This window comes from Salvelinus fontinalis, chromosome 4 (assembly GCF_029448725.1).
Source record: "Salvelinus fontinalis isolate EN_2023a chromosome 4, ASM2944872v1, whole genome shotgun sequence".
Taxonomy (NCBI): Eukaryota; Metazoa; Chordata; class Actinopteri; order Salmoniformes; family Salmonidae; genus Salvelinus; species Salvelinus fontinalis.
In genome coordinates this window covers 1,410,354-1,481,989 of record NC_074668.1, presented here as the reverse complement: position 1 = coordinate 1,481,989, position 71,636 = coordinate 1,410,354, and the positions used below count along the sequence as shown (strand labels likewise).

General features: G+C 43.4%; 4 protein-coding genes and 1 non-coding gene across 5 annotated transcripts; 3 read left to right on the top strand and 2 right to left on the bottom strand.

Moving 5' to 3' along the window:
- Window positions 1-31,330: 31,330 nt before the first annotated feature.
- Window positions 31,331-35,022, bottom strand: sdf2l1 (stromal cell-derived factor 2-like 1). The gene is made up of 3 exons (XM_055918577.1): window positions 34,753-35,022; window positions 32,970-33,166; window positions 31,331-32,717 (listed from the first exon to the last, which is right to left on the bottom strand). Exons 1-3 carry the CDS (start codon window positions 34,928-34,930, stop codon window positions 32,433-32,435), a joined length of 660 nt encoding a protein of 219 aa, XP_055774552.1. The 5' UTR covers window positions 34,931-35,022; the 3' UTR covers window positions 31,331-32,432.
- An 807-nt stretch (window positions 35,023-35,829) lies between these two features.
- trnaa-ugc (transfer RNA alanine (anticodon UGC)) lies at window positions 35,830-35,905 on the top strand. The gene has a single exon. It is a non-coding gene; the product is annotated as a tRNA-Ala (tRNA).
- Window positions 35,906-40,628: 4,723 nt separating this feature from the next.
- On the top strand, window positions 40,629-53,283 carry ydjc (YdjC chitooligosaccharide deacetylase homolog). The gene is made up of 6 exons (XM_055918576.1): window positions 40,629-40,738; window positions 41,602-41,777; window positions 42,475-42,634; window positions 48,957-49,056; window positions 51,455-51,632; window positions 51,946-53,283. Exons 2-6 carry the CDS (start codon window positions 41,614-41,616, stop codon window positions 52,295-52,297), a joined length of 954 nt encoding a protein of 317 aa, XP_055774551.1. The 5' UTR covers window positions 40,629-40,738; window positions 41,602-41,613; the 3' UTR covers window positions 52,298-53,283.
- Window positions 53,284-56,237: 2,954 nt separating this feature from the next.
- On the bottom strand, window positions 56,238-63,544 carry ube2l3b (ubiquitin-conjugating enzyme E2L 3b). The gene is made up of 4 exons (XM_055918575.1): window positions 63,456-63,544; window positions 61,767-61,862; window positions 60,421-60,607; window positions 56,238-58,459 (listed from the first exon to the last, which is right to left on the bottom strand). The coding sequence occupies exons 1-4, from the start codon at window positions 63,480-63,482 to the stop codon at window positions 58,305-58,307; spliced, it is 465 nt and encodes a 154-aa protein (XP_055774550.1). The 5' UTR covers window positions 63,483-63,544; the 3' UTR covers window positions 56,238-58,304.
- Window positions 63,545-68,529: 4,985 nt separating this feature from the next.
- On the top strand, window positions 68,530-71,044 carry ccl19a.2 (chemokine (C-C motif) ligand 19a, tandem duplicate 2). Its single transcript, XM_055918401.1, has 5 exons — window positions 68,530-68,551; window positions 68,969-69,316; window positions 69,604-69,727; window positions 70,373-70,481; window positions 70,753-71,044. The coding sequence occupies exons 1-4, from the start codon at window positions 68,530-68,532 to the stop codon at window positions 70,479-70,481; spliced, it is 603 nt and encodes a 200-aa protein (XP_055774376.1). The 3' UTR covers window positions 70,753-71,044.
- The last annotated feature ends 592 nt before the right edge of the window (window positions 71,045-71,636 follow it).

Sequence of the window (71,636 nt, the reverse complement as noted above, 5' to 3'; positions counted from 1 at the left end):
CTTCTCCCTGGGCCTATAGGCTAATACTGCAGACCTTCCTTCTCCCTGGGCCTATGGGCTAATACTGCAGGCCTTCCTTCTCCCTGGGCCTATAGGCTAATACTGCAGACCTTCCTTCTCCCTGGGCCTATAGGCTAATACTGCAGACCTTCCTTCTCCCTGGGCCTATAGGCTAATACTGCAGACCTTCCTTCTCCCTGGGCCTATGGGCTAATACTGCAGACCTTCCTTCTCTCTGGGCCTATAGGCTAATACTGCAGGCCTTCCTTCTCCCTGGGCCTATAGGCTAATAATGCAGGCCTTCCTTCTCCCTGGGCCTATAGGCTAATTCTGCAGGCCTTCCTTCTCCCTGGGCCTATGGGCTAATTCTGCAGGCCTTCCTTCTCCCTGGGCCTATAGGCTAATACTGCAGGCCTTCCTTCTCCCTGGGCCTATAGGCTAATTCTGCAGGCGTTCTGGCCCCTGCTCTGAGTTGGCATATCAAAACCCATTCCACAAACCCACCATTATGACACGTAAGTTTAAAGTGCTGTTAATAACATATATCTGAATGTGCTCCATAACGCTCCATAATGCCATAAGGCTACACTCCACACTGCCATAAGGCTACACTCCACACTGCCATAAGGCTACACTCCATACTGCCATAAGGCTACACTCCATACTGCCATAAGGCTACACTCCATTATGACATAAGGCTACACTCCATACTGCCATAAGGCTACACTCCATACTGCCATAAGGCTACACTCCATACTGCCATAAGGCTACACTCCATAATGCCATAAGGCTACACTCCATACTGCCATAAGGCTACACTCCATTATGACATAAGGCTACTCTCCATAATGATGTAAGGCCACATAAGGCTACACTCCATACTGCCATAAGGCTACACTCCATACTGCCATAAAGCTACACTCCATTATGACATAAGGCTACACTCCATACTGCCATAAGGCTACACTCCATACTGCCATAAGGCTACACTCCATTATGACATAAGGCTACACCCCATACTGCCATAAGGTTACACTCCACACTGCCATAAGGCTACACTCCATTATGACATAAGGCTACACTCCATACTGCCATAAGGCTACACTCCATAATGCCATAAGGCTACACTCCATAATGCCATAAGGCTACACTCCATTATGACATAAGGCTACACTCCATAGTGACAAGTCTACACTCCATAATGCCATAAGGCTACACTCCATACTGCCATAAGGCTACACTCCATAATGCCATAAGGCTACACTCCATACTGCCATAAGGCTACACTCCATACTGCCATAAGGCTACACTCCATTATGACATAAGGCTACACTCCATAATGCCATAAGGCTACACTCCATACTGCCATAAGGCTACACTCCATTATGACATAAGGCTACACTCCATACTGCCATAAGGCTACACTCCATTATGACATAAGGCTACACTCCATACTGCCATAAGGCTACACTCCATACTGCCATAAGGCTACACTCCATAATGCCATAAGGCTACACTCCATAATGCCATAAGGCTACACTCCATTATGACATAAGGCTACACTCCATAATGCCATAAGGCTACACTCCATTATGACATAAGGCTACACTCCATTATGACATAAGGCCACACTCCATTATGACACAAGGCTACACTCCATAGTGACAAGTCTACACTCCATAGTGCCATAAGGCTACACTCCATTATGACATAAGGCCACACTCCATTATGACATAAGGCTACACTCCATAGTGACAAGTCTACACTCCATAGTGCCATAAGGCTACACTCCATTATGACATAAGGCCACACTTCATTATGACATAAGGCTACACTCCATAGTGACAAGTCTACACTCCATAGTGCCATAAGGCTACACTCCATTATGACATAAGGCCACACTCCATTATGACATAAGGCTACACTCCATAGTGACAAGTCTACACTCCATAGTGCCATAAGGCTACACTCCATTATGACATAAGGCCACACTCCATTATGACATAAGGCTACACTCCATAGTGACAAGTCTACACTCCATAGTGCCATAAGGCTACACTCCATTATGACATAAGGCCACACTCCATTATGACATAAGGCTACACTCCATAGTGACAAGTCTACACTCCATAATGGGATAGATCATATGGAGAAGAGCCATGCAACCAAAATGCCTGTTTTTTTTACCCTGGTAGAAAGGGCCTCTATTGGCCACGCCTCCGAAAAAAAGAACATTTTGTTCAACAGTCAGAACTTCAGAGGTCGTCTTCGTTTGCTTTGGAAACCACGTGTTCAGATTAAGTAACATTGGAACAATGCTTCGAAGTCAGTTTCCCAACTTTTCACACGTTTTGTGAAATCGTGTAATGTACACATTGGTTTACTGCTACACCCGTCTGCGCCATACTGGTGTCCCATTCTAGTCTAATTGTATTACATTGTCAAAAATTGGCTTTGGGTTTAGTTTAAATTAAATGTCAATTTTGAATGTTTACACAAAACATTATGCCAGAGTAACAGGATTTCCGCGTGTAGGCCTTTATTAATCAAACATTGTTTTTAGTCTAAATGTATATAATTTAAATTTATATTGCAGTCACACGTTGCGAAAACTTAGAAGTGATTAGATAGGGGCGACAGGGTAGCTTAGTGGTTAGAGCGTTGGGCTAGTAACCGAAAGGTTGCAAGTTCGAATCCCTGAGCTGACAAGGTACCAAATCTGTCGTTCTGCCCCTGAACAGTTAACCTATTGTTCCTAGGCCGTCATTGAAAATAAGAATTTGTTCTTAACTGACTTGCCTAGTAAAATAGGTTATCTTGCATGTAGTAGGGCCCATACCTTAATGTATTCCTCAAATAACAACAATTTAGACTTTTCTTGTATGAAATTGCATTTGTTAAGAAGTTTGTATTTTCGAAATATTGTTGTTTGATTGTATAATCTTATGTATTTATTTGTTAGTGATAGAAATACTTGTATTTATTTATTAAAACAATAGTTGTCTTCCTATTTTAACAGTTTGCAGCTAAAATAAGTCTGAAATCTAAAATGAAGATAACAGGCAGCCAAACAACAATGACAATGTATCTTTCTTAAAAACAAAGTGATTGTCATTCTCACTAAACAACAAACCTTGAAATCTCCTCTCAATTCAAAACATTTACCAGATTTGTAAATGTGTTGATTATAAAAAAAAAAAAAATATATATATATATATATATATATATATATATATATTCTCGCCCATTTCTACAAAAGACCAATCTTTTAGAAGATGCAAGCCATAGTTGAGATTAATTTGTTTGGGACGGTAAGCATGTGATATGCTCGGTTATAATCCAATTATAACTGCGAGGATTTTTTGTAAACATGTCTTTTTAATCTGAAAGCATAATTTCACTCCTCGGCAGATCCTATACTGGAAGACGTTACGGTGTGGGTGGGAAAGGGGCTAGTTTCCTATTTGCGGCAGGTCGTTGGGGGGATGGGGCTATTTTTAAGGAATGCAAGGGGGAGGGGAGGGGATGGGAGGGCAGGTCCCATTCTGAAGGGGGGAGGTGTGAGGGGTGACGCCTCTGGATAAATTTCATCCTTGATTACTGGGACTGCAGTGTGTGTCTTTCACTTAGTGAACCTTTAGTCTAAATGTGTCTAGCCTGCAACTTCCTTTTTTTTTAAAAATGTAGATCAAAACATTGTAGGCTACAGCGCATGCCCCCATTTACAGTTAAAAAGACGCTGTTCTCCAGAGCGATTTACACTAGTGAGTTGATACATTATCTCGTACTGGTCCCCGTGGGACTCGAACCCACAATCCTGACGTTGCAAGCGCCATGCTCTATCAACTAAGCCACACTGGACCCCGTGGTCTGTGTGTGTGTGCGCAACATCATGAATTTGGATGCAATGCAAGCACCCTATTTTGCACCAGAGTTTACTATATGTAAGTCTACCTCTGTTCGTGTTGATCAGCTCTTCTTCTGAAGAACCCCGAGCATCGATGGAGGTTTGCATAATGTGAAACAAGCCTATTCAGGCGTAGCATGCAGGCGTTTTTTGGAGACCGCCATAGGCCTTGGTAACCAGTCGAATGTGGATAGAGTGGGTGATACGCTAACGCAAGACTTTGAGAGGTGCATGGGGGGGTTAAAGATTTCAAGATGGTAGGCCTACTTCTGAAGTCCCTTCTGGAGGAAAAAAACAGCACGTGGAAGCTTGTCGTATCGCAGCCTATATGCTGGCAGGCAAATACCAGAATGCATAGTTTAGTCGACAGCAGGTTTGTGTGTAGAACGAGACAAAGCGTATAGAGCTATGGCCACCACTATGTAGCCTAGTTTTGGCATATACTCTCTCTCACAGACACACACACACACACACACACACACACACACACACACACACACACAGCCAACGCGTATGTCTCATGTTATAGAGACATTCAACCACGGAACGCTTCCCGTTTTATACTGTGTATTTAAATAATCTATTCTCATTCTAATATTTCTACTACTGTACATTGAATTTTAGTTACACTGTTTATGCACACCGCATACTTAGTTATACACTGGATTCTTGACATAGCTCACTCTAATATATATATCTACTGCTGTAAATACAATTTTTAGTAGCCTATATATTTGTGTGAATTCATTCGGTGTACATACGCATAGATTGTAATTGGATTACTTTTACAATGCAAGTTGGGTTGATCATTTGATTCCTTCTGACTGTTCTTGGTGTCTTTATATTTTTGAATGTTTTAATTATTCGTGTACTTGATTGACATTTTACTGCACTGTTGGAAGCTAACATAAGCATTTCGCTGCACCCCGCTATAACATCTGCTAAACTGTATATGCGACCAATACACGTTGGTTTTATTAAATGTAATATTTGAGTGGTGAACTAGTGGTAGACCTGTATATTATTTTGTTGTTTAGTTAGGGACTTGATGGCTGTAGCCTATATGATTCGACCTTGAAATCTTGGATTTGCAGGGCTTTATGTCAAATGTTTTGTAATTGCTTTCGTTCGTTTGAAAGTGCAGTCGTTTAATGTAGCCTATTTGATGTTTATAAATGATCCTTATCTAAGATGGAAAATAACAGCTGTAGTTCTGTCTACAGGCTACAATAGGCCTACGAAATATATTGCCAATAACGCCATTCGAGCCAAACACGTTGTGAATCGGTCTGTACCAGTTGTTTTAACGGTAGACTATTTGATTATACAACATACATAGCAAATGAGAGAGGGGATGTTGTCGGAACATTGCAGGCAGAAGCCCCTCAGAATTTATAAAAAAATATGTTTAAATAACAGCGGGATTTCCCACATCTGTTGTCTCCAAAGTCACTGCTTTAATGGGGGTCAGAGGTCACCATTTCTGCCACTTAAAATAATAGTGGCTCCTTGGAAGCTGGTTCTGCTTAAAATTACCCAAACGTTTCCTCATACTTGATAAATGGAAACAACGTGAGGCCTATAGATTTTAGCTCAGATGTCCCGCTGAAATGTAGCCATTGAATAGTTGATGGGTTTAAATGTATCTTGGTATTAGTCTATATCATGTATAGATGTAACCAGTGAAATTGATTTCACCATTGGGTGTTTTGTCTTATTTTGGATCGGTGGTTCCTATAGGCTATCCTTGTTTGGTCTATTTATTTAGGCTATAGGTTATCGAAAATCTAAAGATTCGATTTTATTTTATTTTATTGTTGTTCCCGTTAGACATGGTGGTATACGTTACAACACGACAGTGCAGCCCTCGGTATCTCTTACCTAAACCCCCAAAGCTGCAACAGCTTTGCATACATCTCAATGTATGACTCATGCATAGACAGTTAATATTTTAGACTGCGTTAAGCCTAATTGGTAAAGTGGTTATATCCAATAATAAAATTACAATTAAGATGTTCAAATCATTTGGAGGCGACCTAACCCACTCTACCTTTAATCGTTACGTGCACATGTAATGCTATAGAGTCCAATTTATGGTATGTTGAGTCCCCCCCCCCCCTCCTCTCTCACGTGCTCTCTTCTCTTTCCCCCATAGCATGTGCACGAGCGTTCATGTTCGAGTAGTCGACGTAGGACTGGGAAATTGGAAGTGAAGGTCCAAATGAGAATACAGATATTCTTGTCATTTGTGGATTCGAAATCTCCAAGACTACTAGTGAGAAATAGTCTCCTGAACAAGTCTATCAACATAGTGGTGGATGGAAGACCGGTTTGTCTTTTGGTGAGTGTATTTTCCCCCCGGATTCGCAGAGATCATATACAGGAGAGAACATGTCTGTATAGGAGCTGTAAAGATCAGCGTCACGTGAACAGAATAGTGGCCTATCGATTTGAGTGATTGATTTCGGGCAATTAGTTATTTTCTTACAGATTGAGGACAACCCGTGTCCGTTGTTAGCGGTGGTTTGGTATTCTCTCTAAATCTGGAAGGTACTGGAAGGGAGAATGGAAAGTGTGCATGTTATGGGGGAGGATTGTAATTGTCGTGGTGCCCTAGTGTGTTGTGGGTAAAGGAGAGGAGAGCAAGGCGTAAAATGTAAAAAAAAAAATAATAATATCTGAGATATAGAATGGAAAAGAACCCAAAAAATGGCTAAATTGGAATTCTCAGTCAGTCAGGCACGTGCAATATCCATGTCCTCCACCCGGGCTACTGCGCAGAGTTTGGAATTCACACAACGTCCGCAAACTCACCACGTGACGAGACAACCGGAGACATGCAGTCAAAATTTGAAATGATTTAATCGAAATCCGCAGGCAGGAAGGCTATGTCCTCTCCCCTCTATCTGTTCTATATGCAGTGTTGTCTGTTCCTTCTCCTCCATCTTCACCACAGTTGTCGTTGCCGAAATGTGTGTCATGATGTCTACTGTATATGTTGGTTGCCTTGCAGGCGAGACCCTATCAATATTGCCTCTGCTTTTCTTACTGATTTTATGGAGTAGTGCAATATCGCTTATAGGGTCTTGACTCACAGGGATGTCCTCTATTCCCATTCACCTGTTGTTGTTTAAATATGCTGGGCTATATGACACTTTGTTGTTTAAATATGCTGGGCTATATGACTAGTTGTTGCTTGTTGTTACCATTTGAAGTGTTACTGTTAGATAATAACTCCAATGTCTACTTTAAAACCTGTTGTCATCATTGTGGTATTCTGATCGAAAATGTTGAGATAATGTTTGTGTTTATAAGGAATGAACGAAGTGAAAATGGCTAACTATTAAACACTTTACTTTGAATAGATAAAAACAATGCTGTACAGCAGCATGAATATACATTAGCAGCCAACTTGTATGTTTATAAAAGGTACGCCACTGAAAAGTTAAGCAAGTTTGTTTGGAGTTCGGGTACATTCATTGTGGCCATTTCATATCATAATGCTGCTTTGTAAACAATTGAATAACGACCATGCCCCCCCCCCCCAGATAGAACATGTTTATGACTCATTTACAACTGGTTTAAACCTGAACCTCTGATCAGTATCCTGAGTGACGCAGCGGTCTAAGACACTGCATCTCAGTGCAAGAGGCTTCACTGTAGTCCCTGGTTCAAAATCCAGGCTGTATCACATCCGGCCATGATTGCGAGTCCCATAGGGCGGCGCACAATTGGTCCAGATTTGGCCGGGGTAGGCCGTCATTGTAAATAAGAATGTGTTCTTAACTGACTTGCCTAGTTAAATAAAGGTATAACAAATAGAAAATCATATCTGTATTGTGGTTAATATAATATTCAATGTACTCCACCAATCTGTGAAATGCATGTTTTCCACCTGAATTGTGTTTAAAACCAAGGACTTGATGTTGAATGTATTTCCTAAAGGAACTTAAAACAAATCTATTCAACTGCATGAATATACATTATTCTATGCCCACACTGTAACTTAAGGGTATGTAACTGTATGTGTTTGTTCTAACTTCTAGCAGTAGGTCAAGTGAAGATGTGTGGGCCGGTAAAAGAAAAACAGGTCTTTTAACCTGCATAGTGCCTGCATGTCCCCTCTCAGGGCTGGTGGACTGTTGGCCATTTTCTGAACATACAAAAAAGGGCCCAGGTCCTTACCTCAGCTAGCGGACAGACAGACAGGAGGACAGAACAGGAAGCTCTGCTCTGTGTCCGACACTCTTTCCCTGTTGCACTACTGTGGGAGCTGTAGCTAGCAGTGCAATAATGAAAGGGCATCGGCCAGCGGGGCCACTTCAACCTTATAGAAAGTAGACATCTTCAACACTAGGAAGTGCACATTTTCAATACTAGGAAGTGCACCTTTTCAATACTAGGAAGTGCACCTTTTCAATACTAGGAAGTGCACCTTTTCAATACTAGGAAGTGCACATTTTCAACAGTAGGAAGTGCACCTTTTCAACACTAGGAAGTGCACCTTTTCAACACTAGGAAGTGCACCTTTTCAACACTAGGAAGTGCACCTTTTCAACAGTAGGAAGTGCACATGTTCAACCCTAGAATGGGTCCATCTTCAACCTAGGAAAGATATGCCTTCAACTCTAGGACGTACACAATTTCAACCCTACGAAGTGCACTAGAAAGGGAATGGAAACCAGTGCCCTACCTAGTGAAGAACCACTCCAAGGTATTTGTAATAACTGTGTGGTAATGTACTGTATGTGTAAAAGTGATATGTTGCTGTTACATATTTAATAAACGTCATTGAGAAAATAAGTTATTGTTGATGGTGGTTCATTGAAAAATTCTGTTTTGAAGTGTGTTTGTATGTGCGTCAAGAAATATAACATTATTGCAATATTGTGAAGAATTTATCAGTATTATTTGAATCAATAAGATTCCTATAAACTATAGCAAAACAAGCACTCTTGTAGCCAACACTAGTGTCCCTATTTGTCTTATTTATGATGATCAAAACAAGCACCCTTGTAGCCAACACTAGTGTCCCTATTTGCCTTATTTATGATGATCAAAACAAGTCAGGAAATACTGGCATTTGTGAGTACGTTATTAGCATTCTCTAGAAACAGTGGTGTTTGGTTAGATTGGGATCTTGTTGTTGTTGGTGGGACTTCACCAACAAGTCAGTTGCTTTTTCATGCAAAATGACCCGAATGAAGGTTGACTGAGGCTGAAACGCTGCTTAAAATAATAATGATAATAACCATTCAATTGTTGAAAGCATAAAAATGACTGTGAGTTTTTTCTTATTTTTATCATGTTAATTTCCGACCAAAATCTATTCAATTTCCACTGTATGCCACCAATTACACCCCGGCTTCTAAGTCAGAACAAGTTCAAAGATAAAGTGCGGTGTTAACTGTTATACCGTTAAACAGAAGCTATACTCTATATGTTCCTCTGTTAGTCAACCATAAGGATACTTACGGTATAGGAAACGTGGACCGTAAAATTCTACTAGCTAGTGGCCGTGAAACCACTTCTAAAGTAGACATCCCTATAGGTGCTTCCATTTAAAACGCCGGATCTAACCAGTGTGTGACAATATAAAATATATATAATACATATATATAAATATATATATATATATATATATATATATATATATATATATATACACTAGCGTTCAAAAGTTTGGAGTCACTTAGAAATGTCCTTGTTTTTGAAAGAAAAGCACATTGTTTGTCCGCTAAAATAACATAAAATTGATCAGAAATACAGTGTAGACATTGTTAATGTTGTAAATGACTATTGTAGCTGGAAACGGCTGTTTTTAATGTAATATCTACATAGGCGTACAGAGGTCCGTTATCAGCAACCATCACTCCTGTGTTCCAATGGCACGTTGTGTTAGCTAATCCAAGTGAATCATTTTAAAAGGCTAATTGATCATTAGAAAACCCTTTTTGCAATCATGTTAGCACAGCTAAAAACGGTTGTTCTGAATAAAGAAGCAATAAAACTGGCCTTCTTTAGACTAGTTGAGTATCTGGAGCATCAACATTTGTGGGTTTGATTACAGGCTCAAAAAGTCCAGAAACAAATAACTTTCTTCTGAAACTCGTCAGTCTATTCTTGTTCTGAGAAATGAAGGCTATTCCATGCAAGAAATTGCCAAGAAACTGAAGATCTCGTACAACGCTTTGTACTACTCCCTTCACAGAACAGTGCAAAATGACTCTACCCAGAATAGAAAGAGGAGTGGGAGGCCCCGGTGCACAACTGAGCAAGAGGACAAGTAAATTAGAGTGTCTAGTTTGTGAAACAGACTCCTCACAAGTCCTCAACTGGCAGCTTCATTAAATAGTACCCGCAAAACACCAGTCTCAACGTCAACAGTGAAGAGGCGACTCCGGGATGCTGGCCTTCTAGGCAGAGTTCCTCTGTCCAGTGTCTGTGTTCTTTTGCCCATCTTAATATTTTATTTTCATTGGCCAGTCTGAGACTTTTTCTTTGCATAAAAAAAAAACTACCACTCGCTGACTTCCTAGTCAGATGGAGGAGGTAGGTTAGAGAGGGTAGGATACCTCTAGTCAGATGAGAGTGGTAGGTTAGAGAGGGTAGAATACCTCTAATCAGATGAGGGTGGTGGGGTTCAGCGGGTAGGATACCTCTAATCAGATGAGGGTGGTAGGTTAGAGAGGGTAGGATACCTCTAGTCAGATGAGGGTGGTGGGGTTGTGCAGGTAGGATACCTCTAGTCAGATTAGGATGGAGAGGGTAGGTTACCTCTAGTCAGATGAGGGTGGTAGGGTGGAGAGGGTAGGATACCTCTAGTCAGATGAGGGTGGTAGGGTAGAGAGGGTAGGCTACCTCTAGTCAGATGAGGGTGGTGGGGTTCAGCGGGTAGGATACCTCTAGTCAGATGAGGGTGGTGGGGTTCCGCTCGGCTAAAACCATGATTTGGTGATACAGTAAAGTCTATTATACTCATGATTCCTGTAACGAAAATGTGTCTGCCCTGCCCCTGTGCCTCGCTGGGGTATACCGCTGTGCTGAGCGAGTAGGATACCTCTAATCAGATGAGGGTGGTAGGTTAGAGAGGGTAGGATACCTCTAGTCAGATGAGGGTGGTGGGGTTGTGCAGGTAGGATACCTCTAGTCAGATTAGGATGGAGAGGGTAGGTTACCTCTAGTCAGATGAGGGTGGTAGGGTGGAGAGGGTAGGATACCTCTAGTCAGATGAGGGTGGTAGGGTAGAGAGGGTAGGCTACCTCTAGTCAGATAAGGGTGGTGGGGTTCAGCGGGTAGGATACCTCTAGTCAGATGAGGGTGGTGGGGTTCCGCTCGGCTAAAACCATGATTTGGTGATACAGTAAAGTCTATTATACTCATGATTCCTGTAACGAAAATGTGTCTGCCCTGCCCCTGTGCCTCGCTGGGGTATACCGCTGTGCTGAGCGAGCTCCTCTCCACCCTTGCGTTTGAGAGTAAAATGTGTTCTGATTGTATAACATTTTAAAATTCAATTTCGGGAAAAACACAGCTTTTTATGCTTCGTCCCACTTGTCCATGTCAAAGAGAGGAGGGTATCAGCCCTTATTTCTGTAGGTATCGTATTTATTTCTCAACTCTCGATGTTTAGCTCAATACCACCTTTTTTACGACCAAGATATTTGACCCGGAGCAGCGGTTGTTGGTGGCACAAAATGTGCACCAGCTATTGTGAGGTCATAGGCCTAAACAGCGCCTTCTGAAAGTATTCACACCCATTGACTTTTTCCACATTTTATTGTGTTACAGCCTGAATTTAAATTTGATTAAATAGAGATTTGTTGTCACTGGCCTACACACAATACCCCATAATGTCAAAGTGGAATTATGTTTTTATAATATTTTTTTACAAATTCATAAAAAAATGAAAAGCTGAAATGTCTTGAGTTAATAAGTATTCAACAGCCCCTTTGTCATGGCAAGCCTAAACAAGTTCAGGAGTAAAGATTTGCTTAACAAGTCACATAATAAGTTGCATGGACTACAATAATAGTGTTGAGCATGATTTTTGAATAATAACTACATCATCTCTGTACCCCACATGTACAAGGTCCCTCAGTCGAGCAGTGAATTTCAAACACATATTAAACAAAAAGATATGGGGGGGGGGGGGGGGGGGGATTTCCAATGCCTTGCAAATAAGGACACCTATTGGTAGATGGGTAAAAAAAATGCAGACGTTGACTCTCCCTTTTAGCATGGTGAAATTCTTAATTACACTTTGACACTATAAAGATACAGACTTCCTTCCTAAACCAGTTGCCAGAGAGGAAGGAAACCGCTCAGGGATTTCACCATTAGGCTAATGGTAACTTTAAAACAGAGATTAATGGCTGTAATAGGAGAAAACTGAGGATGGATCAACGACATTGTAGTTACTCCACAATACTAACCTAAATGACAGAGTGAAAAGTAGTAAGCCTGTATTGAATAAAACTATTCCAAAACATGCATCCTGTTTGCAATAATGCACTAATAATGCACAATAATGTACCTATTGTTGTACCTAGTGTTGCTTCACAATTTCTGCTCGTCCATAAGGTGTATTTTTACCTGTTTTTTTTTTTTAATCAAATTTTAGTGCTTGCATGAGTTACTTGATGTGGAATAGAGTTCCGTGTTGTCATGGCTCTATGTAGTACTATGCACCTCCCATAGTCTGTTCTGGACTTGGGGACTGTGAAGAGACATCTGGTGGCATGCCTGGTGGGGTTTGCATGGGTGTCGGAGTTGTGTGCCAGTTGTTCAAACAGACAGCTCTGTGCATTCAAGATGTCAATACCTCGTTGTGGCACCTGACCACACGACTGAACAGTAGACCAGGTGCGACAAAACTAGGGCCTGTAGGACCTGCCTTGTTGATGCTGCTGTTAATGTTACGGGTATGCTTGTCATTGGCAAAGACTAGGGAGTTCTCTGGGATGAAAAGAAGTGGAACAGAGCTAAGCACAGGTAAAATCCTCGAGGAAAACCTGGTTCCGTCTGCTTTCCACTAGACACTGGGTGACAAATTCACCTTTTAGCAGGACAATAACCTAAAAGACAAGGGCAATTATACACTGAAGTTGCTTACCAAGACGACATTGAATGCTCCTGAGTGGCCTAGTTACAGTTTTGCCTTAAATCAGCTTGAAAATCTACGACAAGACTTGAAAATGGCTGCCTAGCAATGATAAACAAATAACTTGACAGAGCTTGAAGAATTTTAAAAAGAATAATAGACACATATTGTACAACTCAGGTGTTCAAAGCTCTTAGAGACTTACCCAGAAAGATTCCCAACTGTTATCGCTGCCAAAGTTGATCCTAACATGTATTGACTCAGGGGTGTGAATACTTATGTAAATGAGATATTTCTGTATTTTAATTTTCAAAAAAATTTGCTAAAAATTTTAAAAACATGTTTTCACTTTTGTCATTATGGGATATTGTGTGTAGATGGGTGACAATTCAGGCTGTAATATCATTTTGTGGGGAATAAGTCAAGGGGTATGAATACTTTCTGAAGGCGCTCTAGGTCTCATGGGTAGTAGCCTACAACTGCAATGTTTTCATAGGACATTACATTTACTGTTGGATGAATACATGGCTACTAGCAGTGAGTATCACAGGCAGTTGGTGGCACCTTAATTATGAGCCGTCCTCCCCTCACCAGCCTCCTATGCTGGGTATTACATTTAGAGTTAGAAACACAAATCATGTGTTTTGAGGTTCCACTTCCTCAGGTGTTGGAACTCCAAATTAATTAGCCTGTGATATTAGTTAGTGCACATAAAGAGGAATGTAATTCATCTCTATTGGAGAAAAAATATTTTGGAGGCATGGTGCCACTGTAGAAGATAGACAGAAAATGTTAATCTGGAGCCCTGTGATAGTAATGAACACTTAGGGTAGTTGATGATTCAGGGGAACATGTTAGTCCGGAGCCCTGTAATAGTAATGAACACTTAGGGTAGGTGATGATTCAGGGGAACATGTTAGTCTGGAGCCTTGTCATAGTAATGAACACTTAGGGTAGGTGATGATTCAGGGGAACATGTTAGTCTGGAGCCTTGTAATAGTTATGAACACTTAGGGTAGGTGATGATTCAGGGGAACATGTTAGTCCGGAGCCCTGGAATAGTAATGAACACTTAGGGTAGGTGATGATTCAGGGGAACATGTTAGTCCGGAGCCCTGTAATAGTAATGAACACTTAGGGTAGTTGATGATTCAAGGGAACATGTTAGTCTGGAGCCCTGGAATAGGGCGAGATGGCGGCACACGCAGTGATGTGGGCTGGTGTGGATACAATGCCAGGGCCGAATTCTTGTCCCAGTCTGCCCCTGGTGGTGGTGGTAGGATACAGAGGGTACCCAGTACGCCCCTGGTGGTAGGGTAGAGAGGGTTGGCTACCTCTTGGGTGGTCACAGTAGTCGCATTTACATGTCCTTTCCCCACTCTCATGCGGCGCTTGGTATAATGGGCGTTCTAACCAGCCCCTGCCTGCCTCTAGTTCTTTTATGCAAGTTCTCCTCCCCCACGTCACTAGTGTGGCGGCAGTGGTCCGTAGAGCTTCTGAACTGAACTGAAGGCAAAGTGGCGACAGTGGTGGCCCCTTTCCACACACACACACACACACACACACACACACACACACACACACACACACACACACACACATTCTGAAGCGGATCAGCCATTATCACAACCATGGAGCTGAAAATAGAGTGAATGTTTGCTTTCCTTGAACTATAGAGAAGTGGTCAATTGATGGAAGCGGGTCCGCCTTTGAAGAGTTGAAGTCCCTCCACCTAATTCTGGGGGTTCAGGGTTCAGGGTTATACACTTCTATAGCTTCCCAACAAAACTAAGGTTAAAAAAAAGAAGTTTTTTTTACAGGTCGCAAAATTGGTCATGTGTGAATTAAACGCAGCCTCAGTAGGAAATCGCGTGCGTGCGCGCGCACACGTCATGGAGATACATGTAGAGTATATTGAACTCAACATACACATACGTGATGCTTGTTTCACTCGGTCTACGGTGCCCCAGAAGCCCCCGATCCAGTCAGGGTCGGTGTAAACAGTTGATTCAAATAATCAACTAATCATCAAGCTTTGATCATTTGAATCAGCCGTGGAGTGTTAAGGCATAAACCAAAACGTTCTAGGATCCTGAGAAACGACTTTTGGGAAACGCTGCCCTAATCTGCAATATAATTATACATTTATACACATACCTAGACTATACACGTGCCTATATGTTATATGAATTGACACAGGAACACAACGCATCTTGCATGTTCTAAAAGACAATTTAGCCTATAATGCTAATAATTAGGCTGCATGTGGCGCAAATTCTTGATAGCTTCTATGATAATAATGATTTTATGTATGAAAAAAATTTAAGCAAGTGTTTTATTGCAATAAACCTGTTAATATCTGTTACAGAGTAGCCATAGCCCGTTGCTAAATCAGATGTCCATACATACCCACGTTACTAGGAGGCTATGTTATATTAGAAGTCAAGCTACAACCGAGTTTTGCCTTTTGAGTCTTTCAAGATCCATTTAAAAGGGCAATTAAACATAGTCTAATAGCCTAGCCAGGTGAGATGCCGTGGTATCGTCCAAAAACAAGAAACAATTGCCAACGTTTTAGGTGCTGTATGAAATCTGCATTTTGGCTATGGTCGACGAGCGATTCACCTTTCAGAGGGGCTTGTGTGAGTGTGTGTGTAGCCTACTGCATCCTCTACAGACAAGCTGTGACACTAGTGATGCGGACCACAGCTGACCGCATGATGGAACATCCTCACTGGTCCATGGTGTGGTGAACGCGGGTATTTTCCTGGTCGTTTGTCGCCACCTGCCGGTCTGAAAGCGCCAGAGCAAGGCGCACCAATTTGGAAGAGACACGGTGGATAGTAAGTCAAGGTCCGTTGAGTGCTGCAGCCCCATCCAGAACACACAGATAAAAAGCAATTAAAAGTTATTTTGTCATGCAGGATAACATGTATACTTTTTATGAGATTGCAGTTTTGGAGGATTGGAAATGCAGGTGCTTTTCTTTAACTTCTCGTACAAACCCGTATATCCTATTAGTAGTCTATTCAACTACGTGACAGGAAGTCATCCTGTGTTTTGAGGGAAATGTTTCATATTTTTCGTATCGAAAATAATAACTTGTCTGATGTACCTATGACTCTTACTTTTGGTGAGATTGGATTTCTAGGCATGTAAATGTGTTCGCAGTCAAAATGTTAAACTATTCAACCAGAAATATCAAAACAAATATTTGATTTAATTAAATAATGTGCCAATGCTATATTTGATAGCTATAATTTGGCTAAAGACGCACTAGAGAATTATGTGTAAACAAAACACTGATGCGTTGAAATGAGACGGGTCCTAATAAGAATTGTTATAAACGAACCCTGCATTCACGTAAACTTTCATAACACCTTGGCCCATGGACAATTAATATCTTTGACCAGTTTTCCACAATTTATGAATGGAGTCATGTGTAATTACTTGATTTACATAATTTAGGTTGTCACACTTCTGAGAGTTAGAATTATGTAGTGCAATAAGTCAATAGTTAATTTCTCTATAAAAATAATAAGAAACAAACCTGTTTGAGTGAGATCATGTAACTTAAATTAAAGTGTTGCCGAATTCGTAATCTATAGTTCATGAACAATCGGTGACCAAAATTTAAGACTAGGCTATATTACTGTATTCACCATTAGAAGAACGATGTGGATAACGATGTGAAGTATAGGAACATCCATCAGATGTATCTAATGAAATCCGTAAAGCTTGAGGGTGGCATATTTAAATGAGTTATTCACTGTTGCTCAGTGGCAGTTTCGCCTGGCCCCTCAAGTTCGGAGCAAGAACCCCTCCCCCCAAACCAGAAACAAACCCCCAAAAATATCTATATACATTTTGTTGCTGTTGCCATGGGGCAGAGAGAAAAAATTTGTAGTTTTATAGCTAATCTCATGCTATTTTACACATTTTTTCCATGAGGCTGAGAGAAAATATTTCTGTTTTAGAGCTCAGGGATTCTTGAAAGATGGGACTTTTTCCCACAAATATTTGTCTGAATATTAACACCATTTGAAATATATATTTTGATAGACCAAAGTATCAGCTATCACACCACGTAAAGGAACAACATCCTAATAATACAAAAAAAAAGCGATTTCATAAAAAGGCAAGTAACTGGTGTCTGACTCCATCAGACACCATAAAAGACATTTCCTTTTTACAATTACTGTACAATTATTGGCCTTTAATGTTTAAATCTAACATAATTATTCCAAATCTGTAATACAAATCTCCAAACTTCTTTCTGTTTTGTTTTATAGCGCTATTGAAAGTTCCTGGGATAATTTAATTAGGCCCCGTGTGGTTCAGTTGGTAGAGCATGGCGCTTGCAACGCCAGGGTTGTGGGTTCGATTCCCACGGGGGGCCAGTACAAAAAAAGTATGAATGTATGTACTTGTAAGTCGCTCTGGATAAGAGCGTCTGCTAAATGACGTAAATGTAATTAGCATTTTGGCATGTTTTTCTAGATTTAGAACATAAAACAACATTTATAAATCAAACATTATGTCGTAGGTCTAACACAGCAACTACTTCAACCGTTTAAGCACGATGTTGCAGAACAATAATTACAAGATTATTTTCTGAATATTGCCCCCCCCAAAAAAAACGATCTTAAGAGGGTTAGCCATCAGTGACTGAGTTGACAACAGATACTCAAAATAATAGCTTCTAAAAATAAAAGTTCAATACAATACTTTTCTAAATATATGGAAAATGATTCATTTGAAATCCCCAATGAAAACATAACCATTCTGTCAGATCTTTCAGCACTCTGATGGAGTTGATGTTACCAGGAGTTGACAAAAATATACATTTTTTCTTCTTCGTTCAAGTGGAATATACACAGTAGCAATTTAGTTTCTCCTCATTTGGTTGCTTTATAAATCTAAAACCTAGTTAAATGTAACATATTTGAACCAAAATGTACATTTTATTTTAATCTATCAGGCAGATTCTGTTGACAGTTTATGGTTGTGACCATGGCGATTCCAATATTGTTTGTTTAAATCTAATCAACAGTAGAGAACTTTACAGGACATGAGTGGTCTTGTTGGACTACATGTAATGAGGACATGAGTGGTCTTGTCGGACTACATGTAATGAGGACATGAGTGGTCTTGTTGGACTACATGTAATGAGGACATGAGTGGTCTTGTTGGACTACATGTAATGAGGACATGAGTGGTCTTGTTGGACTACATGTAATGAGGACATGAAGAAGGGATCGTTATGCTATAGCTCCTGGTTTCCCAAACTTGGCCTCTTTGAAGAGTATCATAAATAACTCTCGTGGAGCCCCCCCCAATGCACCACCCTCCCCTCCAAAAATATACGCAAAATGGCACATGTCTTTTCCTAACAGTGCTAAGATTGTAATATGTGGTTGTCTCACCGAGCTATCTTAAGATAAATGATGTAATTGTAAGTCGTTTTGGATGAGAGCGTCTGCTAAATGACTAAAATGTAAAATGTAAATGAGAGGTTTACCTGTTAACCCAGGTCTGGTATCACATGCCACCCCAAATCTAAACACTGAACTGCAGTGTGTGTGTGTGTGTGTGTGTGTGTGTGTGTGTGTGTGTGTGTGTGGGCACGTGGTTTTCATCCTTATGGGCAGGGTCTATGATATGAAGAGGAAATTGAGGGGTAGAGAAATATTTAAAGATGTCAACTTTTACTGACGAAAGTGATATCCCAAGTATCACTACAGTAAAGTACTGAAGGGTAAAACAAATATATACGTTTGGAGCAAAATAGTGTTTTAAAAATTTTAGACACATCTGCAAACTTTAAGGAGCAGGGCATTCAAAGAGTTGGTCTGACGGGGATTTGTGATGTCATCTGCTCGGCCTCTGACCGCAAGGCGCTACAGAGGGTACTGCGCAAAGCCAAGTACATCACTGGGGCAAAGTTTCCTGCTATCCAGGACCTCTATACCAGGCGGTGTCAGAGGAATGCCCTAAAAATTGTCAAAGACTCCAGCCACCCTAGTCATAGACTGTTCTCTCTGCTACCGCACGGCAAACGGTACCGGAGCGCCAAGTCGAGGTCCAAAAGGCTTCTTAACAGCTTCTACCCCCAAGCCATAAGACTCCTGAACATCAAAACCCCCCTCTTTTACACCGCTGCTACTCTCTGTTGTTATCATCTATGTATAGTCACTTTAATAACTTTACCTACATGTACATATTACCTCAATTACTTTGACTAACCGTTGCCCCCGTACATTAACTCCGGTATCCCACTGTATATAGTCTCGCTATTGTTATTCTACTGCTGTTCTACTACTCTTTAATTACTTGTTACTTTGAATTCTTATTCTTATTTGAATTATTCTTATTTCCCCCTAATTTTTTTTAACTGCATTGTTGGTTAGGGTCTCGTAAATAAGCATTTCACTGTTGTATTCGGCGCATGTGACTAATACAATTTGATTTGATTCATCGGTCTCCCCCTTGCTCTAGGAACAAGAGAGGAGCATTAGAGAACCAAAGAGGAAAGGCCCCTCCCACTCGTACTATGTCATGACTAACCTGGACCACCTGTTGAGATGTGCCTTTTGTTAACTAAATCAAGTGTTAAATGATGTGAAAAGAAGTCTGGAGTAGGACTTTAAATCAAGGGGGGTTGGGGTACGATGACATCCGAGGGCATCAGGCCAACTCCTTGAATGGTCTACTCCATGAAGTTTGCACCTGTGTGTAAAAAAACATTATTTTGCTTAAAACCCTTTTCTGTGTGCCTTAGGTGTGTGTCTGTGTTTGAACATGGGATATTGTTTTTCAACAGGAAAAGTACAAACATAGCCGGAGTGCCTCTTTAAGGTACAGTGGCAAGAAGAAATAAATTTTGCAGGAGAATGTCCAAAAATTGAAGCTCAACAGAAGTTGGGTGATGCAACAGGACAAAGACCCAAAACACAGAAGTAAATCAACAGAATGGCTTCAACAGAAGAAAATACTCCTTCTGGAGTGGCCCAGTCAGAGTCCTGACCTCAACCCCATTGAGTTGCTGTGGCATGACCTCAAGAGAGCACTTCACACCAGACATCCCAAGAATATTGCTGAACTGAAACAGTTTTGTAAAGAGGAATGGTCCAAAATTCATCCTGACCGTTGTGCAGGTCTGATCCGCAACTACAGAAAAAGGTTTGGTGGAGGTTATTGCTGTCAAAGGAGGGTCAACCAGTTATTAAATCCAAGAGTTCACATACTTTTCCCACCCTGCACTGTGAATGTTTACACGGTGTGTTCAATAAAGACATGAAAATGTATAATTGTTTGTGTGTTATTAGTTTAAGCAGACTGTTTGTCTATTGTTGTGACCTAGATGTAGATCAGATCTAATTTTATGACCAATTTATGCAGAAATCCAGGTTTTTCCAAAGGTTTCACATACTTTATCTTGCCACTGTATGCAATCACTTCATGTAATCCCAATGTCAAAGAGAGGTAGCAATAAGTAAAGTGAGCTATAGACATAGCCCAGCATTTAGCCCAGGAAGATAAGAGAGGGAGCATTTAGCCCAGGAAGATAAGAGACGGAACATTTAGCCCAGGATGATAAGAGAGGGAGCATTTAGCCCAGGATGATAAGAGAGGGAACATTTAGCCCAGGAAGATAAGAGACGGAACATTTAGCCCAGGATGATAAGAGAGGGAGCATTTAGCCCAGGATGATAAGAGAAGGAGCAGTTAGCCCAGGATGATAAGAGAGGGAACATTTAGCCCAGGAAGATAAGAGAGGGAACATTTAGCCCAGGATGATAAGAGAGGGAGCATTTAGCCCAGGATGATAAGAGAGGGAGCATTTTGCCCAGGAAGATAAGAGAGGGAACATTTAGCCCAGGATGATAAGAGAGGGAGCATTTAACCCAGGATGATAAGAGAGGGAGCATTTAACCCAGGATGATAAGAGAGGGAGCATTTAGCCCAGGAAGTTGAGAGGGAACATTTAGCCCAGGATGATAAGAGAGGGAGCATTTAGCCTAGGATGATAAGAGAGGGAGCATTTAACCTAGGACGATAAGAGAGGGAGCATTTAGCCTAGGACGATAAGAGAGGGAGCATTTATCCCAGGAAGATAAGAGAGGGAACATTTAGCCCAGGATGATAAGAGAGGGTGCATTTAGCCCAGGATGATAAGAGAGGGAGCATTTAGCCCAGGATGAGAGGGAGCATTTAGCCCAGGAAGATAAGAGAGGGAGCATTTAGCCCAGGATGATAAGAGAGGGAGCATTTAGCCCAGGAAGATAAGAGAGGGAGCATTTAGCCCAGGATGATAAGATAGGGTGCATTTAGCCCAGGAAGATAAGAGAGGGAGCATTTAGCCCAGGATGATAAGAGAGGGTGCATTTAGCCCAGGAAGATAAGAGAGGGAGCATTTAGCCCAGGAATATAAGAGAGGGAGCATTTAGCCCAGGATGATAAGAGAGGGAGCATTTAGCCAAGGACAATATGAGAGGGAGCATTTAGCCCAGGATGATAAGAGAGGGAGCATTTAGCCCAGGATGATAAGAGAGGGAGCATTTAGCCCAGGATGATAAGAGAGGGTGCATTTATCCCAGGAAGATAAGAGAGGGAGCATTTAGCCCAGGACGATAAGAGAGGGAGTATTTAGCGCAGGATGATAAGAGAGGGAGTATTTAGCCCAGGATGATAAGAGAGGGTGCATTTAGCCCAGGATGATAAGAGAGGGAGCATTTAGCCCAGGACAATATGAGAGGGAGCATTTAGCCAAGGACAATATGAGAGGGAGCATTTAGCCCAGGACAATATGAGAGGGAGCATTTAGCCCAGGACAATATGAGAGGGAGCATTTAGCCCAGGATGATAGGAGAGGGAGCATTTAGCCCAGGATGATAAGAGAGGGAGCATTTAGCCCAGGATGATAAGAGAGGGAGCATTTAGCCCAGGATGATAAGAGAGGGAGCATTTAGCCCAGGATGATAAGAGAGGGAGCATTTAGCCAAGGACAATATGAGAGGGAGCATTTAGCCCAGGACGATAAGAGAGGGAGCATTTAGCCCAGGATGATAAGAGAGGGAGCATTTAGCCAAGGACAATATGAGAGGGAGCATTTAGCCCAGGATGATAAGAGAGGGAGCATTTAGCCCAGGATGATAAGAGAGGGAGCATTTAGCCCAGGATAAGAGAGGGTGCATTTAGCCCAGGAAGATAAGAGAGGGAGCATTTAGCCCAGGATGATAAGAGAGGGAGTATTTAGCCCAGGATGATAAGAGAGGGAGTATTTAGCCCAGGATGATAAGAGAGGGTGCATTTAGCCCAGGACAATATGAGAGGGAGCATTTAGCCAAGGACAATATGAGAGGGAGCATTTAGCCAAGGACAATATGAGAGGGAGCATTTAGCCCAGGACAATATGAGAGGGAGCATTTAGCCCAGGACAATATGAGAGGGAGCATTTAGCCCAGGATGATGAGAGGGAGCATTTAGCCCAGGATGATAAGGGAGCATTTAGCCCAGGATGATAAGAGAGGGAGCATTTAGCCCAGGATGATAAGAGAGGGAGCATTTAGCCCAGGATGATAAGAGAGGGAGCATTTAGCCCAGGATGATAAGAGAGGGAGCATTTAGCCCAGGATGATAAGAGAGGGAGCATTTAGCCCAGGATGATAAGAGAGGGTGCATTTAGCCCAGGAAGATAAGAGAGGGAGCATTTAGCCCAGGATGATAAGAGAGGGAGTATTTAGCCCAGGATGATAAGAGAGGGTGCATTTAGCCCAGGAAGATAAGAGAGGGAGCATTTATCCCAGGACAATATGAGAGGGAGCATTTAGCCCAGGACAATATGAGAGGGAGCATTTAGCCCAGGACAATATGAGAGGGAGCATTTAGCCCAGGACAATATGAGAGGGAGCATGTAGCCCAGGACAATATGAGAGGGAGCATTTAGCCCAGGATGATAAGAGAGGGAGCATTTAGCCCAGGATGATAAGAGAGGGAGCATTTAGCCCAGGATGATAAGAGAGGGAGCATTTAGCCCAGGATGATAAGAGAGGGAGCATTTAGCCCAGGATGATAAGAGAGGGAGCATTTAGCCCAGGATGATAAGAGAGGGAGCATTTAGCCCAGGATGATAAGAGAGGGAGCATTTAGCCCAGGATGATAAGAGAGGGAGCATTTAGCCCAGGATGATAAGAGAGGGAGCATTTAGCCCAGGATGATAAGAGAGGGTGCATTTAGCCCAGGAAGATAAGAGAGGGAGCATTTAGCCCAGGAAGATAAGAGAGGGAGCATTTAGCCCAGGACAATATGAGAGGGAGCATTTAGCCCAGGACAATATGAGAGGGAGCATTTAGCCCAGGACAATATGAGAGGGAGCATGTAGCCCAGGACAATATGAGAGGGAACATTTAGCCCAGGACGATAAGAGAGGGAGCATTTAGCCCAGGACAATAAGAGAGGGAGCATTTAGCCAAGGACAATAAGAGAGGGAGCATTTAGCCCAGGACAATAAGAGAGGGAGCATTTAGCCAAGGACAATAAGAGAGGGAGCATCACCTGTATCCAGAGAAGGAGAGAGCGACAGAGGAAGTATGGTGCTGACTTTAGGACATGAGTTGTGGCGGTGCTACTCCTGGTTCTTGTCCAATGTCCAATGTCCAATCATACATGATGAAAACAATTTGGCCGGACAAAACGTATCATCAGTACTTTTCATAGAACTATTGATTCATTTGAAATCTGTGATTTCAACAGCCTGATCTGTGATTTCAACAGCATGAGTATCACTATGTTTAATAAGCTAAGGGATTCAGCTGCAGACACACACACACACACACACACACACACACACACACACACACACACACACACACACACACACACACACACACACACACACACACACACAACGCTAACCTTGTAGGGACACACAATTCAGTCCCATTAAAAATCCTATTTTCCCTAACCCTAATCCTAACAATTACCCTATACCTCCTCGAAATAGCAGTTGACCTCGTGGGGACTAACAAAATGTCCCCAGTTGGTCACACACACGCACACACACACACACGCATACATACACACACACAGCATATCAGCCTTGCATTCATAAATTATTTTCTCTGTGTTTATCTATTTATCATAACTCCACCTCCACATATTGTACATTATGAAGTCTCTGTGTGTGTGTGTGTGTGTGTGTGTGTTTGTGTGTGTGTGTATGTATGTTCTCCAGGGTGGTCTCTGTGTCTCTCATGGTCCTCTGATCCGTGTGGAGGGACAACCTGTAAAGGTTGTCAATGTAGTTCTCCTCCTCAGACGAGGAGGAGCATGGATCGGACCAAGATGCGGAGTAGGAGGTATTCATGATTTAATGGCAAACCAACAAAACAACAAACGTGACTAACCTGCAACAGTCCTGTGTGGCCCAAACGCTGACACAAGAACAAACACCCACAAAACACCAGTGAAACCCTGGCTGCCTTAGTATGACTCTCAATCAGAGACAAATGATACACACCTGTCTCTAATTGAGAATCATACCAGGCCGAACACAAAACCCCACATAGAAATAGAAAACATAGACTAACCCACCCAACTCACGCCCTGACCAACTAAAACAAATACATAACAAAGGAAAACAGGTCAGGAACGTGACACAACCCGTGTCGATACGCTGTGATGTCACAGATTAAGAGGGTCCTCGAGAGCAGGGTTTTCATTGACCTCCCCAGAAAGGAAAAGCACAACCTATGCAGGTCATTTCCACTTTGGACCCCAGATACGTCACTTCAAGACTGTGTTAACATCGGTGACATCAGAATAAAGAATAAAGCCAGTGAGATTATCAGACAGCAGCACCAACGTAATGCTCTACCCCCCCCCAGCACCGACTCCGTCATAAAGTGGTACCTACGAGGCAGAGGTGATGCTTCCAGTTAAGGCACACACAGTAAGGGTAGCGCTAGACGACAGTCAGTCCGTAGTACCCGAAGGGGGGTGACGTGACCCAACACGTGACCCCACTGTCCTGTCAATCACCTGGACGCTGAGGAGAGAAGACGCCCCATTGGGGGAGATCTTCACCTTTGGACCGGACTGGGGAGTAAACGTGACCGAGCACTTAGCCCCAGCGCTTCACTGCTGGGGGTTGCAATTGATTGATTGATCAATCAATCAATCAACCAATCAAATGTATTTATAAAGCCCTTCTTACATCAGCTGATGTCACAAAGTGCTGTACAGAAACCCAGCCTAAAACCCCAAACAGCAAGCAATGCAGGTGTAGAAGCACGGTGGCTAGGAAAAACTCCCTAGAAAGGCCAGAACCTAGGAAGAAACCTAGAGAGGAACCAGGCTATGAGGGGCGGCCAGTTCTCTTCTAGCTGTGCCAGGTGGAGATTATAACAGAACATGGCCAAGATGTTCAAATGTTCATAGATGACCAGCAGTGTCAAATAATAATAATCACAGTGGTTGTCGAGGGTGCAATAGGTCAGCACCTCAGGAGTAAATGTCAGTTGGCTTTTCATAGCCGATCATTCAGAGTATCTCTATCGTTCCTGCTGTCTCTAGAGAGTTGAAAACAGCAGGTCTGGGACAGATAGCACGTCCGGTGAACAGGTCAGGGTTCCATAGCCGCAGGCAGAACAGTTGAAATTGGAGCAGAAGCACGGCCAGGTGGACTGGGGACAGCAAGGAGTCTTCAGGCCAGGCAGTCCTGAGGCATGGTCCTAAGGCTCAGGTCCTCCGAGAGAGAGAGAGAAAGAAAGAAAGAGAGAGAGAAAACATACTTACATTCACACAGGACAAGACAGGAGAAATACTCCAGATATAACAGACTGACCCAAGCCCCCCGACACATAAACTACTGCAGCACAAATACTGGAGGCTGAGACAGGAGGGGTCGGGAGACGCTGTGGCCCCATCCGACGATATCCCCGGACAGGGCCAAACAGGCAGGATATAACCCCACCCACTTTGCCAAAGCACAGCCCCCACACCACTAGAGGGATATCTTCAACCACCAACTTACCATCCTGAGACAAGGCCGAGTATAGCCCACAAAGATCTCCGCCACGGCACAACCCAAGGGGGGGGCGCCAACCCAGACAGGAAGATCACGTCAGTGTCTCAACCCACTCAATTGACGGCATTGAAGAGCACCAGTAAGCCAGTGACTCAGCCCCTGTAATAGGGTTAGAGGCAGAGAATCCCAGTGGAGAGAGGGGAACCGGCCAGGCAGAGACAGCAAGGGTGGTTCGTTGCTCCAGTGTCTTTCCGTTCACATTCATACTGCGTCTCTCACATGGATAAGCAGACCATTCCATAAAAATGGAGCTCTATAGGAGAAAGCCCTGCCTCCAGCTGTTTGCTTAGAATTTCTAGGGACAATTAGAAGGCCTGCGTCTTGTGACCGTAGCGTACGGCAGGACCAAATCTGAAAGATAGGTTGGAGCAAGCCTATGTAATGATTTGTAGGTTAGCAGTAAAACCTTGAAATCAGCCCTTGCCTTAACAGGAAGCCAGTGTAGGGAGGCTAGCACTGGAGTAATATGATCACATTTTTGGGTTCTAGTCAAGATTCTAGCAGATGTGTTTAGCACTAACTGAAGTTTATTTAGTGCTTTATCCGGGTAGCCGAAAAGTAGAGCATTGCAGTGGTCGAAACCTAGAAGTAACAAAAGCATGGATACATTTTTCTGCATAATTTTTGGACAGAAAGTTTCTGATTTTTGCAATGTTACGTAGACGAAAAAAAGCTGTCCTTGAAACAGTCTTGATATGTTTGTCAAAAGAGAGATCAGGGTCCAGAGTAACGTCGAGGTCCTTCACAGTTTTATTTGAGACGACTGTACAACCATCAAGATTAATTGTCAGATTCAACAGATCTCTTTGTTTCTTGGGACCTAGAACAAGCATCCCGCGTGAAAACTGAGAGTTTAGATTGTTGGTTTCCAGGGTGATGGCAACCAATGAGGGGGGGTGTTTGTGTGCACGTCGACACGGTGGACACTCGTTTCGGCGGGGGGCTGGAGGAGCATCGTGGAGAAGAGTGTGGAGATTGGAGTGGTAGCTGTCCCCATGCCTTAGTCCTGCAGTCACCTCCCCATGCCCTAGTCCTGCATTATCTCCCCATGCCCTAGTCCTGCAATCACACCCCCATGCCCTAGTCCTGCAGTCACACCCCCATGCCCTAGTCCTGCAGTCACACACCCATGCCCTAGTCCTGCAGTCACACCCCCATGCCCTAGTCCTGCAGTCACACACCCATGCCCTAGTCCTGCAGTCACCTCCCCATGCCCTAGTCCTGCAGTCACCTCCCCATGCCCTAGTCCTGCAGTCACCTCCCCATGCTCTAGTCCTGCAGTCACACCTCCATGCCCTAGTCCTGCAGTCACCTCCCCATGCTCTAGTCCTGCAGTCACCCCCCCATGCCCTAGTCCTGCAGTCCCCCTCATGCCCTAGTCCTGCAATCCCCTCCCCTCCCCATGCCCTAGTCCTGCAATCCCCTCCCCATGCCCTAGTCCTGCAATCCCCTCCCCATGCCCTAATCCTGCAGTCACCTCCCCATGCCCTAGTCCTGCAGTCCCCTCCCCATGCCCTAGTCCTGCAGTCACCCCCCCATGCCCTAGTCCTGCAATCCCCTCCCCTCCCCATGCCCTAGTCCTGCAGTCACCTCCCCATGCCCTAGTCCTGCAGTCACCTCCCCATGCCCTAGTCCTGCAGTCACCTCCCCATGCCCTAGTCCTGCAGTCACCCCCCCATGCCCTCGTCCTGCAATCCCCTCCCCTCCCCTAGTCCTGCAGTCACCTCCCCATGCCCTAGTCCTGCAGTCACCTCCCCATGCCCTAGTCCTGCAGTCACCTCCCCATGCCCTAATCCTGCAGTCACCTCCCCATGCCCTAGTCCTGCAGTCACCTCAGCATGCCCTAGTCCTGCAGTCACACCCCCATGCCCTAGTCCTGCAGTCACCTCCCCATGCCCTAGTCCTGCAATCCCCTCCCCATGCCCTAGTCCTGCAGTCACCCCCCCATGCCCTAGTCCTGCAATCCCCTCCCCTCCTCATGCCCTAGTCCTGCAGTCACCTCCTCATGCCCTAGTCCTGCAGTCACTTTCCCATGCCCTAGTCCTGCAATCCCCTCCCCATGCCCTAGTCCTGCAGTCACCTCCCCATGCCCTAGTCCTGCAGTCACCTGCAGTCTCCTCCCCATGCCCTAGTCCTGCAGTCACCTCCCCGTGCCCTAGTCCTGCAGTCACCTCCCCGTGCCCTAGTCCTGCAGTCACCCCCCTGTGCACTAGTCCTGCAGTCACCCCCCTGTGCACTAGTCCTGCAGTCACCTCCCCATGCCCTAGTCCTGCAGTCACCTCCCCATGCCCTAGTCCTGCAGTCACCTCCCCATGCTCTAGTCCTGCAGTCACACCTCCATGCCCTAGTCCTGCAGTCACCTCCCCATGCTCTAGTCCTGCAGTCACCCCCCCATGCCCTAGTCCTGCAGTCCCCCTCATGCCCTAGTCCTGCAATCCCCTCCCCTCCCCATGCCCTAGTCCTGCAATCCCCTCCCCATGCCCTAGTCCTGCAATCCCCTCCCCATGCCCTAATCCTGCAGTCACCTCCCCATGCCCTAGTCCTGCAGTCACCTCCCCATGCCCTAGTCCTGCAGTCACCTCAGCATGCCCTAGTCCTGCAGTCACACCCCCATGCCCTAGTCCTGCAGTCACCTCCCCATGCCCTAGTCCTGCAATCCCCTCCCCATGCCCTGGTCCTGCAGTCACCCCCCCGTGCCCTAGTCCTGCAATCCCCTCCCCTCCTCATGCCCTAGTCCTGCAGTCACCTCCCCATGCCCTAGTCCTGCAGTCACCTCCTCATGCCCTAGTCCTGCAGTCACTTTCCCATGCCCTAGTCCTGCAATCCCCTCCCCATGCCCTAGTCCTGCAGTCACCTCCCCATGCCCTAGTCCTGCAGTCACCTGCAGTCTCCTCCCCATGCCCTAGTCCTGCAGTCACCTCCCCGTGCCCTAGTCCTGCAGTCACCTCCCCGTGCCCTAGTCCTGCAGTCACCCCCCTGTGCACTAGTCCTGCAGTCACCCCCCTGTGCACTAGTCCTGCAGTCATCCCCCTGTGCACTAGTCCTGCAGTCACCCCCCTGTGCACTAGTCCTGCAGTCACCCCCCTGTGCACTAGTCCTGCAGTCACCCCCCTGTGCACTAGTCCTGCAGTCACCCCCCTGTGCACTAGTCCTGCAGTCACCCCCCTGTGCACTAGTCCTGCAGTCACCCCCCTGTGCACTAGTCCTGCAGTCACCCCCGTGCACTAGTCCTGCAGCCACACACCCGTGCCCTAGTCCTGCAGTCACCCCCCTGTGCACTAGTCCTGCAGTCACCCCCCTGTGCACTAGTCCTGCAGTCACACACCCATGCCCTAGTCCTGCAGTCACCCCCCTGTGCACTAGTCCTGCAGTCACCCCCCTGTGCCCTAGTCCTGCAGTCACCCCCCTGTGCCCTAGTCCTGCAGTCACCCCCCCCCGTGCCCTAGTCCTGCAGTCACCCCCCTGTGCACTAGTCCTGCAGTCACCCCCCTGTGCACTAGTCCTGCAGTCACACACCCATGCCCTAGTCCTGCAGTCACCCCCCCCCTGTGCACTAGTCCTGCAGTCACCCCCCTGTGCACTAGTCCTGCAGTCATCCCCTGTGCACTAGTCCTGCAGTCACCCCCCTGTGCACTAGTCCTGCAGTCACCCCCCCCCATGCCCTAGTCCTGCAGTCACACACCCATGCCCTAGTCCTGCAGTCACCCCCCCCCCCCCCGTGCCCTAGTCCTGCAGTCACCCCCCCCCCCCCCCCCCCCCCGTGCACTAGTCCTCTAGGTAGGAGTGTTTGTGACACGACAACTCCAGCAGCGTTGGAACTGATCATCTGCTGCAGCCTGATCGGAGGGCTGCTCCTCTACTCTCTCTCTCTACTTCAGGAAGAGGTTTCCCCAGCCATCATCCCAACCTCAGGGGAATCCCATTTCCATGACTCTTCTGCCAGGCGCTGGAGATGCTGATCCCTATGATAATGTACCAGCTGATCCAGGCACCACAGTTACCAGAGAGAACCCCAGAGGAAGCTAGTAACACCACCTGTCAGTCTCTCAGTGCAGCAAACCAAGAGCCATCCGCCCACCACACCGATCCAGGATCAGCCCTGTGCATTGAGGCAGCAGTCAACCTTAGTCATAGAAGTACCCCTAGACAGGCCAGTGTCATAGAGCCTCTATACATCCAAATGGAATAGTTTGTCAACCATTTTAGGTAGGGTCTGTTCTGATTGGGGGGGGGGGGGGGGGTCAAATAGAACTAGAATTTCAGTCTGTAGTCAACTCATAGAGTTAGATAGACTCATCTTTGAGTCTAAAACGGATCCTATTTTTTTGTATTGTTTTATTTAAAGTTTATTTAACTAGGCAAGTCAGTTAAGAACAAATTCTTATTTACAATGACGGCCTAACCCGGTAAAACCTGGACGATGCTGGGCCAATTGTGCGCCGCCCGATGGGACTCCCAATCACGGCCGGATGTGATACAGCCTGGATTCGAAACAGGGACTGTAGTGACGCCTCTTACACCGAGCCACTTGGGAGCTCATCCAGAGTCCTCTATTTAACTCTATGGCAGCTCCACTGCACTGACCACCCGTCACATTCTCTAAGAACAACCTTTGTAATATTACTAATGTGAGCTCGGTCCTGTTTTATAACTAACTTTGTCTGTGACAATTTTCCAGCCTTGGCGTCTAGTCTCTATTTCAAGAGTACATGACTTCTGTCATTACATTAGTTTGTTCTGTCCAAAAGCGTGTGGATGTGTGCAGTAGCCTATAGGTGTGAATTGCACAACTAGAGAATATTCCTTGGACATAGGCACAGAAACACAACGTCATTATTGACGTGATTCATCATTGAAAGAACAACTAGCCCAAACCAAGGTGTTTCATCATAACATATGGAGTTGAGGCTCTATATTATGGACTATAAAATATCCTCCCCGATGACCCACAATGAAAACTGCAGAGAACAAAAAATAAAAGGCCTTAAAAATTGTGTTCCAAATAACTTAAATCATCTTGTCTTCCCTTATACAAATAAACTATATCATTTCCTGACATACAAACATAAAATAAGTCTAAACCCAATAAGAAAACACTCCCAAAAGCAATCAGGTGAGTCATGTTCCAGGGGAAAGGCCTTACAGCACTGTATGTGGTGTCTAAATGGGATATTATTACAGGTAAAGGGTAAGCACAGCAGCTAGAGGTGTAGACCTTGGAAGTGAAAAATCAAGACAATGTTTTTATTAGCATCAGGATGTATGCAGTCGGTCGCTAAGGAGTAGACAGGCACAGTACATTCACCTGGAAATGGCAGTGGTTCCCTTAGATTTCAGGTGCTAATACCTCTGATATCTCCCTCAAACTAAACAAAGCCAAATTCTTCAACCCCATTTTTGTTCCCAGAGATGTGTCAAATTCAAAAAACGTCAACTGATTCTCATTGTCAGACAACCTTCTCATCTCCCCGTCTGATCACGTCACCAGAGACTGACTGCACAGAGACTGACTGCACAGAGCCTGATGCTCCTAATGTAAGCCTATAGTCAGTAGTCAATAGTCATCAACGTTGTTCCCGGTTGGGGAACGGGTATACAAAAGAATGTCATAAAGTCATAGGCGTCATCTTGACCCAGTTAGCTGCATCAGTGTCATCCTGCAGTCGACTTGGACTGTGTCTGACATGGCTCCCCATTCCCTATTTTAGTGCACTATTTTTGATCAGAGTCATGTGGGTATATATTATAGAATAGGGAATAGGGTTCCATTTCAGACGAAGCCTAGGCGCAATATTATGTGACGATGTCTGATGCCCTCATTGTGATGTCGTCAGAGCTCGTCGTGATGGTGTCTCATTAGCTTGATGATGTCGTCAGAGCTCTTCGTGATGGTGTCTCATTAGCTTGATGATGTCGTCAGAGCTCTTCGTGATGGTGTCTCATTAGCTTGATGATGTCGTCAGAGCTCTTCGTGATGGTGTCTCATTAGCTTGATGATGTCGTCAGAGCTCTTCGTGATGGTGTCTCATTAGCTTGATGATGTCGTCAGAGCTCTTCGTGATGGTGTCTCATTAGCTTGATGATGTCGTCAGAGCTCTTCGTGATGGTGTCTCATTAGCTTGATGATGTCGTCAGAGCTCTTCGTGATGGTGTCTCATTAGCTTGATGATGTCGTCAGAGCTCTTCGTGATGGTGTCTCATTAGCTTGATGATGTCGTCAGAGCTCTTCGTGATGGTGTCTCATTAGCTTGATGATGTCGTCAGAGCTCTTCGTGATGGTGTCGTCAGAGCTCTTCGTGATGATGTCATCAGAGCTCGTCGTGATGATGTCGTCAGAGCTCTTCGTGATGGTGTCTCAGCGGTTCTTGGCTGGGCTGAATGAAGACACCCTCCATAGCCTTCCAGTAGTTGTTCTGGTTGGCAGTGCCCATGGCGTGCACCTCCCTCTGCCCGCGGATGGGGTTGCCGTACTGCTCGCCCGTCACGCTCAGGAAGGCGCCGGTGCCGACGTGTTTGAAGCGCACCGCCTCGTCCCGCTCCCAGATGGAGCCGTCACACTGCACCCTCCACACGTCCAGGTCATCCCCCTCGCCGTTCTCACCAAACGCACTCACCTCCTGGAGAAAGAGAACGGGACAATGGCAGGTTGATAGACAGCATTGAAGGGAAGTGGTGTGTGTTTGTTACCTGGTTGTGGGACAGTGACTAGCTAGAATTGTGTGTGTGTGTATTCCCACTGCCTCTATTACCTGGTTTTTGGATAGTGACTAGCTAGAATTGTGTGTGTATTCCCACTGCCTCTATTACCTGGTTGTTGGATAGTGACTAGCTAGAATTGTGTGTGTGTGTATTCCCACTGCCTCTATTACCTGGTTGTTGGACAGCGGCGAGCTAAAGTGGTGTGTGTGGAGGTTGCGTCCCGTGGTCATGTGAGTGATGCGGATGGCCTGATCACACTGGATGGGCACGCCGCGTTGGCAGGTCCCGTTGGGCTTCCCCCGAATCCTCCAGTAACTGTTGGCATCATCTGCACTCTCGACGCCCGTCACAGACTGCTGCCCACTGCCTACAGTTTATAAAAGGAGTCAACAGATTTGCCTCAAACATCCATCTTGCCGTCATTCTTCTATTTCTGATTCCAGAGTGTCAGTGAACTAAAAAGACATATACAGTCTCGTATCAAACGTTTAGAGCACAAGGTTAAGTCCCCCAAAAAATTCACAGAATTTTGGGGTTTGATGTGCAAGATAGCAGCGACAGACAAGGTCATCCCGTTTCAGGTTCCTCGTCACATTGAGCACTATTCTTGTTGTTGATGTTCTTGTTGTTATTATTGTTCTTGTTGTTGTGGTGTTTCTTACATCATTTTTCTCATAATGTTTCTAGTATTATCACCTTCAGCAGAAAATGATTTTGGATATTAGATCGGCTGTCAAATTCAAACAGAAATTTGAAACTCAATTTATACACCTGATTCTTGACATAGCTCACTAACATATCTACTGCTGTACATACCATTTTCAGTAGGCTATATCTAGTGTAAATTCATCCGGTGTATATATGTACAGATATATGCACTGTAACAATAGGATTAGTTCCAACATTTCTTGCTGTTTTTGTGCGATTATTTGTTTTGACGTTTAAATGCATTGTTAGGAGCTAGTGACGGAAGCATTTCACTGCACCCACTATAACATCAGCTGAACTGTGTACACGGCCAATAAACTTTGATTTGATTGATGGTATGTCACTAAAACGTCAGTTCCGGCAATGACTGGTTACTACTATAATAGAGTACTGTATGTGTTACAGCTAAAACCAGTATGTGTTACAACTTCCTGTTGAAACCCTCTTCCTGTGGGTTCTATTGTTGCGCATTACGTTACAGTACGCCTGCAATCGGTGCAACTGATATGTATCGCTGGGGATGGCAAGATTTGCATCCAGCATAGTTTACATTTGACTGTAAATTACAATAGGCCTACTTCACGTCTAAATCAGTGGTTAAAAAGTGGAGGCAAATGTATCCAATAGACCGCACTAAAATGTAACCACCTGATTATTCCATGGTTACAAATGTGTTTCACTATCGAGTGACGATACATTGTTTGTTGGAACAAATGTTCCACTCACCGATTGATACAGCATTGTTGCGAGCTCGATTCTCGACCAGAGTCTAGTAGACTGTCGTCATATAGGCAAATCAATTAGCTTATTGTCATGACCATTTAAAGCCGTGATACTTCCCGGTTTAACGCAACATCTTTCCTCCAGACATGCAGCTTTTAAATGGAGACCAACCGGTTTATGACTGTCAGTAGGGGATTTGTTATGCTGCGGTGCCTTGACTCAAATTAATCACTAAGATTGACCTTTATGGTGCTTTTAAGATTACTGGGAACGCAGGGAAAAAAACGACGTCAAATCATGACTTCAGTGATCTTAAGGTCGGAGCTCTAGAAAGAGGCCCGAGTTCCAAACTTGGAATTCCGAGTTGTCCCACCGTTTCAAAACGATATTTCTAAATTGTCTTTAAACATTGGAAGTAGTAATTCGGAGATTTCCAAGTTCCCAGTTGTTTTGAACGCAGCATTAAACTATTCCGTCAATAATTGGAGACGGTGGAGTTCTCTACTGGTAATGATGACTTACCTGAGCCGTATTTTACATCATGGGAGTGCAGCCGAACGTTGTGTCTCGTGTTCAGCAATTTCACGAGCGAACCGCAGGTGACGTAGTTAAACTCCGAGTCCCGACCCTCGCATTTGGACCACAAAAGAACGACCAAAAATGATTTGATTAAAACGCGGAGAGTGTAAATTAATCCCATTGTTCTGTGTCTATGGACATAATCGAGAGCGAGAGGATATAGCGCGAGAGGACAAGGCACTTTCAAACAGTAGTGCTTATGTAAACCAATCAGAGCTTGACAAGTCCCTGATCACGGAAGTAAAGGATAACACATGCTGATCAGTTATTGGTTGAAGCACATGTGAGGTTTTGCATATTTGGTAAATTAATTCTGAAGCGGAAATGAAATTATGTCCAGAAAATCGTCGTCACTGTTTACCACAGTAACAACATAACCCTAATCCCACTGCTAACCTTATTCCTACCTTACATTTTTACAATATATACCACAATATTCCACTGTGGTAACCAGTGGAAACAGAAAACTACTGCTGATACAAGATGTATACATTGTTGCAACACAGGATTCCCTTATATGGTCTTTGATATGTCTTTGTGTTGATCGTAAATCGAATTTGAGTGTTATTGTGTGGCCAACCATGTCATTCAAGGATTTAGGCTATAGAAAAATGTAGTAGGCTAGGTTGTCTTCTCTTCTCTTTCCTCCATCTGCACTATGAAGAGATGGAGATTAAGGAGAGCAGGGGACAAGGAATTGAGACAAGGAGTGGAACCCACATCAAACAACTGTGATGCACCCCTAGTGGTCTCCAATTGATCAAACACATGGGCCTCATATTCCTCATTCTTCCTTTCTATAACTCTTGCTTAATGTCAACAACAGGTTGGACAGGGTGTTCTGGGAGAGGCCTATCCCCTTCCTGCTCTGTCTGTTGAGGTTGGACAGGGTGTTCTGGGAGAGGTCTATCTCCCTCCTGCTCTGTCTGTTGAGGTTGGACAGGGTGTTCTGGGAGAGGTCTATCTCCCTCCTGCTTTGTCTGTTGAGGTTAGACAGGGTGTTCTGGGAGAGGTCTACGTGGCCCCGTGTGGCTCAGTTGGTAGAGCATGGCGCTTGCAACGCCAGGGTTGTGGGTTCGATTCCCACGGGGGGCCAGTACAAAAAAAAAGTATGAATGTATGTACTTGTAAGTCGCTCTGGATAAGAGCGTCTGCTAAATGACTTAAATGTAAATGTAAATGTAAAAAAGGTCTATCTCCATCCTGCTCTGTCTGTTGAGGTTGGACAGGGTGTTCTGGGAGAGGTCTATCTCCCTCCTGCTCTGTCGGTTGAGGTTAGACAGGGTGTTCTGGGAGAGGTCTATCTCCCTCCTGCTCTGTCTGTTGAGGTTAGACAGGGTGTTCTGGGAGAGGTCTATCTCCCTCCTGCTCTGTCTGTTGAGGTTAGACAGGGTGTTCTGGGAGAGGTCTAGCCAAGCTTCTGTGAAAATAGGAAGAGAAATCCATGATCTATTAGGAAGCCTAACTACAGTCTGGTTTAAATCAGGAGTCATCAAACCTCCTCCTGGTGAGCTACTGTTTTTGCAGGCTTTTTCTCCGGCCCTGCATAAACACACCACATATTGCAAAACATATTGCATGTAACAAACAGTTACATGACCTACAGCATGGTAAGGGAACGTTTCCGACATTTTCGGACTACTAAAAATAACTATTTATTTAGAACCACATGGAGTTTTAACTAAAGTCTCAAAGAAAACAGGGGGCTGCCTCCACTATTCCAGCACCTTTTCAACTTCAACATTTCAACATCATTAAATCACCTACAGTACGCTTAGTCTAATACAGTGACAACTAAAAGATACCAAAAAACTATTCAGTCCAATCAACGTAAGCTAAATATGATGTGGCTGTCCATGGTTCTGATTTCTGTGTGTGCGTGCAAGTAGAAAAAACATGATGACTCATCCTACTTGTAGAGAAAGGCTAGTGCCATTCTCCTCTTTCATGTTGCCTAAACAGTCTATGACTCTGTCATACAGTACACTTTTAGTTTTTGTTATCCTAGGCTACCTGGCTAAAATGCTTGCTCGCTATCCTAACGTTCATGTGCATCGATACGCCAGCCCAGCTAGTTAACATTAGCATACTACATCTAGCTAGCTAGCTACATATAGAATTCATGGTTGGATCAGAATCGCCGTCATAATCACTGGCCAGTACAGAGAATTAAGTAAAACCACAAGTCCAAATCCCTATCTCCATCCATGGCCGATTTTAGCTACAATTCAAGTTTGTTTCTCGTGTCCCGTGTGGCTCAGTTGGTAGAGCATGGCGCTTGCAACGCCAGGGTTGTGGGTTCATTTCCCACGGGGGGACCAGGATGAATATGTATGAACTTTCCAATTTGTAAGTCGCTCTGGATAAGAGTGTCTGCTAAATGACTTAAATGTTTCTGTCAATGATGAAGTTTGGCTTGTGATGTGATTGGTCTGAAGCCAAATCCAAACCGGTGCACCAAGACCTTTCAGTTTAGTTCAATGCTGATTGGCTATTATTTTATACTTCATTTATCAAGGGAAGCCAAGTGCTCGCTGGCTTCCCTTAGCATTTAATGCTATGGGCGGCAACAATGTCATACTCTTTCTGACCAGACAGCATCAGATACGCTACACATAGTGAGACAGAGGGGCGCTGTTTCATTCGACCGGATGATTTAATCAGTGAGAGAAATTAAGTCTCTTGGAAATTGAAGGACATTTCTGAAACACAGAGAGACGAAAGATAAATAATTTTGTATGGTTTAAAAAAAAATACTTTTTTTCTTGGTCAATTTTTTGGGGAAGCCTAGCTTACCTTGACAACCATGAATACACGTCACAGACACACACGCGTGCACGCACACACACACACACACACACACACACACACACACACACACACACACACACACACACACACACACACACACACACACACACACACACACAGTTTATGCATTCTGCCTTTGCATCAGCATGGGTATCAAAGGCAATCAGATTTGAACACTCACCTTGCTCTATTTTCAGAGTGGATGACGACTGCTCCTATGGAATCTCCCCCGTGTTTTCTGTGCGCTGATTGGTCGAGGGGTCCAGATCCGGGTAGGAGAGCAACGGCGAGTGATTGATTGGCGTCAACCGCCGAAGTCCCAGCCGTTACATTCAAACAAGATACATTTGTCACCTTGTCTGACGTTGTCTTATTTTGATCGGGGAGGGCAGGTTCAAGGGACCCCGTCTGCCTTTCTGGCCTGAAGAAGTTTCAGCGGGACTTTTGACATGAGCCTCTCTAGCAAGGAAAAGCTTTAAGCTCCTCTTTCAGGGTACAGCGCCATAGGGTCGCAGAGATCAACGATGGGTGACTGGGCTCGGGCAGAGGAGCCCGAGGTTCTGCTTTAACAGAACCATGTATTCGTCGGACTCCATCCATTTCTGGTTCGCGTCCAACAGTTTTAGATTTCTGAAGAAGACGCATTCAGATTCGGTCAAGTCAGATATGAGAAAGTTGAGTCCACTGTTTGCATCGAAGTCTGAGTTTCCTGCTCCCTCAATTCTCTTCAGAATAGATGTGCAGAATCCAGACGTTATAACGGCCTGTAACAAGCCTACTGTTCTTTAAATGAAGGCTATGTAGGCCTCGTAAGTGTTTTGGAAACAAAATATGTGAGGCCTACTATTGCAAACTCTGAACTCTGTCAAGCCCACTAGCCTACTTGCCCAATCACATGCGTCAGTGATTACACAAATGCATAATGGAACAATATAATTAAATAATTATTACGTTGGCTAATTGTGCATCAGTCCATTAGGCTGCTATGTCATTGAGAATGAACAAAGTCGTTGTTTGCCCCGCTGTTGAAAACAAAATGTTAGTCAAAAAGAAATATGAGATAAAGTCTAGCTGATTTTTATAGTGGAGATCAAGTTTATAAATTGCCTGGCTGGGCTGATGAGACAGTGGATTGCGCAGACAGATGGAACAGAGTAAATATGCATTTCATTGTCATAGAGTTGGCAGGTGGTCACTTCTGGAATAGACACTGACTGGAAGGCGGTTTTAACCAATCAGCATTCACGATTAGACACACCCGTTGTATAAAGAACAGAAGAGAATAGATGATTATGTCATAGACTCCTGTGTCAACTTTAAACATTAATTGGCCAGCTGGGGCAATGTGACATGGGAAAGGCAATGTGACATGGGAAAGGCAACGCTGTGTAGCCAGTGGTATTCATAATGAAAGGAAGGTTTCACAAGAGCCTGGTGCAGTACGGGGATAGGTGATCCGTCTGTGTTTGATGACTATGCCCTTGGCTAGGAAAAGGCAAAAAGTATTTTTAGACCACCGAATTGCATGCCTTGATTGAATAGGGCAAATGATTTACACATAGTTATTTACTCAAATAGCTATGCGACATGTGCAGAATATTTCATTCTTCTCCTCAAACTAAATGAAAACCATACGTAGGCTTAACAAGAGGAGGCTGGTGAGGGGAGGACGGCTCATAACAATGGCTGGAACGGAGCACATGGAACGGCATCAAACACCTGGAAACCATGGAAACCGTGTGTTTCCATTCCACTGATTCTGCTCCAGCCATTACCACAAGCCCATCCTCCCCAATTAAGGTGCCACCAACCTCCTGTGGTAGGCTACAGAGAGAAATACACTGAACAAAAATACAGTGGGGTAATTGTGTGTAGATTGATGACAAAAAAAACAACAATTTAATACATTTTCGCACAAGGTTGTAACGTAACAAAATGTGGAAAAAGTGAAGGGGTCTGAATACTTTCCGAATGCGCTGTATGAACGCAACATGTAAACTGTTGATTCCCATGTTTCATGAGCTGAAATAAAATATTCCAGAAATGTTCCATACACACAAAAAGCTTATTTCTCTCAAATGTTGAGCACACATGTATTTACATCCCTGTTAGTGAGCATTTCTCCTTTTCCAAGATAATCTATCCACCTGACAAGTGTGGCATATGAAGAAGCTGATTAAACGGCATGATCCTTACACAGGTGCACCTTGTGCTGGGACCAATAAATAAAAGGCCACTCTAAAATGTGTAGTTTTGTCACACAACACAATGCCACAGATGGCTCAAGTTTTGAGGGAGTGTGCAATTGGCATGCTGACTGCAGGAATGTCCAGCAGAGCTGTTACCAGAGAATGTAATTTAAATTTCTCTGCCATAAGACATTGTTTAGAGAATTTGGCAGTACGTCCAACCAGCCTCATAACCGCAGACCACGTGTATGGCTTAATGTGGGCGAGCGGTTTGCTGACGTCAACATTGTGAACAGAGTGCCCCATGGTGGCGGTGGGGTTATATTATGGGCAGGCATATGCTACAGACAACAAACACAATTGCATTTTATAGATGGCAATTCAAATGCACAGAGATACCCTGACAAGATCCTGAGGCCCATTGCAGTGCCATTCATCCACCGCCATAACCTCATGTTTCAGCATGATAATGGACGGCCAAATGTCACAAGGATCTGTACACAATTCCTGGAAGCAGGAATTGTTTTCTATATATTTTGTTATGTTTAGCTCACACAATATAATGTAAAAGTATGCATGAAGGTGTCTGTAGTAGAATAAACGTGTCAAAACAAATCTAGACATTTATAAATGCATTTATAAATATATAGCTTCCAAAATATTTTTTTTTTACAATAGAGGAGTACCAAGATGGCTGCGCAGGCTTCAAAACAACGGCCCCTGTAAATCATCTAGGGATCATACACGTCATTGCTTCTAACACACGTCACATGAAATACCATTTCAATCCACTAGTGGCTGCGTTAATCCGAAAAAGTAGGTTACGGATTTCATTGCAGTTTTGAGTCAGACGGAAGAGCTTGGTATTTGTTCTCGTTTTGACTCTCCGGCTTCGGACATAAATGGACAAACACGTGTCTTAAAAATGGGTAAGACGCGTCTTTTCACTCTTTAGAGCCTATATGACAAATAGGCTATGGATCAATTCGACCTGATTCCATGATCTATTATTGTATATTATGTATGCTACTGAACGAGAGGCAGATTGCAGTTAACCTCCTCGCATATTCTAAATAGATGATGCTTGTTTGCATTAGTATCCCATATTCGTTGAAACAAGTGTAAATTGTAGGCCTATTTCTTAAATGTCCATACATTTCTAGGTATACTATGGCGATTGCCTCTTTAAGATTAGGCAGTAAAAGTGACCATTGTGACTGTTTTCCACTAAGGAGTTGAGTTGCCTTCCTGTGTGTTGGTTTGACAACTAGCGGGCGGCTGCTGCTAGCTGGAAACCCAGTTTATAGAGGCAATCGGCTATAATCAGGACAGGCTGTTATGGGTCTATACAACAATCGATCAAAGAGGGCAAGCAACATATATTTTTTTCTAATCCGGGTTTACAAATGATCTGATTCGCTGACTCAAATCCTAGAGGAGGAATTTGACCGTCTTTATTCGACATAGAATAGAAGCTTTGATCAGGTTTCCACTTCGAACAGGGAACATTAGTTTGTGTTCTCGTCCCTGACAGTGTCTTGTTCACGTGATGATCACGTTCAATAAATATCTAGAGTCCACCGGTGATGTGTCACAAACTGGTGAATTGAACATCCTTAACATTGTTGCAGCTCAGTGCTGGGCGCAACGTGGAAACTAAGTCCCGCTGGGGTCACAGACGTCAATTCAACGCATATTCCACGTTGGTTCAACGCAATTCCGTTGAAAATGACGTGTGAACAACGTTGATTCAACCAGTGTATCTCCTGTGCTGTGTCACTTTTTCCATTAGCGTTCAGCGATAATGCCTCAACCCAAAGTCAAGCTGGTGGTGACCGGAGATGATTTTGGGTACTGTCCAAAAAGGAACCAGGGGATAGTGGATTGTTTCCAAGCCGGGGGAATTTCTAATGTGTCCCTTCTGGTTAACGCCTCCTCGGCGAAAGAAGCGACAGAGTTGGCCAAAAGGTAAGTAGGCTCCATATAGTAAAGTACAATGTTTACTTCCATAGCTAATAGGATGTTTAATAGCCTACTGAACACTTACAAGATGCCCTTAAAACACAACACTTCCATGCAGCTATGACTTTTTCCATAACAGGTTAGGAGAATTTACGCTACAGGTTGGGATAATTCACCTAGCAATTTAGGAGAATTAGGTTAAGGTTAGGAAAAGGGTTATGGTTAGCAGAAATGCTCTCTTAACCTGTTACGAAAAGTCACTTGTATTGAAGTGGTGTTTAAAAAAAAAAATTAGATAGTCCCGATAAATTACTGTAAATCGGTTTTAAAATACAGTAACTTCCTGATAGGTGACATTCAGTTCACTTTCACTTGTTGTGTTTTTATTGATTGTGTATTGAATAATTCATGCAATCAGGAAAGGTGTTATACATTTGAAACATCATATTTCCTGTATTTTGTCCAATCAGTGTTCTTCTCTTGCCGAGCATGTACCAGCTCATTTTACTGCTTGGCAGTTCCATCTATGATGTCAGACACTATAGGGACTGGTTTCCCGTATCCATAGAAATCCTAGTCCAGGACTAAAAAGCACTTTCAATTGAAAATCTCTATTGATCATGCTTCCTTAGTCAAAGACCAGGCTTACCTTGAGTCCGGAAAACTGACCCCTAATTTCCTGATACCCCATCTTCCTCCGCAGACATCACATTCCCATCGGCCTCCATGCCAACCTCTCAGAGGGTCTACCAGTCAGCCAGGGTCTGAAACGAGGCTCCACTCTCCTCAACAAAGATGGGTTCTTCCATGGGAAGATGGGTTTCAGAAAGGCATTACAGAGTGGCCGGGTCAACATGACAGAGGTAGGCTTCTTTCTTAACAACATAGTTGAGGTAGGGGGCAGGTATTTTTCATTTTTCATATTCGGGCATTTCCACGGTAACAGAGTGATGCTGAGACTTAGATTGTTCACTTTAAAATGTATGTCGAACATAAACAGGCGTTGAGCTTCAGACCAGACTCACAGCACTGAGCTTCAGACCAGACTCACTCAAGTGTTGTTTAATAGCAGGTTAGCTATCAGAGTGTGATCTGAGAGAGTGTTGTTTAATAGCAGGTTAGCTATCAGAGTGTGATCTGAGAGAGTGTTGTTTAATAGCAGGTTAGCTATCAGAGTGTGATCTAAGAGAGTGTTGTTTAATAACAGGTTAGCTATCAGAGTGTGATCTGAGAGAGTGTTGTTTAATAGCAGGTTAGCTATCAGTGTGATCTGAGAGAGTGTTGTTTAATAGCAGGTTAGCTATCAGAGTGTGATCTGAGAGAGTGTTGTTTAATAGCAGGTTAGCTATCAGTGTGATCTGAGAGAGTGTTGTTTAATAGCAGGTTAGCTATCAGAGTGTGATCTGAGAGAGTGTTGTTTAATAGCAGGTTAGCTATCAGAGTGATCTGAGAGAGTGTTGTTTAATAGCAGGTTAGCTATCAGAGTGTGATCTAAGAGAGTGTTGTTTAATAACAGGTTAGCTATCAGAGTGTGATCTGAGAGAGTGTTGTTTAATAGCAGGTTAGCTATCAGAGTGTGATCTGAGAGAGTGTTGTTTAATAGCAGGTTAGCTATCAGAGTGTGATCTGAGAGAGTGTTGTTTAATAGCAGGTTAGCTATCAGAGTGTGATCTGAGAGAGTGTTGTTTAATAGCAGGTTAGCTATCAGAGTGTGATCTGAGAGAGTGTTGTTTAATAGCAGGTTAGCTATCAGAGTGTGATCTGAGAGAGTGTTGTTTAATAGCAGGTTAGCTATCAGAGTGTGATCTGAGAGAGTGTTGTTTAATAGCAGGTTAGCTATCAGAGTGTGATCTGAGAGAGTGTTGTTTAATAGCAGGTTAGCTATCAGAGTGTGATCTGAGAGAGTGTTGTTTAATAGCAGGTTAGCTATCAGAGTGTGATCTGAGAGAGTGTTGTTTAATAGCAGGTTAGCTATCAGAGTGTGATCTGAGAGAGTGTTGTTTAATAGCAGGTTAGCTATCAGAGTGTGATCTGAGAGAGTGTTGTTTAATAGCAGGTTAGCTATCAGAGTGTGATCTGAGAGAGTGTTGTTTAATAGCAGGTTAGCTATCAGAGTGTGATCTGAGAGAGTGTTTAATAGCAGGTTAGCTATCAGTGTGATCTGAGAGAGTGTTGTTTAATAGCAGGTTAGCTATCAGAGTGTGATCTGAGAGAGTGTTGTTTAATAGCAGGTTAGCTATCAGAGTGTGATCTGAGAGAGTGTTGTTTAATAGCAGGTTAGCTATCAGAGTGTGATCTGAGAGAGTGTTGTTTAATAGCAGGTTAGCTATCAGAGTGTGATCTGAGAGAGTGTTGTTTAATAGCAGGTTAGCTATCAGAGTGTGTTCTGAGAGAGTGTTGTTTAATAGCAGGTTAGCTATCAGAGTGTGATCTGAGAGAGTGTTGTTTAATAGCAGGTTAGCTATCAGAGTGTGATCTGAGAGAGTGTTGTTTAATAGCAGGTTAACTATCAGAGTGTGATCTGAGAGAGTGTTGTTTAACCTCTCTGGTACAAGTGGGACGCTAGCGTACCACCTCGACAACAGCCGATGAAATTGCAGGGCGCGAAATTCAAAACAACAGAAATCCCATAATTAAAATTCCTCAAACATACAAGTATTATACACCATTTTAAAGATAAACTTCTTGTAAATCCAACCACAGTCTCCGATTTCAAAAAGGCTTTACTGCGAAAGCACACCATGCGATTATGTTAGGTCAGCGCCTAGTCACAGAAAACCATACAGCCATTTACCAGCCAAGGAGAGGGCTCACAAAAGTCAGAAATAGCAATTAAATTAATCACTAACCTTTGATATTCATCAGATGGCACTCCCAGGACTCCGTTTTAGACAATAAATGTGTGTTTTGTTCGATAAAGTTAATCTTTGTCCAAAAACCTCATTCAGAAATGCATTGTCTCAAACAAACATCCAGTGAAAGTGCAGAGTCACATCAAATTACAGAAATACTCATCATAAACATTGATCTAAGATACAAGTGTTTAACATACGATTAAAGATAAACTTCTCCTTAATGCAATCGCTGTGTCAGATTACAAAAAGGCTTTACGGCAAAAGCACACCATGCGATTATGTTAGGTCAGTGCCTAGCCACAGAAAACCATACAGCCATTTTCCTACCAAGGAGAGGTGTTACAAAAGTCAGAAATAGCATTAAAATGAATCACTTACCTTTGATGATCTTCATCTGGTGGCACTCCCAGGTCTCCATGTTAGACAACAAATGTTTGTTTTGTTCGATAAAGTTCATCTTTGTCCAAATTCCTCCGTTTTGTTGGTGCGTTTAGTTCAGAAATCCAAAGGCACAATGTGCGCTCTTAACCTGTCTAGGATCAGCGTGGCGCTAGCGGCACACCCGCCCCCCCCCCACTGAAAAACCAGTGCCGCGAAATTCAAAAAAAATATTTTTTTAAAATATTTAACTTTCACACATTAAAGTCCAATACAGCTAATGAAAGACACAGATCTTGTGAATCCAGTCAACATTTCCGATTTTTAAAATGTTTTACAGGGAAGACACAATATGTAAAGATGTACATCTATTACCTAAAAACACATTAGCATAATCCACCATCTTTTATTTGTCCACCAACACCAGTAGCCATCACCAATTCGGCTAAACTAAGATATTTATAGCCCCTAACCAACAAAAAAACTCATTAGATGACAGTCTGATAACATATTTATGGTATGGGATAGGTTTTGTTAGAAAAAAGTGCATATTTCAGGTAGATGGCATAGTTTACAATTGCACCCACCATCACAAATGGACTAGAATAATTACAATGAGCAACGTGTTTACCTAACTACTAATCATCAAACATTTCGTAAAAATACACAGCATACACGAATCGAAAGACACAGATCCTGTGAATACAGACAATATTTCAGATTTTCTAAGTGTCTTACAGCGAAAACACAATAAATCGTTATATTAGCATAGCACATAGCACATAGCAGCCCAGCATTGATTCTAGCCAAAGTGGGCGATAACGTCAACATCGCCAAAAATATATTAATTTTTTCACTAACCTTCTCAGAATTCTTCAGATGACACTCCTGTAACATCATATTACACAATCCATATAGAGTTTGATCGAAAATGTTTATATTTAGCCACCAAAATCATGGTTAGACAATGTGAAATGTAGCTCAGCTGGTCAGAAAATGTCCTTGCGCCACTTAGACAGTGATCTACTCTTATACATAAATACTCATAAACGTGACTAAAAAATATAGGGTGGACAGGGATTGATAGACAATTTAATTCTTAATACAATTGCGTTATTACATTTTTTAATTTATCCTTACTTTTCAATACAGTTTGCGCCAAGCGAAGCTACGTCAAAAAACATGGCGTCCTAAGCCACTAAAATGTTTCGACAGAAACACGATTTATCATAATAAAAATGTCCTACCTTGAGCTGTTCTTCCATCAGTATCTTGGGCAAAGGATCCTTTCTTGGGAGAAATCGTCTTTTGGTGGAAAGCTGTCCTCTTGCCATGTGGAAATGTCAACTGCGTTCGGGATGAACTGAAAAGCGTGCCCAACTTTTCACATCGTTGCAAAAATAAATGTCCCAAAATCGCACTAAACGGATATAAATTGCTATAAAACGCCTTAAATTAACTACCTTATGATGTTTTTAACTCCTAAAACGAGTGAAAAGATGACCGGAGAAATATAACAGGCTAAACTAACGCTTGGAACAGGTGCGCGCCGGTGTCCTCTAGGCTCATGACGCAGCTCCCAAAGAATGACTAGCTTCAGGGTTTTTTCATTTGTAGGGCCTGTGAACGCGCAATCGACCCCGTTGGAATCGTCATCACGTAAAGGCATCCAGGGGAAGACGTAAGAAGTGTCCGTATAGTCATAGCAACGACAGTGCCCTTTTAAATGACTTCAGAAGAGTGGCCAACATTTCTCAAATCTGACTCCATGTCAGGGAAATTGCTGTAGAATGGGCTCTGTTCCACTTAGAGACAAAATTTCAACTCCTATAGAAACTATAGACTGTTTTCTATCCAATAATAATAATAATATGCATATTGTACGATCAAGGATTTTGTGGGAAGCCGTTTAAAAAATTAGCCAAATTAGCATAAATAGTCTAAACAGCGCCCCCATCCCCAACAGGTTAACATCAAGACGAAAAGTTAAAAAAGTACAATAAAAGTTAGTAGAAACATGTCAAACGATGTGTAAAATCAATCTTCTGGTTGTTTTTGTCATAAATAATCAATAATATTTCAACCGGACAAAACTTTTGTCAATAGGAAAGGAGAAACAAGAAAAACGCATGGCTGATGTCTGGAAATTTCCACTGGCCACTGATTGAAAGTGCTGTATCTCCCTCATTTTTCAGAGTAAAAGCCTGAAACAATGCCTAAAAACTGGCCACATGTAGAGGAAGCCACAGAGCTCATGAACTGGGTCCTAAGTCTTTGTTTGGTGGATAGGCTTTCAATGGAAAAGCAGCCTTTCAAAATATTAGTACTTCCTGGTTGGATTTTCCTCAGGTTTTTGCCTGCCATATCAGTGCTGTTATACTCAGACATTATTTTAACAGTTTTGGAAATGTTAGAGTGTTTACTATCCAAATCTACTAATTATATGCATATCCTTCATAGCTTCTGGGCCTGAGTAGCAGGCAGTTTAATTTGGGCACGCTTTTCATCCAAAATTCCAAATGCTGCCCCCTACCCTAGTGAAGTTAATAGCAGGTTAGCTATCAGAGTGTGATCTGAGAGAGTGTTGTTTAATAACCGACCTAGTTGAATCAAAGGAATTCTCTCTGATTTGCTCCAGCAGTCACCTGTTTTACAGCATAATAGTTCTATTGCTGTTTAGCCCATACTGACGCAGAATCCGTGTTCAAAAAGCGCCTCCGAGTAGGAGTGCTGATCTAGGATCAGGTCCCCTTGTACCCAGCCTGGGTACCAGTCTGTTTTGAGATGTCATTCCTCTCCTTGTGATGCTAAACACAGAATACAAGGAGTGGGATGTTAGCACAACAGGCCCTGGATTTCAGGCTACCTTGTACCTTCATTACAATCTAAAAGGGCAAAACTGACCTGAGAACTGCACGCTTCATGAATATTGGTTCTGACAGCTTCTGTGATGGATACTGTTTGTGGTTAGGGAAGTTTAAATTTTACATCTTGTATTGTTTGTGATGTAAACACAGAGTCTTGGAAGAGGGCTAGGTCAACCATTGTGTGTCTGTGGAGATCTTGGTCACAATGAGTTGTCCTGAGACTGGAGAGGAGTTGTCCTGAGACTGGAGAGGAGTTGTCCTGAGACTGGAGAGGAGTTGTCCTGAGACTGGAGAGGAGTTGTCCTGAGACTGGAGAGGAGTTGTCCTGAGACTGGAGAGGAGTTGTCCTGAGACTGGAGAGGAGTTGTCCTGAGACTGTACAGGAGTTGTCCTGAGACTGTACAGGAGTTGTCCTGAGACTGTACAGGAGTTGTCCTGAGACTGTACAGGAGTTGTCCTGAGACTGTACAGGAGTTGTCCTGAGACTGTACAGGAGTTGTCCTGAGACTGTGTTGTCCTGAGACTGTACAGGAGTTAGGAAGAGACACAGGATAGAAAGGAGGGGTAAACATGAGCATGTACATGTTTGGATGGGGATGTTCGGGGTGAAGAGGCACTGTTGGTGCCATGTTGTTTAACTGGCCCACACAGCATGACAATATACGCCATACGTCAATACGCCATATGAGAGGCTTTCAAAAACTCACCCACTATGTTGACTTATCCTACTGTCTTTTACAATGTGATGATTTATAAAGAAATATACTCAGGAGTAACTGGTATTTTTTTTAAGTGCTTGAGGCCTTCGACTTTCCAGTAAACCAAAGCAACTCCCTGTTTTTCATACGTGGAACTCAGGTGTTTGTTCACGATCTACTGGGAACAGTTTTAGCGTAACACTCATGTTTTTTTTCTGTTTTGTGGAGGGTGTGTGTTTGTTCCTTATCAGGTGTGTGTGTTTCAGCTGTTCACTATCCTTAGGGTGTGTGTTTGTCCCTCAAACTGGATCATTATATATTTACATTCTCCCCGTGGCACATGGTTATCTTTCAGGTGTGTGCTTTCACATTGTGTGTGTGTGTCAGGTGGAGCTGGAGCTGAGGGCTCAGGTGAGGCTGTTTGGAGAGCTGATGGGTCATCTACCCTGTCACATGGACGGGCACCAACACATTCATGTGCTGCCAGGTATGACGACGTAACATTACTAGAAAGGTGTGTGTGTGTGTGTTCTTGTGCTCATTGCATAAACATTTTATTGTGAGAGGTCTTACGCAATAGAACTGTGTGTGTCACCAATGTTCATATTCTAAACCTCAACCACGTCTCCCCTCTGACATATTCTAAACCTCAACCACGTCTCCCCTCTGACTGACATATTCTAAACCTCAACCACGTCTCCCCTCTGACTGACATATTCTAAACCTCAACCACGTCTCCCCTCTGACTGACATATTCTAAACCTCAACCACGTCTCCCCTCTGACTGACATATTCTAAACCTCAACCACGTCTCCCCTCTGACTGACATATTCTAAACCTCAACCACGTCTCCCCTCTGACTGACATATTCTAAACCTCAACCACGTCTCCCCTCTGACTGACATATTCTAAACCTCAACCACGTCTCCCCTCTGACTGACATATTCTAAACCTCAACCACGTCTCCCCTCAGACTGACATATTCTAAACCTCAACCACGTCTCCCCTCTGACTGACATATTCTAAACCTCAACCACGTCTCCGCTCTGACTGACATATTCTAAACCTCAACCACGTCTCCCCTCTGACTGACATATTCTAAACCTCAACCACGTCTCCCCTCTGACTGACATATTCTAAACCTCAACCACGTCTCCCCTCAGACTGACATATTCTAAACCTCAACCACGTCTCCCCTCTGACTGACATATTCTAAACCTCAACCACGTCTCCCCTCTGACTGACATATTCTAAACCTCAACCACGTCTCCCCTCTGACTGACATATTCTAAACCTCAACCACGTCTCCCCTCTGACTGACATATTCTAAACCTCAACCACGTCTCCCCTCTGACTGACATATTCTAAACCTCAACCACGTCTCCCCTCTGACTGACATATTCTAAACCTCAACCACGTCTCCCCTCTGACTGACATATTCTAAACCTCAACCACGTCTCCCCTCTGACATATTCTAAACCTCAACCACGTCTCCCCTCTGACATATTCTAAACCTCAACCACGTCTCCCCTCTGACGTATTCTGAACCTCAACCACGTCTCCCCTCTGACATATTCTAAACCTCAACCACGTCTCACCTCTGACTGACATATTCTGAACCTCAACCACGTCTCCCCTCTGACATATTCTAAACCTCAACCACGTCTCCCCTCTGACTGACATACTGAACCTCAACCACGTCTCCTCTCTGACGTATTCTACTGAGGACACTCTGATGACACTTTGATGACACCGCGGAACTCTTCCTCTTCATTGTCATGAAGCACATGACCCCGAGGTTTTACACCACATGATGAGTCACAGAATCATGTGTTTTTGTTAAATGGTTGTTTGGTGATCTTATCTAGATGAAGAAATGTTCCACATCATCTGTTTACAGGGCAAGGAGGGGAAAGGGCCCCACCTTCAGTTTTAAATGAGGTTACCACTGTTGATTTAATCAAACTCATTCATTTAACCAGTAGTAATAGTAGTAATTCCTTTTTTCATTTGAATATGTACGGCTTTTGACCACGTCGTTGTCATAAGGGCATTGGTGACACTTGATACTCTCGGTTTAAAGGTCGTTTATAGACTATTAATTAGTTAATAGAGCAGTAGTAAATTGTTATAACTCATGGTTAAAAATATAACTGATGGTTAAAATTATGATTGTTATATTAATGCTTGACAAATATCTGGCTGCACATCTGATTATGTGTGTGCCTATTTTTATTTATTTTATTTAACCTTCATTTAACGAGGCAAGTCAGTTAAGAACACATTCTTATTTACAACGACGACCTACCAAAAGTCAAAAGTCCTCCTACAGGGGCGGGGCTGGTATAAAAAAAAAATATATATATATATATATATAAATATAGGACATGAGAGACAACACTACATAAAGAGAGACCTAAGATGACAAAATAACATGGCAGCAACACATGACAACAACATGGTGGCAACACAACATGACAACAACATGGTGGCAACACAACATGACAACAGCATGGTAGCAACACAACATGGTAGCAACATGACAACAACATGGTGGCAACACAATATGACAACAACATGGTGGCAACACAACATGACAACAACATGGTAGCAACATGACAACAACATGGTAGCAACACAACATGACAACAACATGGTAGCAACACAACATGACAACAACATGGTAGCAACACAACATGACAACAACATGGTAGCAACACAACATGACAACACCATGGTAGCAACACAACATGACAACAACATGGTAGCAACACAACATGACAACAACATGGTAGCAACACAACATGACAACAACATGGTAGCAACACAACATGACAACAACATGGTAGCAACACCACATGACAACAACATTGTGTGTGTTTCAGAGGTGTGTGAGGTGTTTGCCCAGGTGCTGTCTGACTGTGGGATCTCCTACACACGTGTTCCTGTGGAGCGTGGTCTACACTCGTGTCCCTGGCTGTCCCCTGTCCTCAGAGACTTCTACATGCAGGTAGAGAAGGACGCGCTGGAGTCTATCCCCGTGTTCAGACGACATGGCATCAGGTAGGAGACACACTGAAATCCCTGTAGTAGTGAATGTCATGAGAATCTCTTCATGATCCATACTGTTTACAGTATATCCCGGTACAGTATTAGAAAGGTGGCACGTTCCTTTCAGACTAAACACTTGGAAGATTATCTTGAGGCACATAAAGTGATATTATTGTCCTGTTCGTCTCACTTGTCCTGGGTGATTTCAATCATGCAATGAGAGAAGATCGTGTTTTTGTTTCTCTCGGGTACGGTTAAAAGTTTAAAAAGATATTTCCATGAGCTGAAAATGACCTTCTATCTCTCCCCCCTCTCTCTCTCCCAGATGGCCTGATGTCTATCTAGGTTTGACCACCATGGGTCACAACATGTCAGTCCCCAACCTCAGACGAGCCTTCAGCCATGCCCTGGAATTAGACCTGGATGTCTCACTGTCGCCCCCTGGGGGTGAAAGTAAAAATAGGAAAAACACCACGGAGCGTCCCGTGCTGACGGCAGAGCTCATGGTGCACCCTGGTTACCCCAGCCACCCCCAGGAGGGAGGGTGTGGGGAGGGGCCGGACGACTTCTCCCAGTCGGCTGACAGGCAGCAGGAGTTGACCACCCTGAAGGACCCAGCCCTACTGGCCTTCTACACCCAGGAGAGAGTCCAACTCTGTGCCTTCAGGGACCTCTGAGGCCCCTACACCCCTCGCGCTCAGGGGTAGGGTTGTTGAATTCCCAAAACTTTTATCTGGTGTTTCATAAATCTCAATTGAAGAATTTGAAGATTCACTCGCTGCTTATTCCCAGAATTCTCCAACTGGGATTTTTTTTAAACCCAGAGCATTTTGGGAAAGTTTTGTGATCCTACCTCTGAGTCCCCCACTCAGGGGTCACGTTCCAATATCCACACTTACTGCCACACTATCGATCCAATACATGGCTTCCCGAGGCCGGTGGGAGGAGCTATAGGAGGACGGGCTCATTGTAATGGCTGGAATAGACCGGAGTCAAACGTGGATTCTATATGTTTGATGTGTTCGATACCGTTCCATTAATTCCATTCCAACCATTACAATGAGCCCGTACTCCTATAGCTCCTCCCAACAGCCCCCTCTTATGGCTTTGTTCTGAGCATTTAGAACACATTTCCTAATACATGGCTTCATTCTGAGTGGTAAAGCTTGTGTAGATATTGGAATTGGACTCCTCTGCTGCTCTTTCATTGGTGCAACCTTACCTCCAAGCCACCAGGCGGCGCCACTATTTTCTGTGAAGCACAATCCTATTTTTGACAGTGTTTATTACAGACGAGGCAGTTGTTTACCAATGATCTCAGGTGAGAGAGACAAGCACAAAAATCACTATGCTCTCTCTCATCCCAAAGCTAACCTCAAATCAGCTGATCACACAAGAAGGCGTCAGCAGAAGAGTAACTGCCAAAAGAGTGCGGCCCAAATAGGGTTTGCCTATAGCATATTATATTTTAAACATTTGCATGTAGTCTATCTAGGTCTTTAATGTCCTCGTTTTAAAATAACAATCCTGTATATATTTCTTAATTTGTGTGTCACACTATTTATTTAATTATGTTCTTAGGATATCACAAGCAGCAGAATGGTCTGAAATGCCCAACTGACTATAATGGCTGTATGAATAAATGAAAAGTGACAGAAAACCTCATTCTTGCATTAAGTATTTTGGTTTGATATGAGGGTTTCCTACGTTTTGAAGCGTTACAGGACTCATCTGCTACTGTGGGGGGGAAGAGGTTACTAAAAGGTGAGTTGGGACTCGGTAGTAGCATGTCTTACTCCGTTTGGATCAACTGACAATGTTTTTTTTGTTATTTACTTGGTTGGTCACGAGTAACCCCTCAATCACCTTGAATCACAGTATATGAAAAATAGTTTATCCAACTTAAACAGCAACGCAAGTCAAGTCAATGCACCAAATATTAATATACTCAAATTTAACTTCAAACTGATTAATTGAGCTACACACAATCCCCGTCAGAGACTTTGGGATTACGCAGAAGCAGCTGAGGGGGGAGGCTAGCCTACGAAGCAAGCAAACTCATGTCACTCATGGATAGTGAAAGAGATTTACGTCAGTTCAAATCTGGCATCAGGACAAAATGTGATTCAGAGTCACCGAATATATTTTAAGCATTTTAATTAAACTCAAACGATAAATGGTAAATGCAATTTTCGTATATATGGGTTCACTGTATCTCCGCGCAGGGTAGATCAGAGAACTGTGGAATGTACTCAAATAGTAGTTTTTATACTATGACAATTTTATTTCCAACTCTTCCAGTTAGCCTATCATAGTAGAGTTTTAGCATGGATAATACTCTTGCTCCTCCTTTGTGGGCCCCCGGACTTGTCCAAGCCCCTTGGCGCTTTTTCTTTGTCCACATCTGGTTGCTGGGTAGAGTAGCTCCGTCTTGTGTCTCTCCCTGATTCTTCACTCAAACAATTCCTAATAGGGTACTGAACAGTCTCTCAACCTTCCTGGTTGGCCTAGAGAGATGCACCCCTCCCCTCTCCAGACTGTCCACAGCTTTTATGGCCTGTGTTGGTCAGTCCTTACACACCCCCCTCTGTATTGTTTGTGTGTGTGTGTGTAATAAAACAATATTCATCTTCAAACAATATGCTAACAGGCTATAGTGCATAAACATAAATCCTAACACTAGTCGAACACCGAACTCTTCATTGAGACAATGCTGAAACATCAATCCATGGAAGAGTCAGTGCCGCCACATTTTCATTTGTGTCAAAATAAAACAAAAGCTATTGTGCAAATTCAGCAGACCATGGTGTGAAGTACCCTCTAAATTTTTTAAAATTATAAACGTATCATTTTTGCCGTCTTTGGTTATCACAAGCACCGTTTTTTCCAGGTCCTAATTTATTGAAGTCACACGTTCCGAGTCCCAAGTAGAACCACTGAGGTATTATAACGGAGACTGCGTCCAAGATGTTCGACTATTATTTTCAAGGTAATCTACTCACGTTCCCATACTCTTACTCATGAAAATCAATATCTGGTTTGCATCCGGTCTATACCTGAGCAATATGGCACGGGGGGTTAGGTATATGGCCAAACACCGCGTTGTGTCATGCATAAGAACAGCCCTTAGCCGTGGTATATTGGCCATATACCACAACCCCCGAGGTGACTTATTGCTATTATAAACTAGTTACCAACTAATTAGAACAGTAAAAATAAATGTTTTGTTATACCCGTGGTATATGGTCTGATATACCACAGCTGTCAACCAATCAGCATTCAGGGCTCGAACCAACCAGCCAGTTTATAAAGACCATTATCACATGCACACTAGCGCTCAGTGTGCACAGGGAGCAGTGTACTACGTCATGGAAAAACATTGCAGACATTGGATGAATATAAATTGTTAATATCCTCAGCAGTGAGTACAATTTGGCCTCGGCAATTATTTGACTAATTCGATGGATGTTTTGCTCACAAAGGTGATGACTAGAGTCTTATTAGGAATTTTCTAATCAGACTACTCGAGTGATGCACGGGGTGACTCATAACCCCCAGTCCCTGCAGCCAGTCTGCAGCCAGTCCCTGCAGCGCAGCTATTCCCTGCAGCCAGTCCCTGCAGCCAGTCCCTGCAGCCAGTCCCTGCAGCCAGTCCCTGCAGCCAGTCCCTGCAGCCAGTCCCTGCAGCCAGTCCCTGCAGCCAGTCCCTGCAGCCAGTCCCTGCAGCCAGTCCCTGCAGCTATATCCGTGGGTGGCGGGTTTAGGGTCATAAAATATTATTGTTGAGTCATTTTAACAAATTTCTACTTCCTTTACAACCAGTCAAACTGATGTAATTTGGATATTTTGCACAGAAAATCTTTCGGTATTATTTTTGTTATTGCATTTTCTCCCCGGTCCCTAAACATCTTAGCTTCACAAAAGAAGCAGAGGTGACAGAGACCTTTACCAATGTCAACGGGCTATAGTACAGATGTAATCTCCTAGGTTACGTGATTGTTGCCAATCACACTGCAGGTGTTTCAGGAAGTCATCTACCATAAACATTCTTCTTCATGTAACCAATCAATAGACTTAGACATCGCATCACTGCTGAAAAGTTTCACCTAGTATTTGGCTCAGGTTTGTTAAAAAAAAAAAAAAGTTAGATATGGAAGCTGAACTGGGAGGTGTCATATGTAGTTGTGAGTATGGCGCCCTCTAGTGGTAGGCTGTGTTGCTACACACCACACTTCGTGTTTGCCTCTTCGGGCCGCTGATAATGTAAGCTCCAACTTTGTGCTATGTCCATTGTTTCTAGATTTGAAATAGACAGATCATACTATCATGGAGATTTCACTCGTAATCTATACCTGAATACCTTTGCGTAGCGTCATCCTTACCGAAAACTTTCTGCTTCACGTCTAGATCCTGAATCTAAACATATTCACTCAGACCGGAGACTTCACTCGTTATCTGTTGTTGCTGCGAGTGGTGTCACTCTTCCCTTTCCCATCTACAGTATATCCTGGCAGGGACTGCAGTTGAAAATGAGCCGGCTGGTTAAAACTGCCACTATCCCTGTAAAACGATATGTAAATCCCACTCCCAAAGCATCCATTCACCCAGACAATGAGACCAAATGGTTAGCCATCTTTATTATGAAACATTGGACCGAATCACACAGCTGTTACACTGCTCCAGTCCCTGTCCTGTTTACACCCTACTGGCAGACAGTTAGAGAGACAGCCCTCTCCCAGCTCAATATAAAGGTGCCTGTTATAAAGGACCACCGTCTCTGTGCGTTAACCCAGTCTGTGTTTGAAATGGCATCTTATTCCCTATATAGCGCACTACTTATGACCAGAGCACATAAGGTTCTGGTTAAAAGTATAGCACTATGTAAGGAATAGGGTGCCATTTTGGACTCAACCCAGTCTTTAGACTCCCCTGGTATTGCCACGACCAAGCCGGACAGTTCACTAAGTCCCTTGTTCCAGTGGATATTAATCGGCCACTGATTGATATACTTATGTCAGTCTCTCGCGATGACATGAGATTTGATTTGCGGGGGCTAAGATTATTTTTATGTAGAGAGAGAGAGAGAGAGGAGGTGGGGTACCAGATTTTGTGAGTGACCATGAGCGGACTGGAGAGTAAACTTGAAGCCAATTTATGCTCGATTCTAAAAACGTGGTAGAAGGCGCTGTTTGGAGGAGGGTGTGACGCAATTGTGGAGCCACTGGAGGCACGCAGAGACCAAATCCATACCACATCACCGTGCGCCACCCAAAATGTTGTAACAGTGTGTGGGGGGGGCTCCTTATTGCTCCACATTGACATGATTGGTTGATATTAGGTGGGGGTGGGAGGTCCTGTATAAACACAAACTCACTTCCTTGACAACAGCTCTGCAAAAGGCTCTGCAGGGTCAATCTAATGTCTGCAGTGGCCGCACAACATTTACTGAGATACGACCTCTGAATCCAGGGAACGTGTACTTCAGAGGTCGTATCTCAGTAAATGCTGTGCGGCCACTGCAGACATTGGATTGACCCTGCAGAACCTTTTACAGGAAACAAACTGTACGGTGTCACTACTATTTCTACTTCCCACTGTCTGGAGACGGCAAACTGGTATCTAAATGTGTATAGGAGAAAAGTTAGAACCCAAGTAACGCAGCACGGTAGGAACACGGTAGAACCAGCGAGCGGGGTATACAACCGCATAACACAGAGGGAGATGTTTTTAGGCGGAATGGCACTTCTGCCTATAAAGCAAAAAACGAACCAGAAAGAAGTCCCAGAACATCTAACGCAAAGAGGAACATTTTGGACTCATGAAGGGGAGTGTGAATGATGATCATCTCCAGTCAATTGCACTTGTAAGTAATATTAGGCTATTATCAGTGGCCCTTATTTGTCTGTCTGCTCAGTGGGCTGGCTTCTAGCTGAGGGGAAGGACAACTGAGAGAGGGCTTGTTCCACAGAATACAGTGCAACTCCAGAAGCAGAGAAGTCAAAGGGAAAACATTTCAACACACACTTCCAGGGCCTAGCAAGCTATGAGAGAAGGGTTGTCTTTTTTTTTTTTTTTTTTTTTTTTTTAGTAAGACATGTCATTTAGGGTTGACAGAACAAGATGAGACTAGAGAAGAGAACAAAGAAAGTAAAGAATAACCACAACTTTTCCTTCGGTCAGAAAGATCTCCTTCCAGAAGTTAGGAGAAAGGTCTACAATACTCAAGCAGTGATTTTTTTTTTTTTTTTTTTTTTTACAAACAGGAAAACTAAAAACAGATTTTTCTTCTCCATTTCCTTCTATTTGTTTTCCCTCCTTAGTTCTCCATATTTAACATGGACATTCTAACCATTTATTTTTTCTTGTCTTTTTCATTTTTCATATTTTAATTTAAGAAAATAGTATAAAGTTAGTAATGGCCTCGAGCTATCGCCAGGAGGAGGAGAAACCGGTCTGATCCAGAGTCCTGCGTAGATGGGAGAGGTGAGGCTGCAGCCACACGCTGAGGTGAGGCTAGGGCTGCTCCTGGGCTGCTAGGATGATGTGTGTGTGTGGGGAAAAATGGAGGAGAGGGTGTGTGGGGAGATGGGGAGGAGAGAGGGGGAAGGTACAGAGAAAAGGGAGGAGAAGAGAGACGTTCGGTTGGGGAGAGGAGAGAGAGAGGGCTACACACTGGTCAGGTAATCAGTCCATTGGTCTCTTTTCTCCATGTTTCTTTGTAAACTCCTCTGCGTTCTTAAAGAATTTTTTCCGGTCCTTTGAGTATTCTTCTGCTAGGTCTGCCCTCAGCGGGTGCTCTGGCTGGGGGTCGTTGACCAACGCAATCAGGGACTGAATTACTGCAGAATAGACAAACAGTCATGAATTACTGCAGAATAGACAAACAGTCATGAATTACTGCAGAATAGATAAGACAAACAGCCAATCATGACATTGCACAAACTGAATTACTGCAGAATAGATAAGACAAACAGCCAATCATGACATTGCACAAACTGAATCAGTGCAGAATGAACAGATTATTTTTCTTTTTGACTAAAGAAGCAATTACTACTTCAACAGAAAGTTAAACAAGTGAACTGACACACAAAGGAAATTGAGTCATTGAAGTAGAATACGTGACTGATTCATGTGTTCTCCTGTTACGTTCCTTTTCTCTTTCACTTCAGTCATTGATCAGGTTCTACTGTCCAGGGTCTGGGTATCATGCCATGGTATCACGCCGTGGTATCACGCCAGTGTCTGGGTATCATGCCAGTGTATCATGCCATGGTATCACGCCATGGTATCACGCCAGTGTCTGGGTATCATGCCATGGTATCACGCCGTGGTATCACGCCAGTGTCTGGGTATCATGCCAGTGTATCATGCCATGGTATCACGCCATGGTATCACGCCAGTGTCTGGGTATCATGCCAGTGTATCATGCCATGGTATCACGCCATGGTATCATGCCAGTGTCTGGGTATCATGCCAGTGTATCATGCCATGGTATCACGCCATGGTATCATGCCAGTGTCTGGGTATCATGCCATGGTATCGCGCCCAGCGTCAGGGTATCATGCCATGGTATCACGCCCAGCGTCAGGGTATCATGCCAGTGTATCATGCCAGTGTCAGGGTATCATGCCCAGTGTCAGGGTATCATGCCATGGTATCACACCTAATGTCAGGGTATCATGCCCAGTGTCAGGGTATCATGCCATGGTATCCCACCTAATGTCAGGGTATCATGCCCAGTGTCAGGGTATCATGCCATGGTATCACGCCCAGAGTCAGGGTATCATGCCAATGTATCATGCCCAGTGTCAGGGTATCATGCCATGGTATCATGCCCAGTGTCAGCGTATCATGCCATGGTATCTTGTCAGGGTATCATGCCAGCATCAGGGTATCACGCCCAGTGTCAGGGTATCACGCCCAGTGTCAGGGTATCATGCCAGTGTATCACATCAAGGTATCATGCCATGGTATCTTGTCAGGGTATCATGCCAGCGTCCAGTGTCAGGGTATCATGCCAGCGTGTCATGCCAGTGTATCATGCCAGCGTATTACGCAAGCGTCAGGGTATCAATCAGTGGCAGGGTATCATGCCAGCGTATCATGTCAGGGTATCAATCAGTGGTAGGGTATCATGCCAGCATCAGGGTATCAATCAGTGGTACGGTATCAATCAGTGGTAGGGTATCATGCCAGCATCAGGGTATCAATCAGTGGTACGGTATCATGCCAGCGTCAGGGTATCAATCAGTGGTACGGTATCATGCCAGCATCAGGGTATCAATCAGTGGTACGGTATCATGCCAGCATCAGGGTATCAATCAGTGGTACAGTATCAATCAGTGGTACGGTATCATGTCAGCGTCAGGGTATCAATCAGTGGTACGGTATCAATCAGTGGTACGGTATCATGCCAGCGTCAGGGTATCAATCAGTGGTACGGTATCAATCAGTGGTACGGTATCATGCCAGCGTCAGGGTATCAATCAGTGGTACGGTATCATGTCAGTGGTACGGTATCATGTCAGTGTATTGTGTCAGTGTATCATTTGGGGTGGCAGGTAGTCTAGTGGTTAGAGCATTGGGCCAGTAACCGAAAGGTTGCTGGACCGAATCCCTGAGCTGACAAGGTAAAAATCAGGCAGTTAACCCACTGTTCCCCGGTAGGTCGTCATTGTAAATAAGAATTTGTTCTTAACTGACTAGCCTATATAAAATAAAGGTAAACAAATATAATAATGTAAGTATTGCAGCACAATTTACATTACATGCAAATTATAGAGGTGTGTGTGAGCCCCACCTTGGTCAGTTTTGGTAGCCGGTTTCCAGTTCTCTGCGCTAATGACAGGCAGACACACCTGTCCCTTCTCATCGATGTTGGGGTGGTAGATCTTCGTCTTGAACGTGATCTTGGGGGGCTTGAAGGGGTACTCGGCGGGGAAGATTAATTCAATCCTGAAAGCTCCCTTGTCATAAGGAGCGTTGTCCTGGAGGAGTAATGTGTAGAAAATAAACCATTGTTAGTTAGTGCAACAATGACCAAGGAGCATCTCTTATGACTGTGTTATGACATTTAATACATGTAACAGTCCTTCAAGAACATAGAGACGTCGGTGATGTAATAGTCCTTCTAGAACCAGAACATAGAGACTTCTGTGATGTAATAGTCCTTCTAGAACCAGACCATTGAGACTTCTGTGATGTAATAGTCCTTCTAGAACCAGAATATAGAGACTTATGTGATGTAATAGTCCTTCTAGAACCAGAACATAGAGACTTCTGTGCTGTAATAGTCCTTCTAGAACCAGAACATAGAGACTTATGTGATTTAATAGTCCTTCTAGAACCAGAACATAGAGACTTCTGTGCTGTAATAGTCCTTCTAGAACCAGACCATAGAGGCTTCTGTGATGTAATAGTCCTTCTAGAACCAGACCATTGAGACTTCTGTGATGTAATAGTCCTTCTAGAACCAGAATATAGAGACTTCTGTGATGTAATAGTCCTTCTAGAACCAGAATATAGAGACTTCTGTGATGTAATAGTCATTCTAGAACCAGAACATAGAGACTTCTGTGATGTAATAGTCCTTCTAGAACCAGAACATAGACTTCTGTGCTGTAATAGTCCTTCTAGAACCAGACCATTGAGACTTCTGTGATGTAATAGTCCTTCTAGAACCAGAATATAGAGACTTCTGTGATGTAATAGTCCTTCTAGAACCAGAATATAGAGACTTCTGTGATGTAATAGTCCTTCTAGAACCAGAACATAGAGACTTCTGTGATGTAATAGTCCTTCTAGAACCAGACCATTGAGACTTCTGTGATGTAATAGTCCTTCTAGAACCAGAATATAGAGACTTCTGTGCTGTAATAGTCCTTCTAGAACCAGACCACTGAGACTTCTGTGATGTAATAGTCCTTCTAGAACCAGAATATATAGAGACTTCTGTGATGTAATAGTCCTTCTAGAACCAGAATATAGAGACTTCTGTGATGTAATAGTCCTTCTAGAACCAGAATATAGAGACTTCTGTGATGTAATAGTCCTTCTAGAACCAGACCATTGAGACTTCTGTGATGTAATAGCCTTCATGAGAGAATTGTGAAGCCATGAATCAATGCTGAGAATAACAACACTTACAGGGACAATAAGACCTTGCCAGGTCAGTATGTTGGATTCATCCACTTGAATGTTCCGGAAGTTTTTCATTCCAGACTTGCGAATCTCTTCAAGTTCCTGAAAGAGGAGAGAGAGAAACATCATGATATGTTAAGGCCCCTCCAACGACTCTGTTGATGGTAATGTACAACCCTTCCAAGGATTGTGGCTGGGTAACCCTCCGAATTCGCTACAATGAATCTGATGTCATTCAAGTAATAGATAGTGATAGATAAAATAAATAGATAGATAAAATAGAGAGGTGGCTGCTTGTGAGGTATCTGTCACTCAATGACAGCTCATCTGGTATTGACATGTCTTGTAATTGTAAACAAAACTGAAACCCAGACAGACAATTGTGTGCTTCTCATGTTACTGTCTCGACAGACAACATACTAATAATGAATGTTTTGTTAGGTCCACAGAATTCAGTTAGATAGCGGCTGATTGTTTATTAGATTAACTATATAAAGTGTATTAACTTTATATTAACTTTATATCTAATAATAGTGTATGAGTTTAGGTTTTGTTTCCTGCTGCAAACCGAGATGACCTCATGAAATAATTGACTCATGTCACGGTGCAGTTTTCTACAATGACGTCGTGTATCTTGATAGCCAGCTATGGCTCTATCTAGCTAGCTATACAACTGGAGTGGTACCCAGGCGGTTACAAAACCCAAGATGATTGTATTTTCTTGGCAATTGATGTAATGCTTACTGTTTGCTAGTTAGCTAGCTAGGTAAGCTCTGGATAAGTCGCATGTATAAACCGGGTAACTTGAATAATTGACTCATGTCGTGGTGCAGTTTAGGACGATAATAAGATCGTGACTGAATTGTACTGAATGATGACCGAGCCCTTGATAACCCTTTAAACATTGTGACAGTGAGGTTGTGTTTCGTGTGGGTCACAAAATAAGCGAAACATCCTTTCCCATGTAGGTGAGGCAATTTGGGTAGCTACTAGCTAACGTTAGCTAACCTAAAGTAGCAATCGAGCAAACAGCGTAGACAGCGCTGTAACGGAAATAACTAACTACGCTGTAGTAGTAGCGCTGTAGCCATCGCACGGTTGTGATAAACATAAATTGATCGGTTTCAATGTTATTTTTAACCCTTTAAAACACAGGGACAATGAGGTTGTGTATCGTATGAGTCACAAATAAAGCGAAACATAATTTCTCCATTTAGTTAGTTGGGCGATTTGGGTAACTACTAACTATCTACAGTAGCCATAAAAAAAACAGCGAAGACAGCTCCGTAACGGAAATAGCTAACTACGACAGTAGCCATCGCACGGTTGTGATACACAGAAATTGATCGGTGTAAATGTCGTTTGTACAGTTTCGGAGATTGGTGTCAATACTAAGCATGAACAAGCAACGACGCATACTAGCTTCCCTGCTGATCCCCAGAACCCGGTCTCTCAATCTTCTCTGGCCCTGCCGGTGCTTTCCTAACCTGTTTTATGCTTGCTGGCCTAGCTTGCGAAAGAAAGTGCCTTCTCGCCTTTAGCGGGACTTCAACACTTCTGAACCAAATACAATTTAGGACAACAATAAGATATCGTGACTGAGTCGTACTTAATAATGACCAAGCCCTTAGATAGACAATTCTGACTTTTTTTTAATTGATAGATATATGAAAATAGAGTTCTCATGATATTTACCTTGTGTAGTCTCCTGCTCGCCGCCATCTTGCATCTACTGTGTGTTCCCAGAATACAACGCGGCGACTTGTCTTGGGGTCGCAGTTCCAAAAAGGCAATAAAAAGTATGGGACACATGACCCCAAAAATATTTATTCTCTTTATCGTGTGTTATATGACTCATTTTAGAATAATAAAGAGTCCAGTCCACTTATTTTTTCCCCTGTTTTTGATGGCATATTTGTAAACATTCAAACCAACAAAAGTTTTAGAAGCTACCAGAAATGTTTCATTTATTGTCTGGCTTATGCATTGATTACTCAAAAGCCTTGATTCTGAAAATACCCTTATTGTACACTGCAGTGTAGCCTATATAAACAGCTCAAAACTCTTCAGTTGGCTACTATACAAATTAAGCATATTCATTCACTGGACTTGTATTTATAGTATCAAATGAAAAAGGTGCGTCAGGTTCAGACATTGTTTATTTATTTAACTAGGCAAGTCAGTTAAGAACACATTCTTATTTACAATGACGGCCTAGGCACCGTGGGTTACCTAACCACTAGCTTACCTGCAGCCCCACATAATTAATTGTGTATGTGTGTGTATGACATTTGAATGTGACAGACAAATACAGGCATCTCAAATTATGTTTATGGAAATAGGATATATTCAAAGTCATAATTTGTTTGAGATGGCTGTAGTTGTCCCGACTGTTCAACCCGTAGCGTAGCCTATGGACCGACCATTGTAAACTAGCCACTAGCGAGTGTTTTTGTCAATGAATGAAATATTTCCTTTCTACCCCTCTGAATAGAATAGAACAAGTCAAGTTCTCTTGTAAACAATAACTGTGTCGTGCTATCACAACCACCCGATGCTGTTCTTACTGTTTCCCCAGGCGCCGAAGACGTGAACGTCGATTATGGCAGCCCCCCACACCTCTCTGATTCAGAGGGGTTGGGTTACATTTCAGTTGAATGCATTCAGTTGTACAACTGACTAGGTATCGCCCTTTCCCTTAGTTTTAAAATCAAATCACTCAACAGACACCTCCCTCCACTGTCTGTATACGTAGCAGAACACAACGAATGACCACTAGATATTCGCTGTAGTGTTTTAAAGTACAAGCGATAACTCCCTAAACTATATAGGAGCTGCTTTTCCAAGCCTGGTAGAATTAACCACTAGATGGCAGCAGTGGTCCCACAATACTGCAATAATAATTGTACTGGGGCCGTATGCTAAATTCAGATTCTACACCCCTCTCCCACTCCCTGTCGTGGATTTCAAGCATTTTGCTGTTGTAAGCAGTGTCTGAGGGAGTGCGCCAGTGCATACTTTGGGAGAGGGTTGCGAATTAAGATGCACTCAGTGTGTGAAGTATGGACTTTTTTGTCTCCCCTTTGCAAGCCACAAAAAAATACTGACCTCAATGTTGGCGCAAAGGCGGCAGGGGTATAAAGTACTTAAGTAAAAATACTTTAAAGTACTACTTAAGTCGTTTTTTGGGGGTATCTGTACTTCCTTTGACTATTTTTATTTTTGACAACTTTTACTTTTACTTCCCTACATTCCTAAAGAAAATAATGTACTTTTTACTCCATACATTTTCCCTGACACCTAAAAGTACTTACATTTTGAATGCTTAGCATGACAGGCAAATGGTCTAATTCACACACTTATCAAGAGAACATCCATGGTCATCTACTGCCTCTGATCTGGAGGACTCACTAAACACAAATGCTTCATTTGTAAATTATGTCTGAGTGTTGGAGTGTACCCCTGGCTATCCATACATTTTAGAAAACAAGAAAATGGTGCCGTCTGGTTTGCTTAATATAAGGAATTTTTTGTTACTTTTACTTTTGATACTTAAGTACATTTAAAAACAAATACCTTTAGACTTTTACTCAAATAGTATTTTACTGTGTGACTTTCACTTGAACTTGAGGAACTTTCTATTATGGTATCTTTACTTTTACTCAAGTATGACAATTAGGTACTTTCTCCACCACTGATAGGCAGTGCTGACAATTGTATGATCACAGGTTTACACAAGACAAAACTTGCAAATTGAGCAACTGTTGATGCACAACCAAATTTCGAAATTATATATTTAATTTTTCTAACTCAAGAGTAAATTGATACCCCGACTGAGTTCCTAAAAACAAAACAAAAGGGGTGCCCCGGGCCGCCAGTTGCCCACCACTGTCCTCGATAAATTATTTCATCATCAAGTCAATCTCAGAATTCTACAGAAGAGAGAGAGAGAGAGAGAGAGAGAGAGAGAGAGAGAGAGAGAGAGAGAGAGAGAGAGAGAGAGAGAGAGAGAGAGAGAGAGAGAGAGAGAGAGAGAGAGAGAGAGAGTACACTTTCTAGGTCAAAGAGGCTGCAGTGAGAGGAATAGAACCAGAATGGCTGTAATGGATTCTAATTCTAGATTTCACATCATGTTTTTGAGCCAGGTCTGGTTTCTGTGTCTGTTGATGCCAGTAAGGGGTGATAACAGACTCTCTACTTCCATAAACAGTGGGCATGTCTGGCATACTGATAAGATACCAAGACACAAGACCAATCTGATGCCTTCATTGCCACCGGAGGGGATTTCTGCACAGAGACTGGCTGTGTGTTTGTGACCATGCATCCGTGTAATGTTTGTTTCTTTGGATGTTTATGGTTGTCGTTTTACATAAAAGAGGACAATGAGAATTTCCCTTGGCCTTGTTTAGAGAGTAATTCTAGACTGAAGTAGTTAGCGATTCCCACCATAAAACAGTCAGAGGGGAATTTGAAGTGGCTCGGCTCAGGGTCGTGACCTATTAGAATTGAATGTGGTGAATGTGCTGTCAATACAGGGGGTAAAAACATTGGCAGACAGACAGGCAGGCAGGTAGGAGGACAGACAGACAGACAGACAGACAGGCAGGCAGGCAGACAGACAGACAGACAGACAGACAGACAGACAGACAGACAGACAGACAGAGAGACAGACAGACAGACAAGTAGAGTCTTGGTGGTTCCAAACTTCTTCCATTTAAGAATGAAGGAGGCCACTGTGTTCTTGAGGACGCTCAATACTGCAGAAGTGTTCTGGTACCCTTCCCCAGAGCTGTGCCTCGACACAATCCTGTCTAGGAGATCTACGGACAATTCCTTTGACCTCATGGCTTGGTTTTTGCTCTGACATGCACTGTCAACTGTGGGACCTTTATATAGACAGTTGTGTGCCTTTACAAATCATGTCCAATCAATTGAATGTGGAAAAAGTAAAAGGGTCTGAATACTTTCCCGAATGCACTGTATACGAGAGAGTGGAAATTCTGCCCTGAGAAGAGCATCACAACAAGAAGCACCATGAATACCACTGACCTGGAAAAGCCCAGGCTTTTCTGGTTGGAGAGCAACTGTACCTGGTCTCAGGAAGGCAGTATCCTCTACATATACATCCCCCCTAGGACAGTAGTGTCCCAGCCCATCTTCCCAAAGCACCTGAAACCTCTTCAAAGAGTATCTTAAATAATCCCCCCCCCCATCCCCCCAAGAGCCTCTAATGAAGAACCATGTGAAAACTGTGAGCCATTCTGCTTTGTGTGTGTGTATTTGTGTGTGTATTTATGTTTGTGTGTGTGTATTTGTGTGTGTATTTGTGTTTGTGTGTTTGTGTGTGTATTTGTGTTTGTGTGTGTGTGTATTTGTGTGTGTTTGTGTGTTTGTGTGTGTGTGTGTATACATACAGTAATTAACCCTCACCATCTTCACCACTACACCCAAATGTTTACTTAACACAATCCCGACTTCCTGTCTAAAGGTATGTTACCATGGTTCATTACCAGCAGATCATCCAGCAACATCACTGTCTGTGTTCTACCATCTCACTTCACGTGTCAAAGCTGTTACAACCTGTCTACAATTTAGGTCAGACATCCCTGTATTCGTTTATCATTCTCACGTGAAGCTTCAAAAATCCCTGTGGCTTATGGCAGGGATTATTATTTATCTTGTCCTTTTATTTAGTCTCTGCCTGTTTGAAGACAACAGCTTAATATCTCCTCAGTTGGGTGAATATCACGGGGCATGTTTGGGCCAATCTTCAGCACAGGAACATGAATGGCCTCCCTAAAACTGCCAGTAAGGTGTGTGTGTGTGTGTGTGTGTGTGTGTGTGTGTATCATCAACCCATGGGAGAATGTCTTGGAAATGAAGTAGTTTGGCCTGGGCTGTGTGACCCAGTTACTGTCATTTTTTAAAACATTTAACTAGGCAAGTCAGTTAAGAACAAATACTTATTTACAATGACGGCCTAGGAACTGTGGGTTAACTGCCTTGTTCAGGGGCAGAACGACAGATTTTTACCTTGTCAGCTCGGGAATTTGATCCACCAACCTTTCGGTTACTGGCCCAACGCTCTAACCACTAGGCTACCTGCCGCCCCACAATTACAGATTGTTGCAGTGCATTTACATGCAACAACCAACTGCAATTTTAGTGTCAGTTAACTTTAGTGTCCACTAAAATGACATGTTATGAGTCTTAAGACAGATAAGGAAGTGAGAAGAAAGTTATCTTGGTAAATTTCTTCATCTTTGGCTGACTATTCCTGTGGACTACAAGGTCTGCCAGCCAATGACCTCTGTGTACTTGACCCTGCGATGAACAGCTGTCCTGTTGTAACTTCCCGATACTATGGAGGGGTTTTCCAGTATGTTCAAAGCATGTTGACACTATTACTGTTAAGTCCCTCATAGCTCTCATACGGGCCATTCCACAGTAACAGAATTGTGCTGAGACTCAGACATTTCACTTAAAATGTATGCCAAACAAAGCTACTGACAGGAAGTCCTACTGCAAATGAATTTTGTCCCACACTCTTCGTTGGAATGTTGCATCACATGCATGCCCCCTTCCTCGCTGTTCCTCTGTAGTCAACCAATCGGGGAGTTTCAGTAGTATAAAGACAGACCTCTATCTTCAATGACTGGCATATGTAGATAGACAGCCTGAGGGCACACATGCGCACACACAACCTTGCATGGATAATTGAACATCTCATTTGATAAGAAATACCAAAAAACAGATACCGTAAGCAGCAATGATCTGCCACCGTTACAGAGGTGGGCGAGATTGATTGACAGACAAGGAAATAGAGAGAAAGACAGAGAAGGAAGAATGGAGGGAGACAGAGATAAATAAGGAGGGAGAGAGAGAAGGAAGGAGGGAGAGAGCGAGAGAGAGAGACGGAGGGAGAGAAGGAGGGAGGGAGAGAGGGAGAGAAGGAGGGAGAGAGAGCTGGAGGGAGAGAGAGATGGAGGGAGGGAGAGAGGGAGAGAAGGAGGGAGGGAGAGCTGGAGGGAGAGAGAGAGAAAGAAGGAGGGAGGGAAAGAGAGAGAGCGAGAGAGAGAGGGAGGGAGGGATAAAAATATAAAGATTAAGGTGAATTTACGGGACTAAGGCGGAGACTTCACTTTGTTCCAAGTCATAGTGAAAGAGAAAGAGACAGTCAGGTGTATAAATACACCTGTACCTCTCAGCATTCTCCCACTCTCTGTCATCCTCAGACTCTTTCTCATCCTCAGACTCTCTGTCATCCTCACACTCTCTCTCATCCTCAGACTCCCTCTCTCTGTCATCCTCAGACTCTCTCTCATCCTCAGACTCTTTCTCATCCTCAGACTCTCTGTCATCCTCAGACTCTTTCTCATCCTCAGACTCTCTGTCATCCTCAGACTCTCTTTCTCTGTCATCCTCAGACTCTGTCATCCTCAGACTCTCTGTCATCCTCAGACTCTCTGTCATCCACTCTCTGAAGCACAGCGCTCAAAGCAGCAATATGGCAGCTCTTCTCTTCATTGCAACAATCTGCTTGGGCTACGCAGCAGGTAAAACACACACACACACACACACACACACACACACACACACACACACACACACACACACACACACACACACACACACACAGACAGAAGAGTCCTCAGGAAACATTCCTCTGCAGTGATTGACTTAGAAAGTTATACCAGCCTGGGGTTGTTACACGAGTAGAGCCTGGATCACTCATATTGGCCTCTCACCCCCTTGTTGAACAATGTGGAACGTTATACTGAACTGTTATAGACTAAACAGAGTTCTTCCAATCACTCTCTCTCTCTGTCTCTCTCTCCTGCAGCATTCTCAGAGGTACCCGTGGACTGCTGTCTGTCAACCACTGACATCCGTTTCCCTCGCCACTTTAAGATGGTCTCCTACCTGCTGCAGACCACAGACAGAGGCTGTAACATCGATGCCACTGTGTGAGTGTCTTCCTCTCTAAGACAAATGACTTCTCTCCCACTATATGTAGGCTACTTAGCATCTCTTCCACTATATGTAGGCCACTTAGCATCTCTTCCACTCTATGTAGGCTACTTAGCATCTCTCCCACTATATGTAGACTACTTAGCATCTCTTCCACTATATGTAGGCTACTTAGCATATCTTCCACTATATGTAGGCTACTTAGCATCTCTCCCACTATATGTAGGCTACTTAGCATCTCTTCCACTATATGTAGGCTACTTAGCATCTCTCCCACTATATGTAGGCTACTTAGCATCTCTCCCACTATATGTAGGCTACTTAGCATCTCATTGCATTTTCAGGCTGAATAGAACTGTTATAAACATGATATGACACATGTTATAAGCATACAAGAGCACGATTCCAAGTGTATTACAATCCCTAGTTTTAGAAAGCATATGACTTAAAGGCTAGTTTCAGGTCTTGTCTTACACTCCTAGGCAGTTTGGAGGCCTGCCAGATTCTGCTCCCCATCAGTGGCTCACTGATCTCACTGGGTGGTGCCTGGAGCACTTTTTTTGGCAATCGCTGTCTGATATTGTTGTGGATATTGATGATTATCTTTGATACGGATCTATTTGTAAATCGTATCCCTCAAGGTTTATCACCAAGACAGGGGTGAGACTGTGCTCGCCCCATCCCACACAGAGCAAGTGGGTGGCAGACTACGTCAAACGTCTGGAGCGAAGAGGAGTAGGAGTAAATTAGGTTAGTTGTTACTCTGTGTTCACACACGTAACAAATTAAATAATATCCTACTTTCCTGTGCTTGTCTCTCTTCATTTAGGCTCATAGTTTGGCTAAACTGCATATATGTATTTGTTTTTGGTTTCTTATTTTTTATTTATAAAAAAAAAAAAATCTGTTTTATTAAAGGAATCTGCTGCAGTGTTTTTTCATTCACAACTCAACATTTCAAGATTCTCTATTTTAATATCTGTCCTATCTGGTGCCTGTCTCCCTCACATGATGACCACAGCAGAGTAAGATCAGGAGTGGAGAAGAGGAGAAGACATTCATTTCAACCTTTTTTAACTGAAGAGTCGTCCTAGATACGGTAGTAGACCAAAGAGTTTTACAAAAGACTGTACAAGAAACCCTTGTGAACAGTGCATACTGTAAATTCATATCATAGCAAAACCATTTTCCATCAATATATTGAGAGCTGTGTTAGATTGGTTTTGTAAAATGTTATATTTAAGTTGTACAATTTGTTAATATGGTTTGGTGGGTGGATTAGAGAAAATGTTAATGTGAATGCCAGCTGTCATGAAAATGTATATTTCAAATGAATATTTCCAATAAAATATAGAGTTTTCTGTAAAATGTTTGTTATCTGAGACATGATTCTAACCAAAATGTTTGAATTGTCAAACTTTATTGGGACAATCATAACACATTTAAATAATTTATCACACACTCTTTCCTGACATATTGTCCAATAAGACCAAACAAACTATTTTTAAAACTTTGTTTAACGTGGTATTTTAATCTTCATATGGTTTACTTGAAACATTATAAACCATTTTAAAAGAGACAAACATGAAAAATGTACTTCTGGGACCGTTTATACTTTATGTTCCACACCTATAAGGTGTGAAATGCAGGTTTTATATATTACAGGTGTGAAATGCAGGTTTTATATATTACAGGTGTGAAATGCAGGTTTTATATATTACAGGTGTGAAATGCAGGATTTATATATTACAGGTGTGAAAACACTTGGAGTACATGAAGCTGCTATGGTACTGTCTGTTATTCAATACTAACTACCCCAGAATCAGAAGTCTCTGCTGTAGTAACTACCCCAGGGGCAGCAGAATCAGGAGTCTCTGCTGTAGTAACTACCCCAGGGGCAGCAGA

Excerpts from the sequence above, each read along its gene's own strand:
- sdf2l1 (XM_055918577.1), bottom strand. The coding sequence starts at position 34,930 with ATGGGATTAATTTACACTCTCCGCGTTTTAATCAAATCATTTTTGGTC. Across the intron at positions 33,167-34,752 it reads TGATGTAAAATACGGCTCAG|GCAGTGGGCAGCAGTCTGTG; the intron begins GTAAGTCATCAT and ends TATAAACTGTAG. Across the intron at positions 32,718-32,969 it reads CGCCGCTGTCCAACAACCAG|GAGGTGAGTGCGTTTGGTGA; the intron begins GTAATAGAGGCA and ends CTCTTTCTCCAG.
- ydjc (XM_055918576.1), top strand. The coding sequence starts at position 41,614 with ATGCCTCAACCCAAAGTCAAGCTGGTGGTGACCGGAGATGATTTTGGG. Across the intron at positions 41,778-42,474 it reads GCGACAGAGTTGGCCAAAAG|ACATCACATTCCCATCGGCC; the intron begins GTAAGTAGGCTC and ends CTTCCTCCGCAG. Across the intron at positions 51,633-51,945 it reads TTCAGACGACATGGCATCAG|ATGGCCTGATGTCTATCTAG; the intron begins GTAGGAGACACA and ends TCTCTCTCCCAG.
- ube2l3b (XM_055918575.1), bottom strand. The coding sequence starts at position 63,482 with ATGGCGGCGAGCAGGAGACTACACAAG. Across the intron at positions 60,608-61,766 it reads GGCAAGGTCTTATTGTCCCT|GACAACGCTCCTTATGACAA; the intron begins GTAAGTGTTGTT and ends TTACTCCTCCAG. Across the intron at positions 58,460-60,420 it reads GGCTACCAAAACTGACCAAG|TAATTCAGTCCCTGATTGCG; the intron begins GTGGGGCTCACA and ends TCTATTCTGCAG.
- ccl19a.2 (XM_055918401.1), top strand. The coding sequence starts at position 68,530 with ATGATCTGCCACCGTTACAGAG. Across the intron at positions 69,317-69,603 it reads CTGCTTGGGCTACGCAGCAG|CATTCTCAGAGGTACCCGTG; the intron begins GTAAAACACACA and ends TCTCTCCTGCAG. Across the intron at positions 69,728-70,372 it reads TGTAACATCGATGCCACTGT|GTTTATCACCAAGACAGGGG; the intron begins GTGAGTGTCTTC and ends GTATCCCTCAAG.